At 31.2% G+C, this 72,089-nt stretch overlaps 3 protein-coding genes across 3 annotated transcripts; all 3 read right to left on the bottom strand.

Annotated features, from left to right (window-relative positions):
- Nucleotides 1-3,307: 3,307 nt before the first annotated feature.
- On the bottom strand, nt 3,308-33,525 carry LOC143055222 (hemicentin-1-like). Its single transcript, XM_076228355.1, has 13 exons — nt 33,279-33,525; nt 31,754-32,050; nt 30,210-30,467; nt 27,019-27,324; nt 25,261-25,557; nt 24,546-24,842; nt 23,782-24,078; nt 23,015-23,311; nt 22,270-22,566; nt 21,500-21,796; nt 20,700-20,996; nt 18,265-18,561; nt 3,308-7,236 (listed from the first exon to the last, which is right to left on the bottom strand). Exons 1-13 carry the CDS (start codon nt 33,523-33,525, stop codon nt 6,422-6,424), a joined length of 4,299 nt encoding a protein of 1,432 aa, XP_076084470.1. The 3' UTR covers nt 3,308-6,421.
- A 7,335-nt stretch (nt 33,526-40,860) lies between these two features.
- On the bottom strand, nt 40,861-44,212 carry LOC143055223 (protein sax-3-like). Its single transcript, XM_076228356.1, has 3 exons — nt 43,959-44,212; nt 42,415-42,711; nt 40,861-41,126 (listed from the first exon to the last, which is right to left on the bottom strand). The coding sequence occupies exons 1-3, from the start codon at nt 44,203-44,205 to the stop codon at nt 40,861-40,863; spliced, it is 810 nt and encodes a 269-aa protein (XP_076084471.1). The 5' UTR covers nt 44,206-44,212.
- A 9,987-nt stretch (nt 44,213-54,199) lies between these two features.
- On the bottom strand, nt 54,200-64,947 carry LOC143055225 (protein sax-3-like). Its single transcript, XM_076228357.1, has 6 exons — nt 64,834-64,947; nt 63,511-63,621; nt 58,544-58,819; nt 57,277-57,534; nt 55,752-56,048; nt 54,200-54,465 (listed from the first exon to the last, which is right to left on the bottom strand). The coding sequence occupies exons 1-6, from the start codon at nt 64,892-64,894 to the stop codon at nt 54,200-54,202; spliced, it is 1,269 nt and encodes a 422-aa protein (XP_076084472.1). The 5' UTR covers nt 64,895-64,947.
- Between the last annotated feature and the right edge of the window lie 7,142 nt (nt 64,948-72,089).

A 72,089-nucleotide genomic window follows, 5' to 3' on the forward strand; every position in this document is an offset into this window, starting at 1 on the left:
GCTTGGCATAATCCTCGACTGAATCCATAAAAATTTTAAAGTTGTATTTCCAATTGATGGATTTAGGCTCACGATATTTCGGACCTTTCGATAACACGTTTCGTAGAGAAGTGTTATAAACAATGTTAAGGTCACCGGTAATAACGTGGCCAGCAGGATTATATGTGAATTGGAAACTAGCACAAGTGCAATCAGGAGGTTTAGACTTGAAATCGTCAATATTGAGATCCCACAAAACGCGTTTGTAATTAAAAAATTTAGTTGCAATAGGTTTGGTATAGGTATAAGAAATTATTGGTACAGACTGGTCTTTAAAATAAGGAGGTATTTTCGATTGAACTAATTTATGATGAAGGATATTGCCAAGGTTGACGCCATCGAGACCTTTGTTGGCAAAGGAAAGATTTAGAAAAGATCTTATCTCTTTTTCATCTTTTCCAATGCGAACTGGCTTGAAAAGTCTGTGACTTGCAATATCTGAAATTATAGCTTGAAGTTTGTATTGGTTTGAATGAGGGTTTGTAACAGTGGATTCCAAACATAAATTGAACAGAGAATGAAGTTTTGAAAGGGGTAATGAATAAAGTTTCGTGCGAATGTGATGAATACCTAACGGTTTTTGTATGAATGGCAGCAAGTCATTAATAGAGACATCATGCAAAGAGGGTGATGTATAATGACGATGACCATGACTGCGTCTACGTCGAGGAGTCGAGTTGCAAATATTCATCACATTCACCGAGTTACACGAAGGACTAGATAGAATACCTATACCATCAATTTTGTCATTGCAGCCATACGGTGTTGCAGTTCCCAATTGTCTAATCCAGTAGTCCTCTTTTTGTCTACGGAGAGTCGTTGAAAGATTAGGATTGCTTCTTGTTTAGCAACATTTGGGTCTTTAAAGATTGACGTAGCATGGGCATTGATGGACCCATTCAGTTTCTTAATTCTGATTTGTATTAAGGACCTCGCTGCCTTTATCCATTCGGATAGAGTGTCTACGTCTTCCTTCTCGCGCTTAGCCCATTGCCTGGCATCAGACTGAATCCATCAAAATTTTAAAGTTGTATTTCCAATTGATGGATTTAGGCTCACGATATTTCGGACCTTTCGATAACACGTTTCGTAGAGAAGTGTTATTAACAATGTTAAGGTCACCGGTAATAACGTGGCCAGCAGGATTATATGTGAATTGGGAACTAGCACAAGTGCAATCAGGAGGTTTAGACTTGAAGTCGTCAATATCGAGATCCTGCAAAACGCGTTTGTAATTAAAAATTTTAGTTGCAAAAGGTTTGGTATAGGTATAAGAAATTATTGGTACAGACTGGTCTTTAAAATAAGGAGGTATTTTCGATTGAACTAATTTATGATGAAGGATATTGCCAAGGTTGACGCCATCGAGACCTTTGTTGGCAAAGGAAAGATTTAGAAAAGATCTTATCTCTTTTTTCATCTTTTCCAATGCGAACTGGCTTGAAAAGTCTGTGACTTGCAATATCTGAAATTATAGCTTGAAGTTTGTATTGGTTTGAATGAGGGTTTGTAACAGTGGATTCCAAACATAAATTGCACAGAGAATGAAGTTTTGAAAGGGGTAAGAATAAAGTTTCGTGCGAATGTGATGAATACCTAACGGTTTTTGTATGAATATGCAGTATGCATTTTGTTTAAATGTAATATCAGTTTTTAGTTCTAATATAATCTTAAATCAATCTGATTCGGATGTGTCTATTCTGTGTTGGTCTTAGCATTATGTTTTCGGGTTTAGTCTGTAATTAGTTAATACTTCAGTTTCATTATGTATATCTCTTTCATAAATTTGAGAACTCATATTCATTTGATAAAATTTACTGTTTGCAATAACATGAATTGTTCTATATAATAAGGATGTTCTTATCCCGGGCATTAAAACAATGCCGTATTTTGCACAACCTTTTCAACTTTTGATCTTCAGTGCTGTACAACTTTGTACATTTTTCACTTTCAATCTTTTATATTTGGACGTCACTGGTGAGTCTTGTGTGGACGAGGCGCGTTTTTGCGTATTAAATTTTAAACCTGATGCTTTTTGTTATCTATTAATCATGTGTTTCTTTGTCTAATATGTTCTTCTATTTATTTGTAATGTAGTCCTGTAATATTATGTTGTCATTTCAATGTTATATTTAATTTTGCCATTAAAGTGCGAGGTTTTGGCATGCCACAAAACCAGGTTCAACCCACCATTTTTATTCCCCTTTAAAAATGCCCTGTACCAAGTCAGGAAGATGGCCATTGTTATATTATTGTTCGTTTCTGTGTGTGATGCATTTTTACAATGTGTCGTTTGTATTCTCTTATTTTTGAGATATTAAGATAAGACGTGGCACGGTACTTGTCTATCCCAAATTCATGTATTTGATTTTGATGTTATATTTGTTATTCTCGTGGTATTTTGTCTGATGCTTGGTACGTGTCTGTGTGTTTGGCGTTTCGGTGTTGTGTCGTTGTTCTCCTCTTATATTTAATGCGTTTCCTTCGGTTTTAGTTTGTTACCCCGATTTTGTTTTTTGTCCATGGATTTGTGAGTTTTGAACAGCGGTATACTACTGTTGCCTTTATTTGCCTCTCTTTTAAAACGTTACATTTCCTTGCAAAAGTAAAGACACGTACTGTACATGGAGGAATTTTTGTACAGTTAAAAATAATGTTGTCAATATACATTTGCGGAAGCATATTTATAAGAGTTTTAATCAGATCTGCACACACTTTAAGAGAATCGTTTAGCAGTCATGTGTTCTCGTGTATGGCCGAGAAGAGATCGAAGAGTGGCCGAATGTGTTCGTGAAGGGATCGGGTATTGGTCAAGTTGGTCTGGGATAATATTAATATGCAAGTCGCAGCGATTTGGAAGCGATCGGGAATTGGTCGAGTTAATCTGGAAATGATCGGACATTAGCCGAGCATAGGTCGAAATAATCGAGTACTGATTGGTAAAATTTTTGTATTCCGACCAAACTCGATCTCTACACGATCCTTTCCCGATCAATTCGACTCAACGAATTCTCGATATGTTCTCGAGCCTATTTCCAACCTTACAATTTTAATGTTGATGAACAGAAATGACAAAACCAATTATATTTTTGAGACTGTACCTAGAATGGTGTGAAAATCTGACATTTCCCTCTATTAAAATAATCAGGATAATGTCAAAATAATCCTATTCACTACAAATCAACATTATAAACACGATAATATCATTTAAGGTCTAGTAAGTGTGTAAGTAATGGAGGCGATACACACTTACAAGTATTAGTAATACTAGTGTTCATAATATTTTATTAAGAATTTACCGAATTACAATAAATATACCCATTTACAAGAAGGATTCAGAAACAAGCAACAATTATATTTTGTTTTCAGTAAGTTAATATAGATTTACAATGTGACCCGATATTGTCTGATTTTCTAACCGACGTTTAGACTTTTACTCGATTTTAAAGAAAACGGTATACATTATAAATATTTGATAAAGTGAAAATCAACCAAACGATGTAGGTAGAAAGCCCCAGAATATATATATAATTAGGAAGATCCCCGTTTAATATTTTTGTGACTTCAAAGTTAACGTTTGTCACTAAAATGTATATTGCCAAGTAAATAAAGAATAAACATGTAATTTTCTCTTCAAGTTCCTATTGAAATGATTATTAAATTAATCATATGTTTTTTTGGCCAAAGTTTCAAACCAATACTCACTGGTTATCATCTCTTTTTGGCTATAAACATTATAGAAAAGCACACGCAGTGTATTCTATGCATAGACATAATCAGTACATAAAAATAATTAGACAAGAAAACAATCATCGGAAAAAAAGATTGAAAAAGAAACCAAATCAAATTAATATCCGGAATATCAAATTTTAAACTGTAAGCATGGTACGTAAATTACTCTCTTATGCAACCATTATATAATATAGAATTATGTATATATATTTCTCTAACTCTATGGAAATTTATCCCTTTCCGAACCCATTGCATAAAAAAATTTAATCAACGTGTGGTTGCTGGTGATCTCAAAAGATCATTGGATGATTTTGAGGGTCATGACCTTTTTAGCTAACTGAATGAATCAAAATACGATAACAGGTGTTAATGAAATTGACAACTTCGTGCAATGTGAAAGGCACTCGAAGGGGATTTTCGGTTAACAAAAAAAGAAAATGTCTTTTTAATCATTAGAGAAACAAATTCTTACATAGTTACTCGTGGATTATCGGATTTATCCAATCTCGATAGTTAAATTATAAACTTTAAAGTCCTCGCCGAGGCGGCTCGGACTTTAAAATTGATAATTTAACTATCTCGATTGGATAAATCCGATAATCCACTGGTATCAATGTAAGAATCTGTATATATCAGATGTGATACGTTTATGACTCCCTTATCTAGTGACAACTTGCAATGGTATGACGCTGATGTGAACAACTAAAGTCTTGTAATAAAACTTCTGCTTTTATTTTTTAGATAAAAATACAAAGTCCTTTTGAATGTAATGAATTGTTTGAAATACATAGAACATTAATATTGTCATAGTATAATGATCAAACTTTTAAACGTCATTATGTTTTTCCATTGTTCTTTGTCACGTTGTAAGTGAAAGCAAGTTATACATGTTATATTGGAAGGACGAATCTACCCTTCCATATTGTGCCTCGGTCGTTATACCACCAGTTTGCAAATTTCTATGGATATGTCGTATTTAATGATGCCATGATAGAGCAAGAGTAAAATATATATCTGTTAATCTATCATATAGTATACATAGTTGTAAAGTAACTCAGAATTGTAAAATAACTGTCGGCATTATGTCCTTATGAATTTTGATAGACAAATGATGAATACGTGTTCCTTAATGTTACAACACTACATAAATATAATGAACCAACAAGAGTCCGCATAAATAGCAGGTGAACAAACCAGAAGATTTAAATAGTGATATTCACTTAAGGGCATACGATACCGTTTTGATCCTGTATTAAATTTTTATGAAAATTTGCAAAAAAGGCTATTTTTGACCTGCTTAATCCAATATGCAATAAAAAGTATACCTTCATGTGCTACTTTTTGAGTAAAATGAGGTAGACATTTTAGATATTTGGTCAAATTCGGATTTGTGGACGCATTTGTCCTTCCGATAAAAGTGCACAACTTTATTGTTTTAAGGTGGTATGGGAGTCTAAAATAAAAATGATAGAATTTGTTCATACTTTGCCAAAACGTAGAATCTATTGGTAAATGTTAAAAAATATAATGAAAATGTTAGGTCACCGTGCATATTTCAAGCTACAGGTGATGACAAAATGGCACATTTTGTATAGATTATACAGGAAAATACACCATTGTGTGATTAGAAACTAAACTAAATGATAGAATTGAAAAATAAATTATCAAAAGATAGCTTTCAGACAATGCTTTGAGAAAATCAAAAGAAAAGATAGGGTCACCGTACGATTTTTTAGAGTTATCTCCACTGAAAATGCCAAATTAAAAACATTTAAAACGCAACTAAAAATAACCAACACTTGTAAAAATACTAATATATTTAAGTTATATTCTTATAAATTGGTTCTTTTAAATAAAAATTTACATTAAATATCTGCATTTTTGCATCAAATTTTGTTAACTTGTTAAAAAATCTAGACCTTAGATTCTCTGATTTTTACAATCCAAGATGGCAGAAGACACCCATACCACCTTAAAATATAAACACAAACTGTTTTTGTTAAACTATATTTCATTTCTCTTTTACTATCAAAGGGAGAGGTTTAGCGCTATAAAACCAGATTTAATCCAGTTTTCTACATTTGAAAATGCCTGTACCAAGTCAGGATTATGACAGTTCTTGTCCATTCGTTTTTCATGTGTTTTTTCATATGATTTTGCCATGTGATTATGGACTTTACAATTGGGTTTTCCTCTGAGTTCAATATTTTTGTAATTTAACTTTTTATATAAATATTTTATAAATTTAGGAATTTTTTGGTTTAGAATTGGCTTAAATTCACCAAATGTTCATGAATGTAGAAAAAAAACGTCGTTTTATGCTGAATAACTAATCAAATTTAAAAAAAATATGTATAATTGACTTGTTTAAGAAAATTTGTACAAACAATCTGCTTCCGCAATCAAACCGAGTGTTATTTAACAAAAAGGGGTCCATGAACTTGTTTAAAAGTTAAATCAGTTTTAATGATAAAAATCAGTCGAAAAATGCACCTTTTCCCCGATATGTCACAGTTTGACGACGCTAAAATAATATTTAATATAACGTTAGCAACCTCATTACCTCCCCTGTAACTCTATTATATGCCCTTGATGCGACATCATTTATGAATTTGTTCGTTTGCAAACAATCACCATCTATGAAAACTTTTCAGAGACAGTATTCCTTTAAAAGTAATACACCTTTCTTTGCATCACAAATTAATAGCTTGCCACAACAGCTATTATAGACAATTATTTGAGGTGCGTGAATGCCATGATATGCTAAATCTACTTCTGTGGCTTCTGGTTTCGGATTTGTTGTATCAAACAAATATATTTTGTCAGTTATGATAACCAGGATGCCTGCATCCAAAGAAGTACATGACGTAATCATTTCAGGATTCGGAAGAAAGGAAACGATTTTTTTGGAAAAACGAGGAGTTGCACTTTCTTTGCTATATATGTATCCAGTTAATTTTCCGTCGCTGGCAACTGCAAACATGTTTTGCCCAGAAGTGTGCAAATAAATATTTCCTTTCAAAGAGAGACCTTCGGTATGCACTTGTCCCCCCTTCCTATTCAGAATAAAAATATTAGGTGATTTATCACTGAGAACAAATTGGTCATCCATAACGGAGAAGCCTCGATAATATCTCGTAATTTTGAGATCCTCCCTTTCTTTAGTGTTGATGTTATAAAGTATGATGTAATTGAAAGTAACAACTTCTTCTTGGTTATGAATAGCAACATGTGATTCGCCAAATGTTTCGATCCTTACGACTGGAGATGAAATATATTTGGTTTCGATACTCAAGGTAGCTTGTTCTTGGCCTAGTGTGTCAATGACTCTTATTTGATTCGAATTTCTATCATGAAATACAATCTTTCCATCATTACATATAACAGCGTTCTCAATCGTTCTATCGTCCAATTTGAAATTATCGCAAATTTCAAACTTCTGATGTCCTAGCTGTATGACTTTGTCTGAAATGTTAACAAAGCAATAAAACGATTTAATTTCTGAATAACGAAATTTATTGAAAGATTTTTAATTTCAATAATAGGAAGAAAAAAAAACATATTAAAGATACAAAGATTTTTATTTAGTAATTCAAATGCGCGTTTCATCTGATACCAATAACAGAACGAGGAATCTTCAAGCAAGTTGAAGTTCACTTTTGACTCACATTTACAAAAAAAAGTACCCGATTTTACCTGGACCATCTATGACCATGATGACAGTGGTTATTTTTTTATATATAAATTTCATGAATGGTACATATACAACAACATGAACAAATGATCATGCACACATGAACGATGTGTCATGTCAGCAAAGAAATTTTAAATTTTTACCAAGCAGGAACACTCATATATCGTAATTTCAATGGAGGTTTCTGTGCACAACTTATTGCGGACCTGTATATGTATTTTACATGTCATATAACATCAGCAAAGACCAATCAAAACAACATATGATTCAAAAATTCAATAACAAATTAAGATATTTTAGTTAAACTACTTGTGGTCGTTTTCTCTGAGTAATTCATTGGTAAAAAAAACATTATGACGTCCAATTTCGATGGTTTCCTCTGGACTTTTTATGTGACGTAAAAAAACAGTCGACTATGTCTGATGACGTCACATAGAAGGAACACATATTTTTTGCAGTTCATTCAAAAAGAAGGATTGATCGTTAAAAATCAGAAGAGAAAACAGATTATACTATGAAATCTTGTGCAATACGATATTTCTCCACTCTCGACAGTTATAATTAAAATATTCAAAACGCTGGACGAGCCTTGCGCTTTAAATTTGAAGATCTGAAGGTCTCGAGTGAATAAGTATCGTATTACGCTCGATACAGTGGTAGAATATATATTTCAAATGGAACTTCAATACCTAATTTTCAGATAAAACAGATGAATTTACATCTCCTATTGTTAATTATTAATTTGTTTAATTATGATGTTCTCTTTTCACAATCATTTGGTGTATATGTTTATCTTATTTTATCGATTCGCTCGTGTATATACTAAGTGTTATGTTAACGAAATAATCTCTGTATCCAAGGAAAATTGTAAAAATAGGGTTTTCTTTATCACAAACATTTACTAAAGCTTATCATCGGTACAAGGACATCAACTTTCAGGTATTTCACATACTATCTTTTAATGTTAGATTCTATAAAAAGCACAAACAAACCGTCTGTCACCTCAAAAGCTAATCAAACCTTTAAACATTATTTATTCAGAAGAGATATAATTACGATACTTTTGTCAGATAATTAAAGATGGATCTTGTTTGGAAAACAATTTTAGTTAATTCATATGGTCTTTGCATCAGAAATAAAGAAATTAATTCTAAAGCAAGTCTTTGGCATGTCACAGGTTATGTAAGTCCGGTATACTTTTTGATTCTGTGATATTAAACCCCTAACGGGAGGGATTGTGCATGATTTTCATATTAAGTAGACATAATCTTACACGTAAACATGTCAGTAACTGTTAGTAGTCCCTTATTAAGTTATGCTATTTACTGTCATTTTGCTTAGTTTCTTCTGTCACCTTTACTAACATAGGACTCATTTTTTTTAACCTGAGTTTTATTGTGCGAATTACTGTGCGTTTGTTTGTTTTGAAGCCTACCTCCGGGTACAGTTTTCTCGCTGTGTTAAAGACTTATGTGAAGCATTGTCATGTTTTCGACTCTTGGGTCGAGTTATTGTGTCTTTTCTCATTCCGAGTTCCGTTTGTCAATTTAAATTATATATATAAACACTGTGAAGTCTTTTGCAGACTGTTCAGGATTGAAACCTCTTATTAGATTGTTAAAAGTTGATGATGATCCACAAATTTTACAAGAAGGTAGTTACTGACTGGTGTGAAGTGATAAAAACGATTCATTATAACACTTTTAACAAAATCAGATGTATGCATTTTGAACCTTGGCGATGAGTTGTATTACAGAGTCGACGAAAGGACGATATCATTCTGTTGTCTATGATGAGTTTTTTTTTCATGTGGCTGTGAATTGACGGAGAATGGTTTCTCAAATTATAACATCCAATTTGCAATAGTTTTCGTTCAATGCGCAACTGGTACAAATGTACGTCGAATTTAAAGCTTAGTGTCGTTGATGATTTTGTTCCCTCTGTTGATTTGCTGACATTTGTGTACACTAGTAAATTTTACTTTATCTGACAAAAACGCATTAACGCTATTTAAATGAGATTAATCGTCATTTGATAAAGATTGACAAAAATTGAAAATCATTTTTAATTTATTTCAATGCATATCAAATCATTTTAATGCCAGTCAAATAGATTCGCTTGCAGTCGTTCAATTTAATTCAAGTTGGTGGTAAGTTACGTCAAACAAATAGTCCACGTCCCCGTTAAACTTTTCAAACTGGTATTAATTCGTTTTAAACCGTGTTGAGACCCGAGCTTTTTACAGGTAAATCACTCAAGCACAACAACATCGATGTATCTATCGTTTATGTGTTTCAAACTTTATCGACTTATATATATAAATGCGTGTATTCTTAGAAAAGTCACATACTTCACAATTTAAACAAATGAATGATCAATACACGTTACATATAAGGAATTCAAATAAAAACATTAAAATATTGATGCACGGTTTAAAATGTAAACTTGTGAATCTGTTTAAAAATAAAATACTTATATGTTTAACATATTTTTAATTTGCCCAAATGCAGTAGATCTTTATCTGACATATTCGTTTCAAAACTTGCTGAGTGCTATGAAAACTCGTGACATGTTAGAAACGTATGGTCCATTGCAATGACTTACGAAACTTTATGTATTCCTGTATATTTCCGTTTCTCTTTTTCTGGTTTACTATAGTGTACTCGTAAATTAAATAAAGACACGGAAATTAAAGTAACTTACAAAAATTATTTATTTTTTACATAGTTCAAATCGATGTATCTTCTATTTTCGCTCAATAATAAATATTCCATAGCTGTATATTGATATATGAAATAGCTTGTAATAAAAAACAATGTTGTGTTTAATAATGAAATTAATGAAGATAATGCTGACATTTGTTGAATTTAATAAACAGTTAAGTCTTGCTCAAAATTGTAAATGAAGTAACAGCTCAATAAACTTTTAAACCTGTGTCAAATTGTAATGCCATTCACTGTCATGCACCGTGACGAATAAAAAGTCTTGGAATAAATGAACATGTATTCTGTTTATATGAGATAAATTTTAGTCTGCGATAACGTTGGAGAGGTTGATTTAAGTTTAACGACCTTGACTGGCTATTAGTCGGCATTCTCTTACGTCTTTTAATGTATTTAAAAAAATAAACCATATATTTACGTTTGGGGCATTAAATATAAGTCTACCAAATTGATGATGATATTTAGATGTTTTACGTCAAATTGAAATTAACATAAACATTGTTAAAAAACAAGAATGTAAAAGAAACAATTATGCATGGTTGCTCTCATATAATTTAAATAGTTTAACTATATTTTAGCGGCAATTTTTAAGTTAAAACTAATTGTCCTATAAATAAAATATTTCATCTATGTGATTTCGTTGAAGTTCGCGTTACATAGTAAAAAGAATTTCATTGGTCGGAACGTTTGCAAACTTTGTTTAAAAAAAACAAGAAATAGAAAGAAACAATTATGCATTGTGGCGCGTTTTTGGCGTATTGAATTTTAAACCTGATGCTTTTTGTTATCTATTAATCATGTTTTTCTGTGTCTAATATGTTCTCCTATTTATTTGTATTGTAGTCCTGTAATATTATGTTGTCATTTCAATGTTATATTTAACTTTGCCATTAAAGTGCGAGGTTTGGCATGCCTTAAAACCAGGTTCAACCCACCACTTTTATTCCCCTTTAAAAGTGTCCTGTACCAAGTCAGGAAGATGGTCATTGTTATATATTGTTCGTTTCTCTTTGTGTTGCATTTTAACGTTGAGTCGTTTGTGTTTTCTCTTATTTTTGAGATATTGAGATAAGACGTGGCACGGTACTTGTCTATCCCAAATTCATGTATTTGGTTTTCATGTTACATTTGTTATTCTCGTGGTGTTTTGTCTGATGATTGGTCTGTTTCTGTGTGTGTTGCGTTTCGATGTTGTGTCGTTGTTCTCCTCTTATATTTAATGCGTTTCGCTCGGTTTTGGTTTGTTACCCCGATTTTGTTTTTTGTCCATGGATTTATGAGTTTTGAACAGCGGTATACTACTGTTGCCTTTATTTATATAATTTTATTAACTATATTTTAGCGGTAATTTCTAAATAAAAACTAATTGTCGTACAAATAAAATATTTCATCTAGGTGCTTTCGTTGAAGTTCGCGTAACATAATAAGATGAATTTTATTGGTCGGAACGTTTGCAAACTTTCCATCCAGGTGTTCTCATCGAGGTCCGCGTTCGTGTTTCAATTCAATACACAATACGATAAAAAAAAATCAAATTTAGACTCTACGCGTCACTTCCGATTAAACAAATAAAATTTAGAGGAATAGCACTTTTACGATTCTTCCAAGACAACAATATCAAGTATCTATCTTTTTTGCCAATGCAAATTATTACTATTTATATTAGAACAAGGATTTGTATACTATGCAATTTATTATAACAGTAACATTAATATAATATTGTATTCGCACCCTTTAATTTAATGTAATTAAAACCAAATTACTAAATAAAATTACTTGTATATTTAATTATATAAACTAAAAGAATTGATTCGATATTTCTATAATCAATCAATAAATTTATGATGCATACGAAACTTTAATGAATGATTATCATTTGTATTTTTCAAAATAACTTTTATATATCCGATAAAAATGGAAAAATAAATCTATCGGATAAAAACTACCGATTTGTCTGTGAGACAAAATTTATCCTTATTGGAGTCAAATTTGTAATATGGATTCATAAAGGACAAAAGATAATTAGTCTCAGTAACGGAATAAAAATTAAAAAAACACCATGGTAAAAATAAAATTCGTCATTCTTTTAGACTAGTTCTCGAAGGTTAACATTTAATTATATAATGCAGCGACTCTGTGGGATTGCGACGTGAAAAGCGTTATATCTGTCACTGTACATGTATAAAATAAGAAAAAAATTAACTTTCTTAAAACTGCCGAATAAATGATTTGGAGGCAGACAAGTCAAATAAAAGTAGATATATATGAAGCAAAGACTGCATTTTGTTTCCAACTGATATATATATCTGCACGAAAAAATAAATCACCATCATATATAATTTAGGGTATTGACGATTACGAAAGCGTGTTGAACGCGACGTTTGGTAAAGACGGTCGTTTTTTAGCAGCACTAGTTCGATTCGACCATTAACTACCGTAAATTTTCGATTTTTTCAGTATTACGAAAAATATGTTATAATCCCTGACCTTCCCGAAGCTTATATACTTTGTTCACTCGATTGTATGAAAGTTTGTTTTTAGAAACCGGTCTTTTACAGCCAAACAAATTTAAAAGATAAAAGCGATTTCTGTTTGAAGAAAGAATGTCATTCTTAAAAAGAACGTTTTCGCTGTTTACGTCGTCCTGATGCAAACGTCAAAGTTGAAATAAAAATCACACTCTGAGATTAACCTAAAGACATTTCGCTAGCTGTGCTTAGGACTAAATTTATAAATCGTCCAGTTGCAAGCACAAAAAAATAATTATGCAAAACATGTGATAAAACTTCCCAATTTAAAATAAAATTGAGAAAAATCCAACAGGAAACCAAAGTACTATAGTCTAATAAGGTACGGCATTTATTTAAAAACAATCTCCATCATCCAACTTCATAGTATGACGTAAATCGATTTGTTTACGCTAGCTAAGCAACCAACAGACAAAATAAATCTTGCCTCCCCGATCAAGACTATATATTTAAAGACACGGAATAACAAATAAGGATATAATAGCATGTTAGATTGGTCACAAACACATTAATGCAAATATGAAGCAGCTGTTTCTTGACTGAACTGGCCAGTGGTAATACAAAACCGGGGTTTCAAAAAGATGAAGAAAAAGAAGCAGACATTTTAAATTTATAAAAAAAGCTAATCAGAAATAGTGTTTAACTGAAATTGAAAACAAAAGAAATTATAAAAAATAAAGTCTATAATATGTAAATATTTATTTAAGAAAGCTAACAATAAAATGAAAGTGAAATATGTGATGCTTAAGAACATTGGACGGGGCCGTAACAGCCTAAAGTTGGAAATTAAAAAAAAAAATTGAAACAAAAGCTTGTCTCCATCATTGTTCATATCGAATTGTTTTCACGGGGAATGTCTTGCAAGAAGCAAACTCCCATTAGTCCGATGTCGCCCCTGAATGTTTTGCGTGATCCCTGCATGTTTCTGATTTACTTTTAGTTTTTAATGTTGATTGTCTTTTGTTGGTACTTATGTGTCTTATCTGTACCCCATGACATGGATTTGTCTTTTGTTTATTTATTGTCCTACTTTATGGCTATAATCTAAGTGTTAGTTGCCATTTGTAATTGTCTGGTTTCGCAAAGATGCATGTCCATCGATATCCAGACATTATGCGAAAACATTTAAAAAAAAATATGATGCTATACTGAATACAGAAAAAAATATAGTTGTTTCTTCATGAAGAATTAAACTCTAACATTAAAGAATATCAAACTGGCACTCTTTTTTTTTTTGTATTCCCATAGACTGGTGTCTTTACATTGAAGGGTTTAACTTGAATTAAGTCGTGTCAAGGCAGACGCTTTTATAGAAAATAAAGGAATATGGAGTAAACGTACGAGTGACCTAATCGCACACAAAAGCAATGCTTACCAAAAATACAAACTATCAATGGTCAGCGTTTTTCTTCTTGTTCATTTTTATAGTCGCTAGGGGGTCTTTAACAATGAAAGAATCACTTGTTTACCACAACAACAAAAAGGCATCGTAGAGTTTTAAATTATTTTTTTTACCATATTGGACTTCATATGGTGTATTGAATCGAAACATGAACGCGGACCTCGATGAGAACACTTGGATTGAAAGTTTGCAAACGTTCCGAACAATGAAATTCATTTTACTATGTAACGCAAACTTCAACGAAAGCACCTAGATGAAATATTTTATTTGTTCGACAATTAGTTTTTATTTAGAAATTACCGCTAAAATATAGTTAATACAATGTTTTAAGAGCAACAATGCATAATTGTTTCTTTTCTATTTCTTTTTTTTTAAACAAAGTTTGTGTTCATTTTAATTTAATAGGTAGACTTATAAAAATGCCCAAAACGTAAATATAAGTTTTTTTTAATGCATTAAAAGACGAAAGAGAATGTCGACTAAGAGCCAGTCAAAAATAGCTAAACTTAAACCTACCCATCGTTATTGCAGATTAAAATCAACCTCATATAAACAGAACACATGTTCATTTATTGCAAGATTTTTTGTACGTCACGGTGCACGACAGCACAATAATCCCTTTACAGAATCGGAACCACAATTCACAATTTTCGTATTTTGCTGCCCGGTGACCGGTATTACAATTTGACACAGTTTTAAAAGTTTATTGAGCTGTTACTTCATTGACAATTTTGAGCAAGACTTAACTGTTTATTAAATTCAACAAATGTCAGCATTATCTTCATTAATTTTATTATTCAACACAACATTGTTTTTTATTACAAGCTATTCCATATATCAATATGCAGCTAGTGAATATTTGTTGTTGACCGAAAATAGAAGATACATCGATTCAAACTATGTAAAAAATAAATAATTTTTGTAAGTTACTTTAATTTCCATGTTTATATTTAATTTACACGAGTACACTATAGTAAAACAGAAAAAGAGAAACAAAAATATACCGGAATACATAAATTTTCGTAAGTCATTGCAATGGACCATACGTTACTTACATGTCACGAGTTTTCATAGCACTCAGCAAGTTTTGAAACGAATAGGTGAGATAAAGATCTACTGCATTTGGGCAAATTAAAAATATGTTAAAGTCATAAGAAACCTCAAATTAAAAAAAAATAATGCATATGTTTTTTTATAACTCAATGGATAGTTTTCATTATAAAACTTATGTACATATACTTTTTTCTGAAGAAAATTCTTTAATTTATTCATATTTAGAAATTTTTTACTTTATTTTAATTGCGTCCTTCCAGCAATTCACCCAACATATTTTCCGTATGCAAAGTGACCTCAGTGTGAACCATCTCTTAAAAATCCGGTGATCGCAATACGCATGGATGTCCTTAAATAAACTATTATCTGAATTTACATGTTAAACACGTGCTCAATTTCCATGCGTTTTTGTTGACTTTTTGTTGATTGTTGACAAACAGGTGACAATTGTTAAACTTCGGCTTCAAAACACGAACTTTAATAACTTGCCATATTTTCACAACAACACTGACTGATTGAAAACAAAATTGACGATAATACGAAATTGATGCGAAAAAGATTATAAAATCGAAAAAAATTATAAAATGGTGCACAGAAGACTAAGTTTATGATGTTTGTATGCATTGGTTCAAGAATTGGAATAACATTATTTTTCACCGGTCACTCGTTTCATATGACTTTAAACATCTAACTATTCTATTTTTAACAGATTCACAAGTTTTGCATTTTTTAAACCGTGCATCAATATTTCAATGGTTTTTTTTATTTAAATCCCTTATATGTCACGTGTATTGTTCATTCATTTGTTTAAATTGTGAAGTATGTGACTTTACTAAGAATACACGCATTTAAATAAAGTCGATAAAGTTTGAAACAAATAAACGATAGATACATCGAAGTGGTTTTGCTTAAGTGATTTACCTGTACAAAGCTCGGGTCTCAAAAGGGTTTAAAATGAATTAATACCAATTTGAAATAGTTTAACGGGGGCGTGGCCGATTTGTTTGACGTAACTTACCACCAATTTGAATTAAATTGAACGACTGCAAACGAATCTATTTGACTGGCATTAAAATGATTTGATATGCATTGAAATAATTTAAAAATGATTTTCAATTTTTGTCAATCTTTATCAAATGACGATTAATCTCATTTAAATAGCGGTATTGCGTTTTTGGAAATAAAAAATCAAGTTAAATTTGTTTTACTAGTGGTAGTCTTTGCGAGAGAAAGTGTGGCATTTGAGCACTTCATTTGTTGTTTCCTTTTCATTTACCGTATTACCGTATTGATAAGAACATTTAAAACATTACTTTTTTCTTCAAAATCAGGTACATTGTACATATTTTTTTTACCATTTGCAAAATATTATAAATATTGTTATTTTTTCGCTCATGGAAATGAAGAGCTTAGAAATGAATTTGAATATATTGCCAGATGAACCTGTATAGTGGGGACCTCGGTGGCCGAATGGACTAAGAAGTTGAACTACGGTATTACTAGTCTGTCAACACTAAGGCTTCCTCCAAACACAAAAAAAAAATCAAAATCATGAAATAGCACAATAGTACATAGTACAATGTATCTTTTAAAACCTAAATTTTGATTTTCAAGGAATAAATATATATAGAATTACAGGGTTTTTCAATACAAATACATTTTTGCGGTCTAGTTTGGTCTAGAAAATAACTGTATTCTATACAAGATAACGCAATGACGTCTATTGCATTAGGTCATATGTACTCATATTCAGTAACTGGTCATGGTCATCCGTCTTTTTGACCTAGTGCAATAGACGTCATTACAAAATACAACCGGCAGCAATTGATAACAATAACTTATTCAACACCAAACGTTAAAAAAGGCAAATAATTAGCAAAACTGACCAAAAAGAGAAAGGTGCAATTCATTGCTGCAACCCTCCCCAGCTTCATTTCTCGCTTTACATATGTATGATCCCTCATCAGACTTGTCGATGAATTTGATCGTTAATGAAGGACAAACAATACTTCCGCCTGAATATTTCCCCCCAGTTAGATCGATAGATGTTTCGACTCCTTTAACTCTTCTTATCCAAGACAATGTAGTCGGTTGAGGCTTCCCCAAAACTAAACATGTTAAGGTTTGGTTAAATCCTTTCAAAACCTCGCTGCTCCATAGATATCTGAACAATCGGTTTTTCTGAAATTTTATACGAGGCATTATTCATGGCAATATCGTATTGGTCTGATTGGTTTTAATCAATTAAATCAGATTTTTTAATTGATAAACCTTTTTTTGTTTGCACAAGTTTACATTGAAAGGTAATTTCACAATCTAGCTGCTGATTAAACTCAGTAATGCAAAAGGTATTTCATAGTTTGTATCTTTAACAGACAAATATAGGAACTCTACAATATTAAGCGTACTATTTTAAGTCGTCAGTCCTATTTGTGGCAACACCCTTTCGTATAAGTTACTTTGAAGGATCATATGAACATTAAGATAACTGTCCTTAATTTAAAATAAAACATATGTCAGGTTAAGTTATCGTGGAACTTGTCATCTTAACCAAGTGAAATAACTTCCTCGGTGGTCTTGTGATAGCGTATTCGCCTCGAGTGCGTTAAACAATTAGTTCTAACCCTGCCTACTCAAACCAAAAATTTGATATGTGCTGCTTCTCCGCTAAGAATGCTGCATTAAGAAAAAAGAGCAACGACCGGTCGGTTCGAAGTCAGAATAATGTGTCCGGGTAAGGGACTGACATTCCTCCGGACTATTATCTAGTGAACTAGCACGTTACGGATAAAGCATAGCGTGATAGTCTAGTACACCGCAGGGGTTATATTCATATAACATTAACATGTTCTCGTCCGAATATGCATATTGATTTGCCGCTGGACGTTACGCAGCCATGTATCATCATCCTGATAGTGATATTTCACTGACAGTGTAAAGTTAACGTTCGTATATCTCGATACCTACTCCTTTCAAATATACAAAAAAAATTCTAATCTATAGAACAACTTTGGTTTGAAACATTTTAAACATTTCCCTTCCAATTTTTTAGCAACACACGTTAAAAAACAGCGTAACATTATCAATACTGACCAATACACGATAGATGTAATTTATTGCTACACCCCTCGCCAGCATCGTTCGTAGCTTGACATGTATATGTTCCTTCATTTGACATGTCGAAGTCTTTGATCGTCAATGACGGATGCTCAACTGTTCCGCCCGAATAGCTCTTCCCTGTTAAATCAACGGCTGTTTCAACTCCATTCGTTTTCTTTTTCCAAGTTAATGTAGTAGGAAGGTGCTTTCCCGAAAATTTACAAGTAATGATCTCATTAGACCCTTTAATAACATGTTGCCTCTCAATTGATATCTGAACAGTCGGTTTTTCTGAAATAACAACAGGACAATGTATATAGAATAAAGGACTTTTTGTTTTTTATACTGACTTTATCACAGTAAATTATCAGGTGAACCCGAAGGGCGAGCCTAATAATTTCTGTGATAAAGTCAGTATCAAAAACAAAAAGTCCTTTATGATGTTTATCGGTAATTTAAAAAGAAATAAAAATCACTACAATAATAGAGAAAATAACAAACGAACTTCTTTTTCGCGTCGAATCACGGCGAATCACACTTGACGTCACAGGCTGCATTACGTCATTTGAATTTTGTCACAGTGCAGTCAACATGGCGTTCTCTTGCACAAAGTTTTGAAAAAGAAATTATTGCATGCGTTTTATTAATATTCTGCTTTGAACATGACACTAACAATGGCAAATATAATGGTAGCATACCGGTTAGTCAAATTTCTTTATTTCTCACAAAGCATAAGCATAGTGATAGTCAGAAATAAGAATGATACGATATATGAATCAGCAGATTTTTCATCGATGATCCATTTTGGATCATTTTGAGTTTAACGACAAGTTATAATTATATTTTACTTAGTTTAGTGGATAACATTACATTAATTTTGTCATTATTCGCTCAGTGTTCATCATGAAAACGATCACATTGATTTCAAATAATTTTAAGAAAGCACTGTGAGGAGACATCTATACAGGAGGCAATGTGAGCTGACTGTAAATTATCTGAACTAGCTCATTTCCTGTCGACGTCATAATTATTTCAAACATTTTAGTAGACGTCACTAAGCTTTTAGATTATAATTCTTGCTTTTTCAAAGTCATGTATGATGTTCATTTATTTTCAACACAGACCAGGAATATGAAACTTTGATTTTAAAAGCCCTGCAGTTACCTTTAATTTCAGAAGCGAATTTAGGGGTAGGCAACCCGGGTCACAGTCACCCCTCATAAAAACTACAATTCTGGTCAAAGCAGACTTTTATAGTTTGGTGACCTCGGTTATACCCCCCTTTTTAAATTTATCCTAGATCCGCATATGAATATCACGGTTCACTTTTTTGTTCTTTGTTCAGTGAATATCTGTCATATTGACAATGAAACCACATCTTTTAAAGTTGTATATGATGATCCCACAAAAATGTCGAAAATGCGTATATTTCATTTTGTTCTAGCTTCTATCATGCGATAGCGGTACCTTTTTGGTCACTATTTATGTGTTGCGTTTAAATATGAATTGTAACACTTTATAGTGACTGAACAGGTAAAACAAATACTTCTCAAGAAACAGAAAAAGAAAACTACTTGGAACAGCACCAGGCTATGTATTGGTATTGTATGAATAAAAATCAGCATGGACGATATGTTAGTTGTACTTCATATAACGCATTTTTTTTAAAAAGTCTATCGGATTTTTCATGCATTTTCTATTCTCATTTTCACAACAATCGTTCAAAAAGGCTAAACTGACTTTGTGAAAGTTTCAAACAATGTCAAGTGTTTCATTCGCAAAACATCTCGTGCGTTTCTGCGAAAAAAACATCACGCGCAATTTTGTGAATGAACGGAGAAAGTAGATCCTTACGCGTTGCATTCGCGCATGTCATTTGCGTAACAACCCAATAACTTTTATATCACGGCCAGTCCACTGATACTGACATTATCAGCGAGTACACATCAACAGAAAAAAGTACAAATTACCGATAAATTTATATATCTTTGTAGTTTGTATACTCGTCTTTAGTGGATCTAAAGTTTATCATAGTCCTACCGAATTTTAAAGACAGGAAAGTGTTGACATCGTACAGAGATTTTTCCAACTTTCAAATAACTTGGTATTTAAGGGTAATATGTTATTGTAATTGTGTGTTCTTTTCAAACTATAATTCAAATATAAAGATGTACAGATTTGAACACTTATATCATTGTGCGGAAGCTAAGTGATGCATACCTTTTTGTAAGTGAAAAATGTTTTACACTTTTTTTGTTCATCTATATAACACCGTTCAAACCAATAAGAATATTTTCCTTGATTATTGCATTCTCAACAGTTCAAATCTATATAACAATGGTTTATAGAAATAGTGTTTATGGTAGTAAAAAGGTCATTTAATAAACATGATGAATGTAAAACGTTTAAAATTGTGCTAAAATACTCACCAATGCATGATAGATATAATGCATCGCTAAATCCTTCACCTGCCTCATTTGTAGCTTGACATATATATGATCCTTCATCTGACATATCAAAATCTTTGATCGTCAACGATGGACAATCAATAGTTCCACCTAAGTATTTGTCTACTGTTTGGCCAACTGTTGTCTCAACACCATCCACTTCTTTTATCCATGACAGTTTTATCGGTAGAGGCTTATCCGAAACTGAACATGTTAAGGTTTGATCTGACCCACTAATTACCTGGTGTTTCTCAGAGGATATCTTGATAACCGGTTTTTCTATAATTATATGAGATCTTAACAATAGATTAACACTTTTTTGTTTGCGTAACTTATCAGTCGAACACTTATAATCGTTAACAATATTTCATAATTATAAACTTATACAGACAGACAACGGTTCTAAACGATATTTAGCTATTGCTAAGTTGTCATGCCTAATTGTGGCAACATCATTGTATATTAGTATTATTAGTAGAAATTAGATTGAAGGATAAATACATTACAAAATGTCCCTATATTTTATACAGGTGTCAGGTGAGTGGTTATGAAAGTTGAAAATTAAAAAAAAAGTGATTTTTCACTGATACTTTAATGTTCATATATCCAATACCTTTCTAAATCAATTAAACATTCGCGATAGAAACAATTCTTGTATACACGCATACATCTTTTAATCTTATTTATACAACAATTTGTAATGAAAATAGCACTTTAAACAATACTTTTTACTTATATGAATTAATACACATTTTAACACTGCAAACATTATCAATACTGACCAATACATAATAGGTGTAATTCATTGCTACACCCCTCGCCAGCATCGTTCGTAGCTTGACATGTATATGCGCCGTCATTAGACATGTTAAATCCTTTGATTGTCAATGATGGATGCTCAACTGTTCCGCCCGAATAGTTCTTCCCTGTTAAATCAACGGCTGTTTCAACTCCATTCGTTTTCTTTTTCCAAGATAATGTAGTAGGAAGTGGTAATCCCGAAACTTTACAAGTAATGATCTCATTAGACCCTTTAATAACATGTTGTCTCTCAATTGATATCTGAACAGTCGGTTTTTCTGAAATAACAACAGGACAATGTATATTTATATATCGTTGTAGTTTGTATACTCGTAGGAGTATTTAGTGGTTCTAAGGTTTATAATACCGAATGTTAAAGACAGAAAAGTGTTGAAATTGTACAGAGATTTTTCTAACTTTCAAAAAAACATGTTATTTAAGGGTAATTTTTTGCTGTACTTCTTTTAATTTTCAAATCGAAATTCGAATTACAGATGTACAAATTTAAAAGAGTTACTAGTATACGATTTCGCAGGGGTGATGCATGTTTTATTTAAATGAAAAAATGTGTTACATTTCTTATGTTCATCTATATAACAACGTCCAAATCAAGAAGAATACATTCCTTGATTAGTCCATGTTTTGAGATATAAAATGCATTCAAAAATGACTAATTGATATGGTTCATACTTCGGTATAAAATTCATCTCCTAATAAAAGTAAAAAAATAATAAAGTGCTTAAATACTCACCAATGCATGATAGATACAAAGCTTCGCTAAATCCTTCACCTGCCTCATTTGTAGCTTGACATATATATGATCCTTCATCTGACATCTCGAAGTCTTTGATCGTCAATGGCGGACAATCAATAGTTCCACCGGAGTATTTGTTTCCTGAATGGCCAACTGTTGTCTCAACACCATCCACTCGTTTTATCCAAGACATTTTTGTCGGTGGAGGCCTACCCGAAACTGAACATGTTAAGGTATGATCTGTTCCCCTATTCACCTGTTGATTCTCGGAAAATATCTTGATAACCAGTTTCTCTATAATCATATTATATATTTTGAATAGATAAACATTTTGTGTTGTTAAAAGATGTCACTAGTCTGAAACTCATCAACGTAAAAAGTTATTCATATTTCCCATTTTTGAAGACAAAAAACGGACCAATTTGTGGCAACACTATTGCATATAATTATAAGTTACTTTTAAGGATTGATGCATTACAAACTGTCCTTATTTTTTTGGACAAGTGTCAGGTGAAGTGATTATGGAACTTGTCAAACTTTCAATGACACTTCAATGTTAATTTATGCTAAACCTTCTAATTTAATAAGACATTGCCGGCAGCAACTATTTTAAGACGTATTTATTTATCTTTTTATCTTCATTATAAAACTATTTATGAATAAAAAAATACATTTTAAACATTACATTTTCCTTTTATATACAATAAACGTTTAAAAACTGTGTGACATTATCAATACTGACCAATACATAATAAATGTAATTCATTGCTACACCCCTCGCCAGCCTCGTTCGTAACTAGACATGTATATTTTCCTTCATTTGACATATCGAAGTCTTTAATCGTCAATGACGGATACTCAACTGTTCCGCCAGAATAGCTCTTCTCTGTTAAATCAACGACTGTTTCAACTCCATTCCTTTTCTTTTTCCAAGACAATGTAGTAGGAAGTGGTAATCCCGAAACTTTGCAAGTAATGATCTCATTAGACCCTTTAATAACATGTTGTCTCTCAATTGATATCTGAACAGTCGGTTTTTCTGAAATAACAACAGGACAATGTATATTGATATATCTTTGTAGTCGGAGCCTTTAGTGGATCTAAAATTTGTCATAGGCCTACCGACGGTCAAAGACAGGAAAGTGTTTAATCGTACAGAGATTTTTCTAACATTAAAAAAAAAACATGTTACTTAAGGGTAATATGTTGCTGTACTTCTTTTAATTTTCAAATCGTAATTCGAATTACAGATGTACAGATTTAAAAGAGTTACTAGTATACGATTTCGCAGAGGTGATGCATGCTTTTATTTAAGTGAAAAAATTTTGTTACGTTTCTTATGTTCATCTATATAGCAACGTCCAAATCAATAGGAATACATTCCTTGATAAGTCCATGTTTTGAGATATAAAATGCAATCAAAAATGACTAATTGATATGGTTCATACTTCACTATAAAATTCATCTCCTAATAAAAGTAAAAAAATAATAAAGTGCTTAAATACTCACCAATGCATGATAGATACAAAGCTTCGCTAAATCCTTCACCTGCCTCATTTGTAGCTTGACATGTATATGTGCCTTCATCTGACATCGTGAAGTCTTTGATCGTCAATGACGGACAATCAATAGTTCCACCGGAGTATTTTGCTCCTGTCAGATCAACAGGTGTATCTACACCATCCACTCTCTTTATCCAAGACATTTTGTTTGGTTGAGGCTTCCTCGAGACTAAACATGTTAAGGTCTGATCTGATCCCATTATCACCTGTTGATTCTCGGAAGATATCTCGATAACCGGTTTTTCTATAATTAAATAAACTGTTGTTTGTATAAGATGTCATTAATCTGAAACTCATCAACGTAAAAATATTTTTATAGTTCCAGTTTTTGCAGCCAGAAAACGTTTTTTTTACCAATACTTAGCTTACTCTGAGCTGTCATAATAATTTGTGGCAACACTTTTGTATATAAATACAAGTTCTGTGAAGGAATGATGCATTACAAATTGTCCTTATTTTTTTAAACAGGTGTCCGGTTGAGTGACTATGGAACTTGTCAAACATTCATTGACACTTCAATGTTAATTTATGCAAAACCTTTCTTATTTAATTAGACATTGTCTGAAGCAACTATTTCAAAACGCATTTTTTTCTCTTTTTATCATGATTATAGAACAATAATTTGTGAATAAAAACAAACACTTTAAACATTACATTGTCCTCTTATATACAATAAACGTTCAAAAACTGTGTAATATTATCAATACTGACCAATACACGAAAGATGTAGTTCATTGCTAAACCCCTCACCAGCATCGTTTTTAGCTTGACAGGTATATATTCCTTCATTTGACATGTCGAAGTCTTTGATCGTCAACGACGGATACTTAACGGTTCCACCAGAATAATTCTTTCTCGATAAATCAACAGTTGTTTCAACTCCATTTATTCTTTTTTTCCAAGACAATGTAGTCGGTTGTGGTTTTCCCGAAACTGTACAGGTTATGATCTGATTAGACCCTTTAATAACCTGTTCCTTCACAATAGATATTTGAACAACCGGTTTCTCTGCAATTACAGTACGTTATATGCATGAATGTATCTTTCTGGTTTGTATATTTTTTATGTTTTTAGTGGATCTCAAAGTTTATCCTTACGAATATTAAGAACAGACAAGTTTTTACATCGGATAATTTTTTTTGTTCAACCTTCAAAAACATGCTAGCAATGGCCGGGTACTAAGGTGTTGCAATTGTTTTTTCGTTTCAAACCATTATTCAATTATGAAGATGTACATCATGAAAACAGTTATACGATTGGGCGGTAGTAATTCAAGCATTTTTGTAAGTAAATAATTAGTAATACTTCTTATGTTGATCTGACATATAAAATGCATTCAAAAATTACTTATAGAAATGATTCATACTTCGGTATAAAAATCATCTAATAAAATTGAAAAAAAATAAAAATGTGTTACAATACTCACCAATGCATGCTAGATACAAAGCTTCGCTAAATCCTTCACCTGCATCGTTTATAGCTTGACATATATATGCTCCTTCATCACGCATGTCGAAGTCGTTGATCGTTAATGAAGGACAATCAATAGTTCCACCAGAGTATTTCTTTCCTGTTTGACTAATAACTGTGTCAACACCATTCAATCTCTTTATCCATGACATTTTTTTTGGTGGAGGCTTCCCCGAGACTGAACATGCTAAGGTGTGATCTGATGCCCTAATCACATGTTGATTTTCGGAAGATATCTCGATAACCGGTGTTTCTATAATTATATTAGATCTTTTGAATAGATGAACATTTTTTGTTAGCCTAAGTCTTAGTCGAACGCTTATTAACGTAGAAAGTATTTTTTTAATTTTGACCTTTTTACAGACAGGAAACAGTTCTCAACAATATTTATCTTACTCTTAGACGCCATTATATTTTTGGCACCATAATTGTATTTATAGAATAAAGAAAAATATTCAACGAGTGACCGAACAACACATTAATTCACAAAAGTTAATTATTAGTGTTGTTCGGTCACGAGTTGAATATTTTTCGATATTTGAATTCTTTAATTAGTTATTCTTTTTATTACATTGGCAAATGGCTTTGTTTAAGGGAATTAATGTAAAACATGTAAGGAACTGTATCTTTTTTCTACGCATTCACAATTTGTTTTGATCCGCCGTTTTCGACGTCTTGACAACGCCTATTGTTGTATGACGTCAGAGAGTGAAATAACCACGTTTATTTCACATGTGAAATTATCGGTTTTTATTTAACTGGGAAATCAATGTAATGTATTGCAATCAATATAATAAATAAGTTTAATCTACTTTGACGGATATATACATACACACTGTCATTTTTTTCAAACAGTTAATATTTATCTCTTGCCAATAAGATGTTGAATTTTTTTACTCATACTTATAAAACTATCATTCTAATTTGAAACTGTTCAGGAATAAAATAAAACAATCTGACTGAGAACGAATAATATCCTAGGACTGTTTAAATGAAATATTAATTACATATTATTCTTGATTTCTCCACTCTTGGCTTATTATATGTTTTTAAACAAAAGCCTATAAAAAATAGATCGTACAATTATTTGTGACTTTTTGCCTTCTGAATTATGTCCTATCAAATTAGTGACTTTCTGTCTTGCGACTTTTTTCAGTTTACTTAAATTTTTACCAGGGTTCAGTTAGTGCTGAAAAATTTTCCAGTAACTATAGAATATATTTGAAACATTTGAAAAGTTTTAAATAACATTTAACATTTGAATCATATTAGAAAGTTCTAATATGTGTTATGTTGTTCAATAATTTAGCCAAAGAAATAACTAAAAAAGAAAGGTTCTTAATTGATGAAATACAATATATATATATATACTTATACATATACATGATAAATGATTGTAAATTAGTTCAGATGTGGTTGAGTTTGGATTAAACTAGACCGAGAATGTTTCAAACTAGGTCAAGCATAGTTATGACTTAGTCGAGAATCAGTCAGACACTTAATAGTTATGTACTGTTCAGGTAAAGCTCGATAAAAAGGTTCAGACTGTTAATATGAATAAGAAGATGTGGTATGCGTGCCAACTCTTCATCTAGTGTTTGGCTTGCACACTTTTGTTCCATGTATCTATGTTAAGTTTATCTTAAACAATGATAAACACATCATTATAATTTCTAATAACAATTGAATTTTAAAAACTTCATTCAATACTTACCGATGCATAAAAGCTGCAATTCATCGCTACACCCATCTCCTGCTTCATTTGTAGCTTGACATGCATATGTTCCTTCGTCTGAAATGTCGAAATCTTTGATCGTCAATGACGGACAGTCAATGGTTCCACCAGAATATTTTTCTCCTGTCGAATCAACAGTTTGTTCGCCATGTTCATTCTCATTTACTCTCTTCGTCCAAGACAGTGTACTCGGTTGTGGTTTTCCCGAAACTGAACATGATATGATTTGATTGGATCCTTTAATGATCTGTAGTTTCTCAGAAGGTATAACCACTTTCGGTTTTTCTGCAATTCCATTCGACATATGAAATGGTAATTTGTATAAATCTTCTAATACTTAATTTATAGCTTATCATGAACAGACCGTTTTCCTACTGACAATAAATTTCCATACATTTTTTACACTGTGCAACTACCAAGCTATTCATGATTAAGAACACTAATCACAATATGAAATAGTGATGATACTTAATCTAGCTTATAAGGAGATAGGTTATCGACCTATCTTGTGTTAAATGATAATTCACTAAACTAGCAATCTATATGATAGCAATAAAATTGAGAAAGGAAATGGTGAATATGTCAAAGCGACAACCACTGTTAACAAGTTTAGTGAATGTATTGTTTTCACCTTGACCATAAAATATATTACCGAGTGAATGAAAGTAAGATATCATATGTTTTACGAAATTATTTATGGACAATGGTATTAAATAAACAACTAAATACACTTCAAAAATGTTGACATGTAACTGATGTGCCTAATCTAAAACATTGTGTCTTTAATAAAACAAATTCTCGCTCGGTTGTTTTGAGATTTTGACACCTTTGTAGGTAAATGTAGGAATGTTCTCAACGCGTATCAAACGTTGATTTTTTGATGTCGTATTAAATTAATGTTTTGTAACCATTGGATATCCTTTCTTTTGAATAAAATAATATTTGAAACTATGATTTAAAAAAATTTGTATAAAGAAACTTGGAAAATTTAACCAGACGAAATGAAGTGATGTGTGTTATCTTCATAACAAGCACTAGAAAATAAGGTTTCTACCGTTTCAAATAACTGTCAAGGCATATTTGCATAATAATTCAGATTCTAATGCAACTCGTTGGTAACGATAATGTTCATTGAACGTTTACAAATTGTTTGAACAGTTAAATTCAGGTTCTGTCTGTCCGTAACTAAGAAATCCACCCTTCTGAATCCGTAATTTTGGATGTATTTCTCACAAAATAAACAAGAGAGTTACATTTTTACCCTCAGAATCTCCTTTTTGTCAACATTTGAAACAACATTCGGAATCGAACGAAATGTATAAACACGTCAGGTGTTAATGTTTGACATCGTGAGTTTGTATATAACGTCACATTGTTTAGACATGTCAGATTCTCAAGACGAGGCAACGGTTTCACGGCCTTTTACACTCTTGTCATTTTAATTTATATTAACATGTAGCATTAGAATAGAGATACCTGTGTTGAATTTTAAGCTTGGCCTACGTAAAATTTAACTGTCGCATATATCTGTTTACCTATCTCCACCATGCTACGTTTAACGAAGGCCAAGCTTAAAATACAACAGATATATCTATAAATTCTCCTTTTTGGTCTAGCCCTGCACGTATTCAGTAATAGTCCTTCATTGACGTTTGAGCGTTTATGATAAAAAAAAATCCATAAAAGTAATTTTGAGTGAATGATGAAATAAATGAAACAAAAATAACGATTGATTGATATTGTTTAATGTCACCTGAGTTGAACTACTTTGTTCGTTTAACCCTTACTAATGTGGGTTTTTTTTTCTAATACTTTGTATTGCTTTGTTCGTTTTCATATTAACGTTTAAAATGCCACGTAACGTTACCAGTGTATGAATTTTGAATTATTATGTATTGAGGGATGCCGTTAATAAAAATTACTTTACACCTTCACTAAATTCTGTCCTAGATAAACATAAAATGGATTGTAAGCTCATATCCTCATTGATATACAGATCGTCGCTGTTATCATAAAAACCCATCAGAAACAGGCATTTCCAACGTATTATAATATTCCATTTAAAGTATAAACGGATAAAAAAAAGGTAAACAAATGAGATGCAGTAGGTTAGCATTTCTTCAAAATTATTTTTTCAATTTTTGACCTCGGGCATCACTGAGAGAAATTGTGAAAACGCGTATCTCGTGCAGAACAAAATTTGGACATTTATGTTTTTAGTACCACCAGGTCTATGCCTCTGCTTCCAGACTGATAATCCACGAGGGTAAAACCAGTACCTTCTGCATGGCATGAAAAAACGGATGTTAGATAAATAAAATTGGTTGTTATATAATATAGGAATTTTTTTTCTTCAGATTACGGAATATATCTACATCAGGGAAAACTATGATTACTTGATTGGTTTTAGATACATTTTTCTGTCATTTTAAGATATGGCTATTTATCTTTTTGATAAGTTTTCGATTTTCAATTTGTTTGGTCTCGATCATCACTGAAGCGTAATTAATTGTCGAAATCTACATCTGGTACAGAAACATTGGTACTGTTTATATTATTGATTCTATATATTTATTAAAATTGATAAGGCGTCTTTGAATTCTTGCGGACATTTCAATGTGACTTTAAAGAGAGCCATTCGCCTTTTGATGGTTCTAAACGATTGAGATTTGTCTAGAAACACACTATTGATATGTCGATGAAACAGTCACTTCTATAATCTTTTGCATAGCGTTGTATGTTCAACAATCCTATGATTTTGATCATAGATTAATTAAACAATGACAAAAACCTGTGCTTTAACTGTTAATCAAAAGAAATGTAGAACAAATATTGTTATGAAGATGAAACCTTCATTTTAAGTAACATCATGATTTTAGGATTTGAAAGAGTTTTTGAAATATTACATTGAATTTGTAAAAATATAGGTATCATATTTTATATTTGTTACTTAAAAATTATTATTGATTTACATTTGAACTGATAAAAATGAATTATAAAATTGTCTCTTTCAATTTCATTCGAAACTTGTCTTAGTTGCAAAAAAATAAAAAGGACTTCAATTATTTAGTATTGAACGTATACCCACTGAGATTATCGTAGGAAATCACCTTTAAAATACGTATTCACTTGTATTTTTTAATGACGTAAGGAGGGGGTATATTACCAACCTATACATTCCAGAGTTAATTCACCACTTTTGGAAGTCCCTGCTGCATTTGTAGCGTAGCATATGTAACATCCTTCATCACTAAGCTGAAATTCCTTAAAGACCAATGACGCTAAGTCTCTTCCTTTTCTCTTGACATTATCCTTCATCCACCATATTTGGTTTGACTTTGGAATTCCACTGATTTTACATTCGATAGTATGACTTGATCCTTTTATAATCTTTTCTTTCTGAGTTGTTAGTTTCAGTGTCAACTTTTCTATGTAAGAAAAAGAGTTTAAATAAGAATAACACGTACCAGAAAAGAAAGATGAGAGATTTAGCAAAAAAACACGAGTGAAAGTTCAAACACCGTTTAGCAGTCATGTAGATTTGGTTTTCAATTTTCGATGTATCGAAAAAGAAACGGTTGTCTTGTTGCTTGAATACAGAAATGTCAATCATTTATAAAATACAAGAACATCATAAAAATGTACAAATTTACATCTTCAATTCAATAAATTGTACACCTTGCAAGAAATGTGATTTACTAAATAAATCATTCATAATTATGTAGTGTGCGTGATCGATCTGTTCATATCTCTTCATTTGTAATTGAAGCGAAAATGTTTGCCCTTTTCCCTCATAAATACACTTTTAACATGGTAGAACATCTTCATTAGGGAATTGTTCTTTCTCTCTTCCGCAATAAGGATGAGATATCACTGCACATTAAGCAGTCCTTGTCATCAACTTATGTGTTGGAATATCCCTGTGATGTTCTCCGGCCACTAGTTTTGCTATCTATTTTGACACGTGGAAGGAATATTTGTAGAGCCGTTTAGGCAAATTAGATAACATCGATGAAAAAGAGTGCAAATACATTTTAAAAAGATATTTAGAAAAACTACTAGGTAGTAACATTTGTCCGTAGTGTTAGGCTGAATTTCTTTTAACAATATGTTAATACGTTTTTTAATTACTGTTTTTGTCAACCTCTTCATTTATTATTTCAGCTATAATCTGCAGGTCATAGAGTGAATATGAGTAGATCGGAAATGGTTTAGACTAGGACGCGCATAGTTCAGACTTGGTCGAGAATTATTATTTATTGAGGGGTGTCGTTACCAAAAAACTTTACACCTTCCTAAATTCTAATGTAGATAAAAACAAATAATCGGAAGCAAAGCTATCCGTAGTTTAGAGAAATAGCACATTCTAAAATTACGGCGTAGATTTGTTTTATAGAACTTACATATTAAAGAATAAACATATGGTCACATATCCTCATTGATATAAAAATCTTCAATTTTATGAAAAACAACATCGTAAAAAGACACAAAGGATATGAACTCAAACATTTCAATTGTGTTCCTTGAATAGTTAAAACTAGGAAGATAATGCAATGGATATGCAGTAGGTTTTTATTTTTGATTTGAAGAAACGTACGTCTGGCGTTCACAATTTTGTTCCAGGTTTCTATGTTTAGTTGATGAAAATAATGCTAAACAATTTATTATAACTTTTAATAACGATTGAAGTTTAAAACCTTTATTCAATACTTACCGATGCATAAAAGCAGTAATTCCTCGCTACACCCCTCCCCTGCCTCATTTATAGCTTGACATGTATATGTGCCTTCGTCTGACATGTCGAAGTCTTTAATCGTCAATGACGGAGAGTCAACAGTTCCACCAGCATATTTTGCTTCTGTCAGATCAACAGTTGTGTCATCTTTATTTATTCTCTTTTTCCAAGACAGTGTATTCGGTATTGGTTTTCCCGAAACAGAACATTTTATTATATGATTTGATCCTTTTATGATCTGCAGTTCCTCAGAATGTAAAAGCACTGTCGGTTTTTCTGCAAATTCATTCGACATATGAACGGTCTTTTTTAAAAATGTCCTATATTTAATGACTTTTTTCCTACTGACAATAAATATCCATGCATTGTTTACATTGTAAAACTAACAAAATATTCATGAATACGAAAAGTTATCACAGTATGAAGTGGTGATGATACTTAATCTGTTTAACAAGGAGATATTAGGTGTTAAATGATAATTCACTAAAAACTAGCAATCTATATAATAGCAACACTTTTAACATATTTATTGAATGTATTTTGAACTTTGACCATAACATATATAACTGAGTAAATTAAGACAAGAAATTATGTTCTTATAATTTTAAGAACATAGTATTATCAAAACCAATACACCTTAAAAATGTTGACGCTCATTTGATGTGTTTTCAACGATTTTTTCTCTCACTCGGCAATTTTGATTTTTTAAAACCTTTGTAATTAAATATGGGAATATCCTTAACTTGTATCAAACTTCGATTTTTTTTATGTCGTATTGAATATATATCCTTTATTTAAAATCTAATACTATTTGAAACTGTTACGATTATTCTTATTTTGTATAGAAAACAGCGGTATATTTATCAAGACGAAATTAATTGATAGGTGTTATCTTCAATAATTCAGATTTTAGGGCAACTCGTATGTGATAATAATAACCTTAGCGGTGTTTGGCATAACTTTTAGGAATTTTGGTCCTCAATGGTCTCCGTCTTCGAATATTATTTGGCCTTTTTTAATTTTTCTTGGATTCGTGCGTCACTGATGAGTCTCTTGTAGATGAAACGCGTGTCTGGCGTAAATACAAAATTTAATCCTGGTATCTATGATTAGATTATTTCAATGGACGCTGACATTTTTTTTAACGGTTGAATTTCAAGTTCTTTGAATTCCTGTCTGTTACTAAGAAACCCACCCATTTGAAGTCGGATCTTGTTTTGTATGTTATTTCTAACAAAATGACCATGAAAGTTACATTTTGACCCTCAGCATCATAAACATTCACTAATTTTGATAACAATTACTGTTTAACTGATAATATTGAATAACACAAAGTATATCTTTCAATTTTAGTTGAAACTTGGATTGATTACCAAAAAATTAAAGCAGACTTCAATGTTGATTTTATTAAACGTATACTTACTAAGTTTATCGCAGAAAATCCCCCTTAAAATATGTTTCACTTTTTTATAATGACGTAAATGGTGGGGGTTAATATACCAACCTAGACATATCAGAGATAATGGATCACTTTCGGAAGTCCCTGCTGCATTTTTAGCGTAACATATGTAACATCCTTCATCAGTAGGCTGAAATTCATCAAAGACCAATGAAGCAGAGTCTTCTCCTTTTCTCTCCAAACCATCCTTCATCCACCATATTTTGTTTGGCTTTAGAATTCCACTGATTTCACATTTGATAGTATGACTTGATCCTTTTATAATCTTTTCCTTTTGAGTTGTCAGTTTCATTGTCAATTGTTCTACGTAAAAAAACAAGTTGAATAAGAATAATTTGTCTTCCTTTTTTAATTATATTAGAAAGAGAGAAGAGATATTCAGCAAAATAACATTAATAAGCCATGAGTTAAAAAAAGCATTCCTGTAGATTTGGTTTTCAGTTTTTGTTATATCGGAATAGAAACAGTCTTGTAGCTTGAATAAAGAAATGCCAATCATTTATTAAGTACAAGGATATCATAAAAATGTACAAATTGACATCTTCTATTGTAACACAATTGTGTTTCATATCATTAATTATTATTATTATTACTGGAGTATTAATTAGGAAATTCATTAAAAAGGAATTGATTACAGCATAACCGAACATTCAATGAAATGTACTCTTTGGACACTAAATAACGATCTGTACGAATATTATAAACATATAACCTGCAGCCAATAAATGACCATGTATACTGTGAAATAACATGCATCCTGCGGGTTAATTGTATAGGTTGACAATTAACCACAGACTAGAATTATTCAACACCCAGACTGATACGTAACCGGCCATCAGCTATGGGCCGATGTTTATGGACCACTGGACTATATAAGATCCAGCTTTGGACTTGGACAGGAGGACAGATTGGTACAAGAGATTGGTACCGGAGATTCCGCCAAGGTCTCCCCCCTTCGTGGGTAGGCTTGAACCCATGTGCTTAATATCCGAAATACTCTAACAGGAATGAACAGTTACACTATACGATCACGTGCCCGTGTGAGATACTGAACATTCGAACAATACTACTTTAAAGACAGTTGTGAACATTTGAACTTTAGTATCTTTCTTGACTTTGTTATTACATAATAAAATATATTTAATCCACTGACTATGTTACATTAGTCAATTCTGATACCGTTGGACCACGATCGACTTGGATTGTTTAAAATAACGCGAAGGAATATTAAAGGTAAGAACTCAGTTACTTTCATTTTTCTTAATGGAAAATCAAGATATTTCTATGTCAGTACAAAAAGAAGAAAAGGCTTTTCAAGGGATGTTACACATATTAAGTAAAGTTTTTAATTTTAAAGGGATTGAGCATAGATGTAATACATCTATGGATTGAGGCTGTACTTTTAAAAGGCTTAAAATCTGATGTTTTTGTTCACGAGATGTGGTTTGCACGATTTTTGTTATTAGGTATTTTTAGGTATTTTATATATAGGTAAATTTAAAAATTATGAGTACACATTTTTTTTTCATGATAAGAATGAAATGTTATTTTTGGTGTATTTTTTTTATTTGCTGTTATTGAATTCAATAGATATCATAGGATAAATGATTTTTAAAAAGAGTAAAATATATTTTTTTTTAGAAAGTAAGAAGCTAGTTTTTCGTTCAGAGTAAATATGTTAAAAAAAAGAGTAAATATGGCTGATACAATATCATTTTTTGGAGGTATTTTGGGTTTTTGTTTTGATCATATATTTTATGGGTTGTTTTTTTTGAAGATACATGCAATTATTCTAGAAAATATGTATTTTACGTAAAATAAGCAGAGCACCGGTGTAAATTAAGGTTGATTTAGAACCTTTGGTTGATGAAGTTAAGGGTACTTTGAGGATACATTGTTTGCGTGTAAGAACCATTGGGTGATGGTTTCGCAGTTGGATAGTGTTAACGCACATTTGTTTAGAGAAAACAAATAGTCTATAATTTTAGATTCCAACCCCTTCTTCGGTTGATTAACATAAGTGATGTTAGTAATTAAATGGTGCAAGTTTTTTTTTATGGTGTTAGATTACGCCATATTTACATATTGTAAATAGGAAAAGAGACGTATCTTCAGAAAATAGCACATAAATATGTTTTGCCCTAAGGGATTTACATACTAGTATTGTTGTGGTAGATTGATATTAAATTAAAAAAAAAAGAGAGACATACGAACGTAACGAGAAAATTAAAGTGAAATAGATAATTGATATTAAAGGAAAACTAGCTTTACAGTAAAATTGAAATTTTTCATGAACACTTTAATATGAGGATTATTATTAGAAATTAAGACACTTTACTATGAGGATTATTATTAGAAATTAAGATAAGAATAAGGAAATAATTAATTAAGGAGTTGAAGAAAGAATCTTAACGATGTGTGAGTTTGTTCATAAGTAGGCATAGATTTTTTTAATTGTTTTAGTTTTTAAGATGTTAGTTCAGTTTTAAAATCAGATTTCAATTTATACCCTAACGCTGAGCCGTATTGAAATGTATAAATGGGATAGGCAGTAGGTTGGAAATTTTAAAACAAATGGAAAAAAAAATTATTAGATATATAAAAGGAAGGGATCATTATGATAAGGACACTTTATACTATTTTGGAAAAATGTAAAAGATTAAGGGGAACGACATTTTTTTTGCAACAAGGTGTTTTTGGTGTTGTTGTCAAATATGAAAAATAGTCAGTAACAAGACGTAGTTGAAATTTTATCAAAGGAATCTTAAATGGTTTTTTTTAAAGAGCGATCAGAATAAATCTTTGGTCTTTATTTAGAGTTAAGATTACATAATGAGGCACTAAGGTTAAAGAAATAAAAGAATTACAATTGCTTACAAGGTAAAATATAATTTTTTATTAAAAAAATTGCATGTGTATCATGTAGGTGTAGGGATTACATTAAATGATTGATTAACTTATTTGATTGTAAATGTATATATAAATGTATATCTTAAATAATGAATAAATAAACATATCTTGTTTTTATTAGGTAGATTTTCTCAAAATTGTCGAAGTTGTATACAAGATTTATTTATTTTTATTTATTTTGTTTTTGTTTTAACCAGATAACTTGATAGTTTTTTTTATTTTTACAAAGAAAGTGTTTTATCAAATTTAGCTAAGCTTGAATAATCAAGAGAACTGAAGGAGATTTACCAGACGATTGATAATAAAAAAAAAAGAAACAAAGGGGAAGTTGACAATTTTTAGTTTTCTAAATTGAAATAAGTTTTATTTTATCAGTGGGGTTAAGGTGCGATCTTCATTGGAATAGCCATATTTGTGTACTGTTAATTTATTAAGAATATATCTTGGTTAGCCAAAAAGAAGGGTGCGAGTTCTAGTTCTAATGCCACGAACAGTTAGCACAACATGGTGTCAACGCAATTGGTTGGAACAGATGTTACTGCTTCCAGAGAAACTGATGTCTTTCTCTGCGCCATTGATCAAGGATGAAACTTAACCCAATGACGATGTTATTAACAGCCTCTTTAGAAGGACGAACCAACCAGCTAGATGCGTTAACTACTACGTAATGAAGATGAGGATGACCGACACTTGTACAAAGATTTGCGTCCTTTCCCGCAGTTGATGAACATTATACTATGATGGTGACGGAAATAAAACATGAACTAATAGTATACCGAAATATTGAACTTATGATTCGAATGAACTATGTGTAACTATATTCCACTATTGGACTTGATGAATGTAATGAACTTCTTATATCCTGATATTGAACTTATAGAACTTTATAAACTTTAGATGTGTGGTGATGGTTACCGGAAACCTTACAATGAACTATTAGGATAATCTACAGGAAGAAAAACTACCGTATTTTATTGAACTTTCGTTCTATTTTGGATGGAAGGCATAATATGTAACACAATTGTGTTTCATATCATTAATTATTATTATTATTACTGGAGTATTAATTAGGAAATTCATTAAAAAGGAATTGATTACAGCATAACCGAACATTCAATGAAATGTACTCTTTGGACACTAAATAACGATCTGTACGAATATTATAAACATATAACCTGCAGCCAATAAATGACCATGTATACTGTGAAATAACATGCATCCTGCGGGTTAATTGTATAGGTTGACAATTAACCACAGACTAGAATTATTCAACACCCAGACTGATACGTAACCGGCCATCAGCTATGGGCCGATGTTTATGGACCACTGGACTATATAAGATCCAGCTTTGGACTTGGACAGGAGGACAGATTGGTACAAGAGATTGGTACCGGAGATTCCGCCAAGGTCTCCCCCCTTCGTGGGTAGGCTTGAACCCATGTGCTTAATATCCGAAATACTCTAACAGGAATGAACAGTTACACTATACGATCACGTGCCCGTGTGAGATATTGAACATTCGAACAATTCAACTTTAAAGACAGTTTGTTAACATTCGAACATTTGAACTTTAGAATATTTCTTGACTTTGTAATTACATAATAAAATATATTTAATCATTATTGACTTCGTCACACTATTCAATGCATAGTAATATGCTTTGCTAAATAAATCATTCATAACTTTGAGGGGTGCATGATTGATCTGGTCGTATTTCATAATTTGTAATTTACGCTAAAATTTTCACTTTGAAAATGGTAGAACACCTTAATGATGGAATAGTTTTTATTTCTTATCACTGCACGTTCAGCAATCAATAAATCAAGATGGGATGCTTTAATGATCTGTAGTTTCTCAGACGGTATAACCACTTTCGGTTTTTCTGCAATTCCATTCGACATATGAAATGGTAATTTGTATAAATCTTCTAATACTTAATTTATAGCTTATCATGAACAGACCGTTTTCCTACTGACAATAAATTTCCATACATTTTTTACACTGTGCAACTACCAAGCTATTCATGATTAAGAACACTTATCACAATATGAAATAGTGATGATACTTAATCTAGCTTATAAGGAGATAGGTTATGGACCTATCTTGTGTTAAATGATAATTCACTAAACTAGCAATCTATATGATAGCAACACTGTTAACAAGTTTAGTGAATGTATTGTTTTCACCTTGACCATAAAATATATTACCGAGTGAATGAAAGTAAGATATCATATGTTTTACGAAATTATTTATGGACAATGGTATTAAATAAACAACTAAATACACTTCAAAAATGTTGACATGTAACTGATGTGCCTAATCTAAAACATTGTGTCTTTAATAAAACAAATTCTCGCTCGGTTGTTTTGATATTTTGAAACCTTTGTAGGTAAATGTAGGAATGTTCTCAACGCGTATCAAACGTTGATTTTTGATGTCGTATTAAATTAATGTTTTGTAACCATTGGATATCCTTTCTTTTGAATAAAATAATATTTGAAACTATGATTTAAAAAAATTTGTATAAAGAAACTTGGAAAATTTAACCAGACGAAATGAAGTGATATGTGTTATCTTCATAACAAGCACTAGAAAATAAGGTTTCTACCGTTTCAAATAACTGTCAAGGCATATTTGCATAATAATTCAGATTCTAATGCAACTCGTTGGTAACGATAATGTTCATTGAACGTTTACAAATTGTTTGAACAGTTAAATTCAGGTTCTGTCTGTCCGTAACTAAGAAATCCACCCTTCTGAATCCGTAATTTTGGATGTATTTCTCACAAAATAAACAAGAGAGTTACATTTTTACCCTCAGAATCTCCTTTTTGTCAACATTTGAAACAACATTCGGAATCGAACGAAATGTATAAACACGTCAGGTGTTAATGTTTGACATCGTGAGTTTGTATATAACGTCACATTGTTTAGACATGTCAGATTCTCAAGACGAGGCAACGGTTTCACGGCCTTTCACACTCTTGTCATTTTAATTTATCTTAACATGTAGAATTAGAATAGAGATACCTGTGTTGAATTTTAAGCTTGGCCTACGTAAAACTTAACTGTCGCATATATCTGTTTACCTATCTCCACCATGCTACGTTTAACGAAGGCCAAGCTTAAAATACAACAGATATATCTATAAATTCTCCTTTTTGGTCTAGCCCTGCACGTATTCAGTAATAGTCCTTCATTGACGTTTGAGCGTTTATGATAAAAAAAAATCCATAAAAGTAATTTTGAGTGAATGATGAAATAAATGAAACAAAAATAACGATTGATTGATTATTGTTTAATGTCACCTGAGTTGAACTACTTTGTTCGTTTAACCCTTACTAATGTGGTTTTTTTTACTAATACTTTGTATTGCTTTGTTCGTTTTCATATTAACGTTTAAAATGCCACGTAACGTTACCAGTGTATGAATTTTGAATTATTATGTATTGAGGGATGCCGTTAATAAAAATTACTTTACACCTTCACTAAATTTTGTCCTAGATAAACATAAAATGGATTGTAAGCTCATATCCTCATTGATATACAGATCGTCGCTGTTATCATAAAACCCCATCAGAAACAGGCATTTCCAACGTATTATAATATTCCATTTAAAGTATAAACGGATAAAAAAAAAAGGTAAACAAATGAGATGCAGTAGGTTAGCATTTCTTCAAAATTATTTTTTCAATTTTTGACCTCGGGCATCACTGAGAGAAATTGTGAAAACGCGTATCTCGTGCAGAACAAAATTTGGACATTTATGTTTTTAGTACCACCAGGTCTATGCCTCTGCTTCCAGACTGATAATCCACGAGGGTAAAACCAGTACCTTCTGCATGGCATGAAAAAACGGATGTTAGATAAATAAAATTGGTTGTTATATAATATAGGAATTTTTTTTCTTCAGATTACGGAATATATCTACATCAGGGAAAACTATGATTACTTGATTGGTTTTAGATACATTTTTCTGTCATTTTAAGATATGGCTATTTATCTTTTTGATAAGTTTTCGATTTTCAATTTGTTTGGTCTCGATCATCACTGAAGCGTAATTAATTGTCGAAATCTACATCTGGTACAGAAACATTGGTACTGTTTATATTATTGATTCTATATATTTATTAAAATTGATAAGGCGTCTTTGAATTCTTGCGGACATTTCAATGTGACTTTAAAGAGAGCCATTCGCCTTTTGATGGTTCTAAACGATTGAGATTTGTCTAGAAACACACTATTGATATGTCGATGAAACAGTCACTTCTATAATCTTTTGCATAGCGTTGTATGTTCAACAATCCTATGATTTTGATCATAGATTAATTAAACAATGACAAAAACCTGTGCTTTAACTGTTAATCAAAAGAAATGTAGAACAAATATTGTTATGAAGATGAAACCTTCATTTTAAGTAACATCATGATTTTAGGATTTGAAAGAGTTTTTGAAATATTACATTGAATTTGTAAAAATATAGGTATCATATTTTATATTTGTTACTTAAAAATTATTATTGATTTACATTTAAACTGATAAAAATGAATTATAAAATTGTCTCTTTCAATTTCATTCGAAACTTGTCTTAGTTGCAAAAAAATAAAAAGGACTTCAATTATTTAGTATTGAACGTATACCCACTGAGATTATCGTAGGAAGCACCTTTAAAATACGTATTCACTTGTATTTTTTAATGACGTAAGGAGGGGGTATATTACCAACCTATACATTCCAGAGTTAATTCACCACTTTTGGAAGTCCCTGCTGCATTTGTAGCGTAGCATATGTAACATCCTTCATCGCTAAGCTGAAATTCCTTAAAGACCAATGACGCTAAGTCTCTTCCTTTTCTCTTGACATTATCCTTCATCCACCATATTTGGTTTGGCTTTGGAATTCCACTGATTTTACATTCGATAGTATGACTTGATCCTTTTATAATCTTTTCTTTCTGAGTTGTTAGTTTCAGTGTCAACTTTTCTATGTAAGAAAAAGAGTTTAAATAAGAATAACACGTACCAGAAAAGAAAGATGAGAGATTTAGCAAAAAAAACACGAGTGAAAGTTCAAACACCGTTTAGCAGTCATGTAGATTTGGTTTTCAATTTTCGATGTATCGAAAAAGAAACGGTTGTCTTGTTGCTTGAATACAGAAATGTCAATCATTTATAAAATACAAGAACATCATAAAAATGTACAAATTTACATCTTCAATTCAATAAATTGTACACCTTGCAAGAAATGTGATTTACTAAATAAATCATTCATAATTATGTAGTGTGCATGATCGATCTGTTCATATCTCATTATTTGTAATTGAAGCGAAAATGTTTTGCCCTTTTCCCTCATAAATACACTTTTAACATGGTAGAACATCTTCATTAGGGAATTGTTCTTTCTCTCTTCCGCAATAAGGATGAGATATCACTGCACATTAAGCAGTCCTTGTCATCAACTTATGTGTTGGAATATCCCTGTGATGTTCTCCGGCCACTAGTTTTGCTATCTATTTTGACACGTGGAAGGAATATTTGTAGAGCCGTTTAGGCAAATTAGATAACATCGATGAAAAAGAGTGCAAATACATTTTAAAAAGATATTTAGAAAAACTACTAGGTAGTAACATTTGTCCGTAGTGTTAGGCTGAATTTCTTTTAACAATATGTTAATACGTTTTTTAATTACTGTTTTTGTCAACCTCTTCATTTATTATTTCAGCTATAATCTGCAGGTCATAGAGTGAATATGAGTAGATCGGAAATGGTTTAGACTAGGACGCGCATAGTTCAGACTTGGTCGAGAATTATTATTTATTGAGGGGTGTCGTTACCAAAAAACTTTACACCTTCCTAAATTCTAATGTAGATAAAAACAAATAATCGGAAGCAAAGCTATCCGTAGTTTAGAGAAATAGCACATTCTAAAATTACGGCGTAGATTTGTTTTATAGAACTTACATATTAAAGAATAAACATATGGTCACATATCCTCATTGATATAAAAATCTTCAATTTTATGAAAAACAACATCGTAAAAAGACACAAAGGATATGAACTCAAACATTTCAACTGTGTTCCTTGAATAGTTAAAACTAGAAAGATAATGCAATGGATATGCAGTAGGTTTATATTTTTGATTTGAAGAAACGTACGTCTGGCGTTCACAATTTTGTTCCAGGTTTCTATGTTTAGTTGATGAAAATAATGCTAAACAATTTATTATAACTTTTAATAACGATTGAAGTTTAAAACCTTTATTCAATACTTACCGATGCATAAAAGCAGTAATTCCTCGCTACACCCCTCCCCTGCCTCATTTATAGCTTGACATGTATATGTGCCTTCGTCTGACATGTCGAAGTCTTTAATCGTCAATGACGGAGAGTCAACAGTTCCACCAGCATATTTTGCTTCTGTCAGATCAACAGTTGTGTCATCTTTATTTATTCTCTTTTTCCAAGACAGTGTATTCGGTATTGGTTTTCCCGAAACAGAACATTTTATTATATGATTTGATCCTTTTATGATCTGCAGTTCCTCAGAATGTAAAAGCACTGTCGGTTTTTCTGCAAATTCATTCGACATATGAACGGTCTTTTTTAAAAATGTCCTATATTTAATGACTTTTTTCCTACTGACAATAAATATCCATGCATTGTTTACATTGTAAAACTAACAAAATATTCATGAATACGAAAAGTTATCACAGTATGAAGTGGTGATGATACTTAATCTGTTTAACAAGGAGATATCAGGTGTTAAATGATAATTCACTAAAAACTAGCAATCTATATACATGATATAATAGCAACACTTTTAACATATTTATTGAATGTATTTTGAACTTTGACCATAACATATATAACTGAGTAAATTAAGACAAGAAATTATGTTCTTATAATTTTAAGAACATAGTATTATCAAAACCAATACACCTTAAAAATGTTGACGCTCATTTGATGTGTTTTCAACGATTTTTTCTCTCACTCGGCAATTTTGATTTTTTAAAACCTTTGTAATTAAATCATGTAAATATGGGAATATCCTTAACTTGTATCAAACTTCGATTTTTTTTATGTCGTATTGAATATATATCCTTTATTTAAAATCTAATACTATTTGAAACTGTTACGATTATTCTTATTTTGTATAGAAAACAGCGGTATATTTATCAAGACGAAATTAATTGATAGGTGTTATCTTCAATAATTCAGATTTTAGGGCAACTCGTATGTGATAATAATAACCTTAGCGGTGTTTGGCATAACTTTTAGGAATTTTGGTCCTCAATGGTCTCCGTCTTCGAATATTATTTGGCCTTTTTTAATTTTTCTTGGATTCGTGCGTCACTGATGAGTCTCTTGTAGATGAAACGCGTGTCTGGCGTAAATACAAAATTTAATCCTGGTATCTATGATTAGATTATTTCAATGGACGCTGACATTTTTTTTTAACGGTTGAATTTCAAGTTCTTTGAATTCCTGTCTGTTACTAAGAAACCCACCCATTTGAAGTCGGATCTTGTTTTGTATGTTATTTCTAACAAAATGACCATGAAAGTTACATTTTGACCCTCAGCATCATAAACATTCACTAATTTTGATAACAATTACTGTTTAACTGATAATATTGAATAACACAAAGTATCTCTTTCAATTTTAGTTGAAACTTGGATTGATTACCAAAAAATTAAAGCAGACTTCAATGTTGATTTTATTAAACGTATACTTACTAAGTTTATCGCAGAAAATCCCCCTTAAAATATGTTTCACTTTTTTATAATGACGTAAATGGTGGGGGTTAATATACCAACCTAGACATATCAGAGATAATGGATCACTTTCGGAAGTCCCTGCTGCATTTTTAGCGTAACATATGTAACATCCTTCATCAGTAGGCTGAAATTCATCAAAGACCAATGAAGCAGAGTCTTCTCCTTTTCTCTCCAAACCATCCTTCATCCACCATATTTTGTTTGGCTTTGGAATTCCACTGATTTCACATTTGATAGTATGACTTGATCCTTTTATAATCTTTTCCTTTTGAGTTGTCAGTTTCATTGTCAATTGTTCTACGTAAAAAAACAAGTTGAATAAGAATAATTTGTCTTCCTTTTTTAATTATATTAGAAAGAGAGAAGAGATATTCAGCAAAATAACATTAATAAGCCATGAGTTAAAAAAAAGCATTCCTGTAGATTTGGTTTTCAGTTTTTGTTATATCGGAATAGAAACAGTCTTGTAGCTTGAATAAAGAAATGCCAATCATTTATTAAGTACAAGGATATCATAAAAATGTACAAATTGACATCTTCTATTCAATGCATAGTAATATGCTTTGCTAAATAAATCATTCATAACTTTGAGGGGTGCATGATTGATCTGGTCGTATTTCATAATTTGTAATTTACGCTAAAATTTTCACTTTGAAAATGGTAGAACACCTTAATGATGGAATAGTTTTTATTTCTTATCACTGCACGTTCAGCAATCAATAAATCAAGATGGGATCCTTTAATGATCTGTAGTTTCTCAGACGGTATAACCACTTTCGGTTTTTCTGCAATTCCATTCGACATATGAAATGGTAATTTGTATAAATCTTCTAATACTTAATATATAGCTTATCATGAACAGACCGTTTTCCTACTGACAATAAATTTCCATACATTTTTTACACTGTGCAACTACCAAGCTATTCATGATTAAGAACACTTATCACAATATGAAATAGTGATGATACTTAATCTAGCTTATAAGGAGATAGGTTATGGACCTATCTTGTGTTAAATGATAATTCACTAAACTAGCAATCTATATGATAGCAACACTGTTAACAAGTTTAGTGAATGTATTGTTTTCACCTTGACCATAAAATATATTACCGAGTGAATGAAAGTAAGATATCATATGTTTTACGAAATTATTTATGGACAATGGTATTAAATAAACAACTAAATACACTTCAAAAATGTTGACATGTAACTGATGTGCCTAATCTAAAACATTGTGTCTTTAATAAAACAAATTCTCGCTCGGTTGTTTTGATATTTTGAAACCTTTGTAGGTAAATGTAGGAATGTTCTCAACGCGTATCAAACGTTGATTTTTGATGTCGTATTAAATTAATGTTTTGTAACCATTGGATATCCTTTCTTTTGAATAAAATAATATTTGAAACTATGATTTAAAAAAATTTGTATAAAGAAACTTGGAAAATTTAACCAGACGAAATGAAGTGATATGTGTTATCTTCATAACAAGCACTAGAAAATAAGGTTTCTACCGTTTCAAATAACTGTCAAGGCATATTTGCATAATAATTCAGATTCTAATGCAACTCGTTGGTAACGATAATGTTCATTGAACGTTTACAAATTGTTTGAACAGTTAAATTCAGGTTCTGTCTGTCCGTAACTAAGAAATCCACCCTTCTGAATCCGTAATTTTGGATGTATTTCTCACAAAATAAACAAGAGAGTTACATTTTTACCCTCAGAATCTCCTTTTTGTCAACATTTGAAACAACATTCGGAATCGAACGAAATGTATAAACACGTCAGGTGTTAATGTTTGACATCGTGAGTTTGTATATAACGTCACATTGTTTAGACATGTCAGATTCTCAAGACGAGGCAACGGTTTCACGGCCTTTCACACTCTTGTCATTTTAATTTATCTTAACATGTAGCATTAGAATAGAGATACCTGTGTTGAATTTTAAGCTTGGCCTACGTAAAACTTAACTGTCGCATATATCTGTTTACCTATCTCCACCATGCTACGTTTAACGAAGGCCAAGCTTAAAATACAACAGATATATCTATAAATTCTCCTTTTTGGTCTAGCCCTGCACGTATTCAGTAATAGTCCTTCATTGACGTTTGAGCGTTTATGATAAAAAAAAATCCATAAAAGTAATTTTGAGTGAATGATGAAATAAATGAAACAAAAATAACGATTGATTGATTATTGTTTAATGTCACCTGAGTTGAACTACTTTGTTCGTTTAACCCTTACTAATGTGGTTTTTTTTACTAATACTTTGTATTGCTTTGTTCGTTTTCATATTAACGTTTAAAATGCCACGTAACGTTACCAGTGTATGAATTTTGAATTATTATGTATTGAGGGATGCCGTTAATAAAAATTACTTTACACCTTCACTAAATTCTGTCCTAGATAAACATAAAATGGATTGTAAGCTCATATCCTCATTGATATACAGATCGTCGCTGTTATCATAAAACCCCATCAGAAACAGGCATTTCCAACGTATTATAATATTCCATTTAAAGTATAAACGGATAAAAAAAAGGTAAACAAATGAGATGCAGTAGGTTAGCATTTCTTCAAAATTATTTTTTCAATTTTTGACCTCGGGCATCACTGAGAGAAATTGTGAAAACGCGTATCTCGTGCAGAACAAAATTTGGACATTTATGTTTCTAGTACCACCAGGTCTATGCCTCTGCTTCCAGACTGATAATCCACGAGGGTAAAACCAGTACCTTCTGCATGGCATGAAAAAACGGATGTTAGATAAATAAAATTGGTTGTTATATAATATAGGAATTTTTTTTCTTCAGATTACGGAATATATCTACATCAGGGAAAACTATGATTACTTGATTGGTTTTAGATACATTTTTCTGTCATTTTAAGATATGGCTATTTATCTTTTTGATAAGTTTTCGATTTTCAATTTGTTTGGTCTCGATCATCACTGAAGCGTAATTAATTGTCGAAATCTACATCTGGTACAGAAACATTGGTACTGTTTATATTATTGATTCTATATATTTATTAAAATTGATAAGGCGTCTTTGAATTCTTGCGGACATTTCAATGTGACTTTAAAGAGAGCCATTCGCCTTTTGATGGTTCTAAACGATTGAGATTTGTCTAGAAACACGCTATTGATATGTCGATGAAACAGTCACTTCTATAATCTTTTGCATAGCGTTGTATGTTCAACAATCCTATGATTTTGATCATAGATTAATTAAACAATGACAAAAACCTGTGCTTTAACTGTTAATCAAAAGAAATGTAGAACAAATATTGTTATGAAGATGAAACCTTCATTTTAAGTAACATCATGATTTTAGGATTTGAAAGAGTTTTTGAAATATTACATTGAATTTGTAAAAATATAGGTATCATATTTTATATTTGTTACTTAAAAATTATTATTGATTTACATTTAAACTGATAAAAATGAATTATAAAATTGTCTCTTTCAATTTCATTCGAAACTTGTCTTAGTTGCAAAAAAATAAAAAGGACTTCAATTATTTAGTATTGAACGTATACCCACTGAGATTATCGTAGGAAGCACCTTTAAAATACGTATTCACTTGTATTTTTTAATGACGTAAGGAGGGGGGTATATTACCAACCTATACATTCCAGAGTTAATTCACCACTTTTGGAAGTCCCTGCTGCATTTGTAGCGTAGCATATGTAACATCCTTCATCGCTAAGCTGAAATTCCTTAAAGACCAATGACGCTAAGTCTCTTCCTTTTCTCTTGACATTATCCTTCATCCACCATATTTGGTTTGGCTTTGGAATTCCACTGATTTTACATTCGATAGTATGACTTGATCCTTTTATAATCTTTTCTTTCTGAGTTGTTAGTTTCAGTGTCAACTTTTCTATGTAAGAAAAAGAGTTTAAATAAGAATAACACGTACCAGAAAAGAAAGATGAGAGATTTAGCAAAAAAAAACACGAGTGAAAGTTCAAACACCGTTTAGCAGTCATGTAGATTTGGTTTTCAATTTTCGATGTATCGAAAAAGAAACGGTTGTCTTGTTGCTTGAATACAGAAATGTCAATCATTTATAAAATACAAGAACATCATAAAAATGTACAAATTTACATCTTCAATTCAATAAATTGTACACCTTGCAAGAAATGTGATTTACTAAATAAATCATTCATAATTATGTAGTGTGCGTGATCGATCTGTTCATATCTCATTATTTGTAATTGAAGCGAAAATGTTTGCCCTTTTCCCTCATAAATACACTTTTAACATGGTAGAACATCTTCATTAGGGAATTGTTCTTTCTCTCTTCCGCAATAAGGATGAGATATCACTGCACATTAAGCAGTCCTTGTCATCAACTTATGTGTTGGAATATCCCTGTGATGTTCTCCGGCCACTAGTTTTGCTATCTATTTTGACACGTGGAAGGAATATTTGTAGAGCCGTTTAGGCAAATTAGATAACATCGATGAAAAAGAGTGCAAATACATTTTAAAAAGATATTTAGAAAAACTACTAGGTAGTAACATTTGTCCGTAGTGTTAGGCTGAATTTCTTTTAACAATATGTTAATACGTTTTTTAATTACTGTTTTTGTCAACCTCTTCATTTATTATTTCAGCTATAATCTGCAGGTCATAGAGTGAATATGAGTAGATCGGAAATGGTTTAGACTAGGACGCGCATAGTTCAGACTTGGTCGAGAATTATTATTTATTGAGGGGTGTCGTTACCAAAAAACTTTACACCTTCCTAAATTCTAATGTAGATAAAAACAAATAATCGGAAGCAAAGCTATCCGTAGTTTAGAGAAATAGCACATTCTAAAATTACGGCGTAGATTTGTTTTATAGAACTTACATATTAAAGAATAAACATATGGTCACATATCCTCATTGATATAAAAATCTTCAATTTTATGAAAAACAACATCGTAAAAAGACACAAAGGATATGAACTCAAACATTTCAACTGTGTTCCTTGAATAGTTAAAACTAGAAAGATAATGCAATGGATATGCAGTAGGTTTATATTTTTGATTTGAAGAAACGTACGTCTGGCGTTCACAATTTTGTTCCAGGTTTCTATGTTTAGTTGATGAAAATAATGCTAAACAATTTATTATAACTTTTAATAACGATTGAAGTTTAAAACCTTTATTCAATACTTACCGATGCATAAAAGCAGTAAGTCCTCGCTACACCCCTCCCCTGCCTCATTTATAGCTTGACATGTATATGTGCCTTCGTCTGACATGTCGAAGTCTTTAATCGTCAATGACGGAGAGTCAACAGTTCCACCAGCATATTTTGCTTCTGTCAGATCAACAGTTGTGTCATCTTTATTTATTCTCTTTTTCCAAGACAGTGTATTCGGTATTGGTTTTCCCGAAACAGAACATTTTATTATATGATTTGATCCTTTTATGATCTGCAGTTCCTCAGAATGTAAAAGCACTGTCGGTTTTTCTGCAAATTCATTCGACATATGAACGGTCTTTTTTAAAAATGTCCTATATTTAATGACTTTTTTCCTACTGACAATAAATATCCATGCATTGTTTACATTGTAAAACTAACAAAATATTCGTGAATACGAAAAGTTATCACAGTATGAAGTGGTGATGATACTTAATCTGTTTAACAAGGAGATATCAGGTGTTAAATGATAATTCACTAAAAACTAGCAATCTATATAATAGCAACACTTTTAACATATTTATTGAATGTATTTTGAACTTTGACCATAACATATATAACTGAGTAAATTAAGACAAGAAATTATGTTCTTATAATTTTAAGAACATAGTATTATCAAAACCAATACACCTTAAAAATGTTGACGCTCATTTGATGTGTTTTCAACGATTTTTTCTCTCACTCGGCAATTTTGATTTTTTAAAACCTTTGTAATTAAATATGGGAATATCCTTAACTTGTATCAAACTTCGATTTTTTTTATGTCGTATTGAATATATATCCTTTATTTAAAATCTAATACTATTTGAAACTGTTACGATTATTCTTATTTTGTATAGAAAACAGCGGTATATTTATCAAGACGAAATTAATTGATAGGTGTTATCTTCAATAATTCAGATTTTAGGGCAACTCGTATGTGATAATAATAACCTTAGCGGTGTTTGGCATAACTTTTAGGAATTTTGGTCCTCAATGGTCTCCGTCTTCGAATATTATTTGGCCTTTTTTAATTTTTCTTGGATTCGTGCGTCACTGATGAGTCTCTTGTAGATGAAACGCGTGTCTGGCGTAAATACAAAATTTAATCCTGGTATCTATGATTAGATTATTTCAATGGACGCTGACATTTTTTTTAACGGTTGAATTTCAAGTTCTTTGAATTCCTGTCTGTTACTAAGAAACCCACCCATTTGAAGTCGGATCTTGTTTTGTATGTTATTTCTAACAAAATGACCATGAAAGTTACATTTTGACCCTCAGCATCATAAACATTCACTTATTTTGATAACAATTACTGTTTAACTGATAATATTGAATAACACAAAGTATATCTTTCAATTTTAGTTGAAACTTGGATTGATTACCAAAAAATTAAAGCAGACTTCAATGTTGATTTTATCAAACGTATACTTACTAAGTTTATCGCAGAAAATCCCCCTTAAAATATGTTTCACTTTTTTATAATGACGTAAATGGTGGGGGTTAATATACCAACCTAGACATATCAGAGATAATGGATCACTTTCGGAAGTCCCTGCTGCATTTTTAGCGTAACATATGTAACATCCTTCATCAGTAGGCTGAAATTCATCAAAGACCAATGAAGCAGAGTCTTCTCCTTTTCTCTCCAAACCATCCTTCATCCACCATATTTTGTTTGGCTTTGGAATTCCACTGATTTCACATTTGATAGTATGACTTGATCCTTTTATAATCTTTTCCTTTTGAGTTGTCAGTTTCATTGTCAATTGTTCTACGTAAAAAAACAAGTTGAATAAGAATAATTTGTCTTCCTTTTTTAATTATATTAGAAAGAGAGAAGAGATATTCAGCAAAATAACATTAATAAGCCATGAGTTAAAAAAAGCATTCCTGTAGATTTGGTTTTCAGTTTTTGTTATATCGGAATAGAAACAGTCTTGTAGCTTGAATAAAGAAATGCCAATCATTTATTAAGTACAAGGATATCATAAAAATGTACAAATTGACATCTTCTATTCAATGCATAGTAATATGCTTTGCTAAATAAATCATTCATAACTTTGAGGGGTGCATGATTGATCTGGTCGTATTTCATAATTTGTAATTTACGCTAAAATTTTCACTTTGAAAATGGTAGAACACCTTAATGATGGAATAGTTTTTATTTCTTATCATTGCACGTTCAGCAATCAATAAATCAAGATGGGATCCTTTAATGATCTGTAGTTTCTCAGACGGTATAACCACTTTCGGTTTTTCTGCAATTCCATTCGACATATGAAATGGTAATTTGTATAAATCTTCTAATACTTAATTTATAGCTTATCATGAACAGACCGTTTTCCTACTGACAATAAATTTCCATACATTTTTTACACTGTGCAACTACCAAGCTATTCATGATTAAGAACACTTATCACAATATGAAATAGTGATGATACTTAATCTAGCTTATAAGGAGATAGGTTATCGACCTATCTTGTGTTAAATGATAATTCACTAAACTAGCAATCTATATGATAGCAACACTGTTAACAAGTTTAGTGAATGTATTGTTTTCACCTTGACCATAAAATATATTACCGAGTGAATGAAAGTAAGATATCATATGTTTTACGAAATTATTTATTGGCAATGGTATTAAATAAACAACTAAATACACTTCAAAAATGTTGACATGTAACTGATGTGCCTAATCTAAAACATTGTGTCTTTAATAAAACAAATTCTCGCTCGGTTGTTTTGATATTTTGAAACCTTTGTAGGTAAATGTAGGAATGTTCTCAACGCGTATCAAACGTTGATTTTTGATATCGTATTAAATTAATGTTTTGTAACCATTGGATATCCTTTCTTTTGAATAAAATAATATTTGAAACTATGATTTAAAAAAATTTGTATAAAGAAACTTGGAAAATTTAACCAGACGAAATGAAGTGATATGTGTTATCTTCATAACAAGCACTAGAAAATAAGGTTTCTATCGTTTCAAATAACTGTCAATGCATATTTGCATAATAATTCAGATTCTAATGCAACTCGTTGGTAACGATAATGTTCATTGAACGTTTACAAATTGTTTGAACAGTTAAATTCAGGTTCTGTCTGTCCGTAACTAAGAAATCCACCCTTCTGAATCCGTAATTTTGGATGTATTTCTCACAAAATAAACAAGAGAGTTACATTTTTACCCTCAGAATCTCCTTTTTGTCAACATTTGAAACAACATTCGGAATCGAACGAAATGTATAAACACGTCAGGTGTTAATGTTTGACATCGTGAGTTTGTATATAACGTCACATTGTTTAGACATGTCAGATTCTCAAGACGAGGCAACGGTTTCACGGCCTTTCACACTCTTGTCATTTTAATTTATCTTAACATGTAGCATTAGAATAGAGATACCTGTGTTGAATTTTAAGCTTGGCCTACGTAAAACTTAACTGTCGCATATATCTGTTTACCTATCTCCACCATGCTACGTTTAACGAAGGCCAAGCTTAAAATACAACAGATATATCTATAAATTCTCCTTTTTGGTCTAGCCCTGCACGTATTCAGTAATAGTCCTTCATTGACGTTTGAGCGTTTATGATAAAAAAAAATCCATAAAAGTAATTTTGAGTGAATGATGAAATAAATGAAACAAAAATAACGATTGATTGATTATTGTTTAATGTCACCTGAGTTGAACTACTTTGTTCGTTTAACCCTTACTAATGTGGTTTTTTTTTTCTAATACTTTGTATTGCTTTGTTCGTTTTCATATTAACGTTTAAAATGCCACGTAACGTTACCAGTGTATGAATTTTGAATTATTATGTATTGAGGGATGCCGTTAATAAAAATTACTTTACACCTTCACTAAATTCTGTCCTAGATAAACATAAAATGGATTGTAAGCTCATATCCTCATTGATATACAGATCGTCGCTGTTATCATAAAAACCCATCAGAAACAGGCATTTCCAACGTATTATAATATTCCATTTAAAGTATAAACGGATAAAAAAAAAAGGTAAACAAATGAGATGCAGTAGGTTAGCATTTCTTCAAAATTATTTTTTCAATTTTTGACCTCGGGCATCACTGAGAGAAATTGTGAAAACGCGTATCTCGTGCAGAACAAAATTTGGACATTTATGTTTCTAGTACCACCAGGTCTATGCCTCTGCTTCCAGACTGATAATCCACGAGGGTGAAACCAGTACCTTCTGCATGGCATGAAAAAACGGATGTTAGATAAATAAAATTGGTTGTTATATAATATAGGAATTTTTTTTCTTCAGATTACGGAATATATCTACATCAGGGAAAACTATGATTACTTGATTGGTTTTAGATACATTTTTCTGTCATTTTAAGATATGGCTATTTATCTTTTTGATAAGTTTTCGATTTTCAATTTGTTTGGTCTCGATCATCACTGAAGCGTAATTAATTGTCGAAATCTACATCTGGTACAGAAACATTGGTACTGTTTATATTATTGATTCTATATATTTATTAAAATTGATAAGGCGTCTTTGAATTCTTGCGGACATTTCAATGTGACTTTAAAGAGAGCCATTCGCCTTTTGATGGTTCTAAACGATTGAGATTTGTCTAGAAACACACTATTGATATGTCGATGAAACAGTCACTTCTATAATCTTTTGCATAACGTTGTATGTTCAACAATCCTATGATTTTGATCATAGATTAATTAAACAATGACAAAAACCTGTGCTTTAACTGTTAATCAAAAGAAATGTAGAACAAATATTGTTATGAAGATGAAACCTTCATTTTAAGTAACATCATGATTTTAGGATTTGAAAGAGTTTTTGAAATATTACATTGAATTTGTAAAAATATAGGTATCATATTTTATATTTGTTACTTAAAAATTATTATTGATTTACATTTAAACTGATAAAAATGAATTATAAAATTGTCTCTTTCAATTTCATTCGAAACTTGTCTTAGTTGCAAAAAAATAAAAAGGACTTCAATTATTTAGTATTGAACGTATACCCACTGAGATTATCGTAGGAAGCACCTTTAAAATACGTATTCACTTGTATTTTTTAATGACGTAAGGAGGGGGGTATATTACCAACCTATACATTCTAGAGTTAATTCACCACTTTTGGAAGTCCCTGCTGCATTTGTAGCGTAGCATATGTAACATCCTTCATCACTAAGCTGAAATTCCTTAAAGACCAATGACGCTAAGTCTCTTCCTTTTCTCTTGACATTATCCTTCATCCACCATATTTGGTTTGGCTTTGGAATTCCACTGATTTTACATTCGATAGTATGACTTGATCCTTTTATAATCTTTTCTTTCTGAGTTGTTAGTTTCAGTGCCAACTTTTCTATGTAAGAAAAAGAGTTTAAATAAGAATAACACGTACCAGAAAAGAAAGATGAGCGATTTAGCAAAAAAAACACGAGTGAAAGTTCAAACACCGTTTAGCAGTCATGTAGATTTGGTTTTCAATTTTCGATGTATCGAAAAAGAAACGGTTGTCTTGTTGCTTGAATACAGAAATGTCAATCATTTATAAAATACAAGAACATCATAAAAATGTACAAATTTACATCTTCAATTCAATAAATTGTACACCTTGCAAGAAATGTGATTTACTAAATAAATCATTCATAATTATGTAGTGTGCGTGATCGATCTGTTCATATCTCATTATTTGTAATTGAAGCGAAAATGTTTGCCCTTTTCCCTCATAAATACACTTTTAACATGGTAGAACATCTTCATTAGGGAATTGTTCTTTCTCCTTCCGCAATAAGGATGAGATATCACTGCACATTAAGCAGTCCTTGTCATCAACTTATGTGTTGGAATATCCCTGTGATGTTCTCCGGCCACTAGTTTTGCTATCTATTTTGACACGTGGAAGGAATATTTGTAGAGCCGTTTAGGCAAATTAGATAACATCGATGAAAAAGAGTGCAAATACATTTTAAAAAGATATTTAGAAAAACTACTAGGTAGTAACATTTGTCCGTAGTGTTAGGCTGAATTTCTTTTAACAATATGTTAATACGTTTTTTAATTACTGTTTTTGTCAACCTCTTCATTTATTATTTCAGCTATAATCTGCAGGTCATAGAGTGAATATGAGTAGATCAGAAATGGTTTAGACTAGGACGCGCATAGTTCAGACTTGGTCGAGAATTATTATTTATTGAGGGGTGTCGTTACCAAAAAACTTTACACCTTCCTAAATTCTAATGTAGATAAAAACAAATAATCGGAAGCAAAGCTATCCGTAGTTTAGAGAAATAGCACATTCTAAAATTACGGCGTAGATTTGTTTTATAGAACTTACATATTAAAGAATAAACATATGGTCACATATCCTCATTGATATAAAAATCTTCAATTTTATGAAAAACAACATCGTAAAAAGACACAAAGGATATGAACTCAAACATTTCAACTGTGTTCCTTGAATAGTTAAAACTAGAAAGATAATGCAATGGATATGCAGTAGGTTTATATTTTTGATTTGAAGAAACGTACGTCTGGCGTTCACAATTTTGTTCCAGGTTTCTATGTTTAGTTGATGAAAATAATGCTAAACAATTTATTATAACTTTTAATAACGATTGAAGTTTAAAACCTTTATTCAATACTTACCGATGCATAAAAGCAGTAAGTCCTCGCTACACCCCTCCCCTGCCTCATTTATAGCTTGACATGTATATGTGCCTTCGTCTGACATGTCGAAGTCTTTAATCGTCAATGACGGAGAGTCAACAGTTCCACCAGCATATTTTGCTTCTGTCAGATCAACAGTTGTGTCATCTTTATTTATTCTCTTTTTCCAAGACAGTGTATTCGGTATTGGTTTTCCCGAAACAGAACATTTTATTATATGATTTGATCCTTTTATGATCTGCAGTTCCTCAGAATGTAAAAGCACTGTCGGTTTTTCTGCAAATTCATTCGACATATGAACGGTCTTTTTTAAAAATGTCCTATATTTAATGACTTTTTTCCTACTGACAATAAATATCCATGCATTGTTTACATTGTAAAACTAACAAAATATTCATGAATACGAAAAGTTATCACAGTATGAAGTGGTGATGATACTTAATCTGTTTAACAAGGAGATATCAGGTGTTAAATGATAATTCACTAAAAACTAGCAATCTATATGATAGCAACACTTTTAACATATTTATTGAATGTATTTTGAACTTTGACCATAACATATATAACTGAGTAAATTAAGACAAGAAATTATGTTCTTATAATTTTAAGAACATTAGTATTATCAAAACCAATACACCTTAAAAATGTTGACGCTCATTTGATGTGTTTTCAACGATTTTTTCTCTCACTCGGCAATTTTGATTTTTTAAAACCTTTGTAATTAAATATGGGAATATCCTTAACTTGTATCAAACTTCGATTTTTTTATGTCGTATTGAATATATATCCTTTATTTAAATTCTAATACTATTTGAAACTGTTACGATTATTCTTATTTTGTATAGAAAACAGCGGTATATTTATCAAGACGAAATTAATTGATAGGTGTTATCTTCAATAATTCAGATTTTAGGGCAACTCGTATGTGATAATAATAACCTTAGCGGTGTTTGGCATAACTTTTAGGAATTTTGGTCCTCAATGGTCTCCGTCTTCGAATATTATTTGGCCTTTTTTAATTTTTCTTGGATTCGTGCGTCACTGATGAGTCTCTTGTAGATGAAACGCGTGTCTGGCGTAAATACAAAATTTAATCCTGGTATCTATGATTAGATTATTTCAATGGACGCTGACATTTTTTTTAACGGTTGAATTTCAAGTTCTTTGAATTCCTGTCTGTTACTAAGAAACCCACCCATTTGAAGTCGGATCTTGTTTTGTATGTTATTTCTCACAAAATGACCACGAAAGTTACATTTTGACCCTCAGCATCATAAACATTCACTAATTTTGATAACAATTACTGTTTAACTGATAATATTGAATAACACAAAGTATCTCTTTCAATTTTAGTTGAAACTTGGATTGATTACCAAAAAATTAAAGCAGAATTCAATGTTGATTTTATTAAACGTATACTTACTAAGTTTATCGCAGAAAATCACCCTTAAAATATGTTTCACTTTTTTATAATGACGTAAATGGTGGGGGTTAATATACCAACCTAGACATATCAGAGATAATGGATCACTTTCGGAAGTCCCTGCTGCATTTTTAGCGTAACATATGTAACATCCTTCATCAGTAGGCTGAAATTCATCAAAGACCAATGAAGCAGAGTCTTCTCCTTTTCTCTCCAAACCATCCTTCATCCACCATATTTTGTTTGGCTTTGGAATTCCACTGATTTCACATTTGATAGTATGACTTGATCCTTTTATAATCTTTTCCTTTTGAGTTGTCAGTTTCATTGTCAATTGTTCTACGTAAAAAAACAAGTTGAATAAGAATAATTTGTCTTCCTTTTTTAATTATATTAGAAAGAGAGAAGAGATATTCAGCAAAATAACATTAATAAGCCATGAGTTAAAAAAAGCATTCCTGTAGATTTGGTTTTCAGTTTTTGTTATATCGGAATAGAAACAGTCTTGTAGCTTGAATAAAGAAATGTCAATCATTTATTAAGTACAAGGATATCATAAAAATGTACAAATTGACATCTTCTATTCAATGCATAGTAATATGCTTTGCTAAATAAATCATTCATAACTTTGAGGGGCGCATGATTGATCTGATGGTATTTCATAATTTGTAATTTACGCTAAAATTTTCACTTTGAAAATGGTAGAACACCTTAATGATGGAATAGTTTTTATTTCTTATCACTGCACGTTCAGCAATCAATAAATCAAGATGTTGATTTCATTTCACAGTGACTTGAGAAGCGTGAAACCTGGTCAATTTTTGCGATCTATTTTGAAATGTTAGGAATCGTCGTTTTGCGTGAAAGATTCTTTGCAGAACCGTTGACAAACAAATATAACATCAGTAAAAAAGTATGCAATACTTTTGAATAAAACGCTTCATTGAGCGCAGCCGCATATGAGATTGAACCCTGGACAGTTGTGGCAAGTTCGGACACAATATTCAAGATTGAGACAGTCTGAATTAAGACAGAGATAAAATGTTTGGCATAGTATAGAAAAAATGTGGTCAAAGATTCTAAAAATCAATTGGACAATACTGTGAAACTGAAGATGTCTTCTTCGACTTTAAAAAAAAAATACTGCTAATTTTTTGCAAAAATGAACTTCGATCCCTAAACATGTTCATACAGATCCAGTAAATTTAATTTAGTGTCCGGAAACCAAAGTGTCATAAGACGACGATCATGACGCAGACGATCACGACAACATCATAGCATTAAACAGTTATACGAACCGCTCAAAATAAGGTTGCGATCGTATAATTAGAAAGATAAGTACATGTACCTGGTACTAATACTGAGACTTGGATAGGTTTGTTTTCTGTAGTGTCAGGCTGGATTCCTTTCACAATTTTCTTAATAAATTTCTTGATTATCTGTTTCGTCAATCTCTTTTTAATTATATCAGCTATAACCTGCAAGTCATCGAGTGAATATGACTTTATTTTTATGTCTTTGTCGGTGTTTGACGTTCTCATTATTTCTATCGCCTTGATTGCCTCTTCTGTGTCCCAGTCATTTGGTACCTCAACTTTGAACAGAACTGGTATAACTTTTGATTCTTTAAAATATATCATGTTAGATAAATGAAAGTTCTGTTGTAAAAAAAAAGAAATACGGTAGTTGCACATCAAGCAACACCTAAAAAGTAAAATCACAAAAATACTGAACTTAGAGGAAGATCAATTCGGAAAGCCCATAATCACATGGCAAAATCAAATTACGAAACGCATCAAAAAAGAATGGACAAGAACTGTCTTATTCCTGACTTGGTACAGGCATTTTCAAATGTAGAAAATGGTGGATTAAACCTGGTTTTATAGCGCTAACCCTCTCACTTTGATGACAGTCTCATCAAATTCTGTTATATTTACATTGATGCGTTAACTAAACAGACACAATCAATAAAATAGTCAAAATATGGGTACATAAGTCATCATCGTATAACAATTTTAAAAGAAACAATTTAACAGAACACAAAAACATCTATGTACAAACACATTCATTGATTTGGGTGTCTGACGTCAGAAAATTTAATACGTCACATAAATTTGTCGTTCAATGTGCATGCAAACAATTTTTAAATTTACATAGGCAATGTTAGCATATAGGGTTAAAAAGTCAAAAGTATGTAAGAATAAATATCAAAAATAGACCGAGATTGAAAATAGTCCAAAAGTTATATGTAGAATTTATAAGAATTCACAAATAGTTAATTCCACTATCAGTCATCATCGTATAACAATTTTAAAAGGAACAATTTAACAGAAAACAAAAACATCTATCTACAACACATTCATTGATTTGAGTGTCTGACGTCAGAAAATTCCAAACGTCACATAAATCTGTCGTTCAATGTGTATACAAACAATCTTTAAATTTACATAGGCAATGTTAGCATATGGGGTTAATTGTCAACCATTGTTCAACCATTTCAAAAGTGGGAAGCCCATGTGATTGTGTGTGATGTACAATGCCCGTCCATAAAGAATTTGAGTTTTAACTAAGATGGATTTTGTTGAGTAATTGCAAAGATCTCCTAACGTCAATTATGCATGAAACATTTGCCGCTGGACGTTATGTAACGTATTATTAATTATTCGACAGTGGTATAACTCGATTTCTATTTCTGGCTAGGCAAATGATCAGAATTTGGACAGTCAAAGTATTGCTTAGTCAAAAGACGTCAATGCAAATTTAAATACGAATCTATTATGCTTTTGTACAGATTTGGGGATATTAACTTAAAGATCCAATTTGTCTTTTGCCGTATTCGTTATATTTTGTCAACAGTTATCAGAATATAGGATATAATTTTGTTTTCACAATATATTGTATGATAAATTGAAAATACTTTTGTTTAGAAATTAAACGGAAGCGATTGTTTGATAACCTTTTACATGTTTGTTTTTCGCTAATGATTTATTCAGTACTTTGTCGACCCCGTCTCCCTTTTAATTGATTTCAATAAAACGAATACGTCTCTTTACGTGAATATCCCTTAAAAGATACATACAAAATTGCAAGTAAAGGATTTGTTTTTGAAGTAAGATAGCAGTCCCGTTAAAAAGTAGTACCGCACAATCCCGAATCGAACACACAATAATTCTAAAAAAAACATCAGCAGATACAGGGATTTTGTTAACAATACATTTCAGTGATAAATAAAAAAATACTTTTGTTTAAAAATTAATCGGAAGCGATTGTTTTGTCTTAATTTTCAACATCAATAGCAAGCAGATCCAGACAAACATTAATTGTAAAAGTTCTCAAATTGTCTGAAAAATATCCTTATCAATGTTTCCCCACAACAAATATAATAAAAAGAAAAGCTATAAGGAAATACAGCAAACAAGTATAAGGAGGCGTTCATTTCCAAAGGATATTGAAAAATAAGTGTCATATTCTAAACCATGGAAGATAACTCAAATCTTACGTATGATCGGTATGGTATACGTGTGTTTATACTTGATCCTAAGTCAGTGAAAATAACGGAAGGGATTTAGAAAACCATGTGATAAATTAGTAAGCTAGATTCTATTATTTTGGTCATGATAAAGTATTTTATACGGACGCAAATTTCATTGTGTGATTTTGAAATTATTGAAATGCTTTGTCTGAATTTGAGCAACGTATTTAATAACATCCAATGGTTGGCAATAGTTAGTCACATGAGGTCGGTACGTCCAGTTATGTACATATGTCATTTTATTTGAAATTTCTTTAAGGTCCGTATGTGAAGTTACGTACTTATGTCATTTTATTGATTGATTGAGTGTTGGTTGCTTTATGCCGCATTAGCACAAAAAGGCTATATCGCGGCGACATTTTTTACTGTAAATGCCTGTGATTATTTGTCATATTGTTATTAATAAATCACAAAACTGCACTATGTAAAGGAACAAAAACGTATTCATATACACATCACATAATGATAAAGTCTAAAACAACATATTCTAATGACAAAACCACATTAACACTACAAACCAGTAAAAGTCTGAAATGGCCTATATCTGTACTCGACTGTACTGATTTTTACTCGACCAGTCTGAATTGGTCTGAAATTTACTTGACAATACTCGACCGTAGTCTGAACCATACTTAACAGTCTGAACGTGTACTCGACCAGTATTTAACCATTTTATACGAGTCTGAACCATGCTCGACCTAGTCTGAACCATACTCGACCTAGTCTGAACCATACTCGACCTAGTCTGAACCATACTTGACCAAGTCCTAACCAACCCAGACCTATTATTTGTATCTATCAACTGAATTTTATTAATTTCGGAAATGTTTGTTTTTTTTTTAAATGAAATTTGAACAACAACTTAAAATGAAAAATGTATTCAATATAGTATTGAATTTAAAATTTCACAATACTTAAGGAAGCTGGCTTGTTATGTTTTGGATTTTTTTGTCAGATTTTCGGAATCCTCTGGTTTTATCCATTTGAATGCCTTAAAAAAAATTGCCCGGTGACCCCCATTTTTCTTTTTGAAAATCTGTTACATGTATAATGATAAGCCATCTGTAAAAGTCTTATAAAATTTTAATTACTTTTTAACAGTTTTTGAGAACTTTAACTTGTCAAAATAAAGCTATTAAAAGTCAAGAGAGAATTTTTCCCGCCAAAATTTCAATGGCTCATATCTCGAAAACAAGCACGGTGACCTATATATTTTGTTTTCTCTGTGGATTCCTTTATCAATTCCCTATCAATATAAACTAGCGCTTTGAAAAGTTAATTACTTTGAAACTGAGAAGCGAACTCCCTTAAGAATAATATAATTTCAACACAATATTCACCAACACTTACATAATTATATATATCAACTTTAAAATATAAAAAAAACAATCTGATCAAAGAATCTGAAAAATGAATTGTGACTACTATTTTCTAATTTACTAATATATTGTGATTCACATTTTATATGTTATTCAAAAAATTTTTAATGTTTCAGAAGTATTTTATGGTAACTGGACTATTTTCATCATTAACTTAAGCTTAGTATAGATTTATGGTTTCAGTTGAGTTAGGTAAATCATGCAGTGAATATCTTTTTTATTAATATATATATAAAACAGTATATAAAGCAACTTATTAGATTTTAAAAAATGAGACCATTGCGTTGTGTAGTTAATTTAATATAATAATGATTATAGAATTTCCATAGGAATCCTTGATAACCTTATTAAAAAAGGAAATGTGTTTCAATGTAACATTAAAAATTTATTTTAATTAAATTTAAGTAGTTTTTTGTCAAATTAAAGACATGGCATACAAAAAGCACTTTAATATAGTTTAATTACCTCAGTCAGTACATGTGTGTTTTACAGGTAAAAAGAAAGCCCTATTTTCTTAAACTCGTGTATTACTTAGTACATTCGAACGGCCTTGTTATTTAAGTTAAACAGGATCTTGCAATTTTGAATAAATGTTATTTAAAATTTGATACCTCTGACCAGGTGTGATCTTATTAATGAGTTTGCCCCAAGCAGAGGTAATACTTGATACTTCATCACTAATCAGAAGAACAATTGTATTAATTTTTTTAATTTCATCCCTTTTTATAGGTTATATATAATATAAAAAAAAAAATTCCCAAATTATAATGATAGATATATTTCTAAAATAGGATTAAAAAAATCACTGATTTTGGTGGCTGTTGTTATATACATGTATATATGTCAGTTAAAAAGAAATTTATTTTAACAGTTAAAATAGTAGAGGTTATTTGGTCCAGTATGGTTCAGACTGGTCGAGTATTGTTCAGACCTCTGGTTAAGTATGGTTTAGACTGGACAAATAGGTTGAGTACAGGTCGAGAATGGGTTAAGACTGTTTCAGACTGGTCGAGTAATAGTTCAGACTACAAAGATAAGGGTCAAGTACGATTCAGTACAGTCGAGTTTGGTTCAGACTGGGGTCGAGTAATGTCAAGTAAAAATCAGTACAATTGAGTTCAGATATAGGCCATTTCAGACTTTTACTGGTTTGTAGTGTAAGCAATGTTAGAATCATAACTATAATGTAATGACAGAACAATATTTAAAAATTATGAACCCATATTAAGCATGACAAAACCATATGCGAAACCTTTGTATGTAGTAACAAAATATCATAAAGTAATTTCCAAATACTATGTAAATACAACTTACCATCAAGTAATATTAAAACCATTAAGAGTTATGCTAGAGTACCTTATAAGACAGCTGTGTTAAATTAATTGACATATTTTGATGATTTACCTTTCATGGACGTTGATGTGGTTGCTTCACTTAAGGCGTCACCATTGTCTTTGACAGTCTTATTCTCATTTATTTTATGCATGTCTGCATCGATTTTAGTTTGTTTGGACGCTGGTGAAAAAGTAAGAAAAATATTACCGAACTTGTATGCTAAAATATATTTTATTATTTAACCATAAAAATCATACTTTATACTTTTAAATATCTGGTAGATAGTGCCCCTCTAATTAAAAAAAAATACAGGACGTTGTTGAGCTTAAAACTTAATATAACGTAATTAAGAGCCATACTGACAAGCGTCGTAACAAATCAAGGTATATGGCTTTTATTAAAAAAAACAAAACATATTGACCCCTATTTTTTTTCTTTTACAATCAATCAATACTGTTTCAAGAACACTCTGCCAAAATTTCAAGAAAAAAATCAACGACCACATTTTTCGAAAAGACGCAAAAATATGGTCAATTTCTTTATTTCGCATGTAGCATTCTAAATTCGGAAAATAATAATTTTGTTTTACCTTCTTCTTGTTTGTGCATGTTGATGCCATAGATCAAGGAAACATGTTACAAAAAAAGTATTGTTACTTTCTTCAAAAGTCCTTATTTATGAAATTTCAGGGATTTTCTTCCAAATATTCAAATTTTGAACCAAATTATGTCAAAAAGTAAGTCATGAAGCTACTTTTCTCTTTGCATATTTCAAAAGTACACATTGAAATTGACCTTCTACCACAGTTTCAGGAAGAAATCAACGAAGGATCTCTACTGTATCGTATGCCCTTTAACGTTGTTCTTTTTTTATTTAAAAGCATGCATTTTACTGTTTTGTTGGCAAAGTAACATTATAATCCGCTAACACTCAAGCGAATAAACATAAAGACTTTTTTTAACATCTTTTGTTTTATGATTAAGTATTTTTATTTCATTGTTTGATTTATCAGCTACACAACGTAACGTTTGAAATTTCAAACGTTGTGGACAACAACATCACTAAAAGACAAATGACAAAAATACGCGTCTGGTGCATAGAATAAAGCTAATTGTTATTATAATTCACGATAAAAAAATCAGATTTGGAATTTTTACATACATACATGTATAAAAAAACATTTGTAGACACACATATACAATGTATTCCTTGTTCATCATTTTTATCTAGGAGAAAAACTATTCCAAAACACCAGGACGCCAAGACAAACACATGATTCCATAACACGACTGCTAATGCAACATGATGGTTAAAATATGATATATAGGAACATGTATATGACATAAACAGCTTGATAAAACAGAATGCGTCAATGAATTAGGAGAAGCTTACAATTTTCCTCTTTTTCTCTTGATCGGACTATTTCTTCCTTTCCGTTATACAAATTATTCATTGCAACGTTTTCGAAAAGTTCAATTTCGTACGCACCATCTTGGAAGGAAAATGTTTCTGCAAAAAAAAAATACGTTAAATATCGGTACTATTAGAGGTAGAATTACAATTATATGTATGCCTTAAAGATTAAAAGTATGCAGCTTATAAGATTGAATGATTGTTGTCTGATTTCCCATGGTCAATTTATTGATAGCTTACAGGAAAAGAAACATATATTAAGTAAATACTATCAGTTAATGTCTGATAAGAGACAGAAACGCATTAGAACTATAAATTCAAATCTTAAGAAACATTTAAAAAACAAAAACATTTAAAGCAGTATTTATCAAAATGAACTCTAAAAAACAGGATGTATAGTCTAAATAACGAATGAAAACGTTACATATAAGTCAAAAGGTTTTGTGGTGATACCTTAAACATTGTTATTACATTTAATTTTGGTCTATTTAACTATAGAATATATACTAAATATAAGTTATTTATGTGGTATCAATGGCTGATACAAATTGATGAAAATGTTTAAGCATTCTAAATTTATCACAAGAGCGTTAAGATTAATTATGTTGCATTTCAGTTTTCATAACAGTTTAATGACATGCTAACATGATAACGTACACCACTTTGCATTGCGTTGAAAAAACTGCTTTTCACGATAAAAATTATGAGGATAATTTTTGACAAATATAGTAGACAGTTTTTGAAAAAGGCTTTCTGTGTGGTTAACAAAATATCGAAATATTAAATCAGAGATCACTGTTTGGTAAAGCTTAATGAATATACCTGTATGGACTAATGGTGTAATATCGTCAGCTACATGTAATAGTTCTTTAAAAACTTCTTCAATACTTTTGTCAAATTCGTCAGTCAATTGTTGCTACAACATGATTAGTTTCAAAATGTTAAGTTAGTACACACATTTCTGTCTTATATAGTCTTAGAAAGAACAGTTGTTTCTTTATTCGGATCCATTCATTTTGTTTTCCACTTTTGAGTTTGCATATCCCTTTCGTCTCTGTTTTATTGCGAAACAGCACTACCTAATTGTCATTATGACCGTAAAAGTTTGTATTATTGATTGCAATCAAAACCTTGTCTTGGCTTTGCAGTATTTTTTCCAGTAGCACACCTCCGATGATATACTATGTTTAATTTTAACAAGCACGTGTACATTTAGATATTTAAAATAAGCACTCACTAAGAAATAGGTTAGAGAGTAATATAGTTTTATCAATTTTATCTGAAAGTAAAATTAATGAACAATTCTAGGGGAATGTTTCTCTTTGAAGCAGACGATAGGTGAGACACATGAAGATTTATATATTTTTTTAAAAGGCAAAATCAGACGAGAAATTTGTTATTTGTACTTCATGTTAAAACGCCATATTTTGAACGGTTTACACGATGGGTATCATGTACTCTTTTCCATGTCATCATCACACGCAGACCAATGAAACAAATAAGCATTTACAAATACAACATTCATTTAACAATTCTTCAAGCAATGTTTATGTTCTTCGTTTCGGACCGAAAGTTTCATAGACTTTCAACATATTAAAAATACATCTTGCTTCATTTTTGTTGTATACTGTTACGTTTTTATGTACATGACGACAAGAAAATTTAGATTTTCAATTGAAAAGACAGTAATTACAGAACGTTCAGTAAAAAATATTGAATAACATATATCTGAGAGGTTGACATTTTGTTATCCCTCGAAAACATAAATTATCAAGGTAATAATCTACCCAATCATTTTCGCTGATATGTGTTATCTATATATTGAGCAACCAACGATCGATCTAAAAAGTTTTTTTCACCAATAAATAATAATATATACATATTTCTCTATTTTTCGTGCTATTTTTACATTTCCTGAGCGGTTGGAGAAAAAAAATATCCTCACTAGTTAAGTATCAGTTCTTGGCAAATGATTGGGCGAAATTTTATTGTGACTTCAAAATGTCTTGGATTCCCCTGAGTTTTCCTATTATGACGTCATGAAAACTGTGACCATGTCTTATGGCGTCACATAAAAAATACAAAACTTTCCTCAAATCTTTTCTTTGGACAGGTATGATAAAAATCATAAAAGAAACTGATTCCACCACTTTAACAATATTTCTCCCCTCTAGACAATTACATTTTGATTGTTTAAAATTATTCAAATTTAACTCTTTTAAGTGGACAAATATCGTAACACACTTGTTGCTGTGGTTAATTCTATATATCTCTACACACACTCATTTTCGGCATCAGGAGTTGCGACCAAAGCTAGAAATGTCATACATAATGGAAACATTGGACTAAACATAAATCATATCACCTTACACATAATAATGGGATTAGTTCATTATTTTTAATGCGTGGAGATCAAAAGATGTTATCATGTATTGACAATTGTATCATTACTATGATTAATTTCAATTTGTACGTATGTTGACCCGAAAAAAACAAAACCGTTTTAAGAATCATTTATTTATTTATTTATTTATTTTTTATTTATTTATTTATTTATTTATTTATTTATTTATTTATTTATTTATTTATTTATTTATTCACCTATGCATTGTTTTATCGTTTTCTATGTTTGAGATCTCATAAGGTTAAGTTATAGCTAATGCATATTTTAAGGTTCCTCGCGAAGTATAACACATCGAGAGGTGTCAGGATTGGTTGAAAAGATAGAAAGACCATAGGGAAGTCTTTCTTTGAGCAGTCCTGCCACCTCGAGGTATGTTATTCGACAAGAAAAACTGGAAATTAATATGCATTTTCTGACTAATATACCACCAATAATTATTATTTTCTGCAAAGATTTGCATTATTTTCATCCTATCACACCGATCACACGAAATAGGATATTCGTTTCTGATTTGTTCAGGTTTTAGTATACTCATGCTATGTTTTTGTTAATTTTTATCATTTCATGACATCTTAATCGCGGAACAGTAGATTATTTCCATCAATTATGTAAACGAAGGACTCCGATTGATTTTTTTTTATCTCTTTGGTCTGGCAGTACATTTTTTTTTTATATACACAAATCAGAATCAGGAAAAAACTCTCACCATTTTTAAGTAAGTGGCTGTTATTCTAGAAAAAAAAATTGGGTCATTTGATCATTTGATACAGTAACAGGTTTATAACGATTTAAAAATAAAAAACTGGAATGAAGGGAGCACAAAATCTAGATCGATGTACATGTAACACGAAATGTATTATTTCCAAAACAATGTGAATAAATACTCGAATTAAATGTTCGGGTAAATTAAAGTTTGCATTTTAACAAGGAAAGCAATGACTTTATGAAGGTTATTATTTTATGCCTTAAAGCAAATTTCATTGAAACTTGGTATCGTCCGGGTTGATTCTTTAGAGAATGACATGTCGTTCTGAAAGAAAATAACTCCATATAGATATGTAAGGTTTTAATTACTCTGATCATTAAATGTGTATGACGTGACTTGTTCTAGAAATAAAATTATTTTACTTGGTCGTAGGGTAATACAAAATATATTCAATAACGGTAACTTTTTTGGTACTGATTTTAAAATTAAATTTTTGTATGTTTACAAAAATTTCGGAAAATGCTTGAAATTTGATTAATACCCAATTGAAAACATGGTATCATCTAATAAATAATTATTTCGACCGACAAGTAAGAAATGCAAATGATACCAAAGATATAATATAATCGTTCAACCTATAGTATTGGAAGTTTTGTATTGTCTTTTTTTAATATACAATACTCTTGAAACTTCAGTCGTAAAAAAAAATTTAACGTTTCCACTATGCAAATAAACAATTTCATTAAAGACGTGCTGCCATGTGACATTTGAGGACATACTTACCTCAAATTCTAAACACTTGTCTCTCCAGTAACTACGGTAAAGTTGATGTTGCTTTATATCATCCTCTGAAATTCTTACCATCTTTTTTTTGTCTAAAATCTGTTTTTCAACTCTTTTTAGCTCTTCTTTGCTGATCTCTCTCGCAATAAATGTAACAGAATATTTTAAGTCATCCCACATTTTATTAAATTTTTTTATACCCACTGTTTTGGAATCTGACATATGGAAGATTTGATTTCTTATATCTTTAATTTCTTTTATCCGATATGCCTCAGGTGGAAGGACTGGCCAAAGTGCTCTCCAGTCTTCACATGCTTCGATAATACTATACGTCAGTGAAATGTCCAAAGAACTTACTGCTACAGAGTTAGGAATATACGGACAACAACAGAAATAAATGCCTTTTACATCCGTATGTGCGGATTTATTTTGATTAAAACTAAACAGTTTTTCAAATTCATCTTTTCTAAATGTTCTATAACAAGTTTTAATTTTCTTCCAACGACACTTAGATGAACAACATCTTTGATTCTGTCTGGAACTAACGTGTAAGATTGTTTGAACGTTTTTCAATAGATAGTCTTCAAATGTTGAACCTTTTAAAATGCAGCTTGTCACGTAATTGTGTATAACCGTAATGGCGATATCCATTATAAAAGCGACTAGTCGATAGTAGTTATTACAAGCATCATCTTGTTCGATTTGATTCACTGTAATAAATAATTAATAACTTATTATTCTACATACCATACTTTCCATAATTCTTCACAGAATTGAAAGGAATAATGTAAATCTTTTATTTTACAATTGAATTACATTGTACATTGTATGTTCTTAATTTAAGTAATCAGGTATGTTCAAACTGTTTTACTGTGCAAAATGAAATTGTAAATTGTGATATGGTTGGCACTGAGACAATAAACCTACGATATCACAACCCGCCCTTCAGCAACCAGACTCTTTTTTGTATTTCAATATCTTTCAAAAATCATACAGATGATTGAGACCATTAAGGAGGCGCGAGGTTACAAAAATTTCAGCAAAACAATGAAATCTTTTTTTTTTCATTACAAAATGTTTTTGTTACACTATAAGTTGTTACTTTATGATATAGTACAAAAATCAACCAAAAAAATCAATTCGTTTTAGGCGAGTGATATGAGAGCCAAATTTACATTTTTAATGCACCTTCCTAACATACGGCTAAATTATATATCAATTGAAAGCTAAGAATGTGTTCTTTCTAAATATCCTGGTCGTTAAAAGAAAGTATGGTGCATTTCATTTTTAATCGGGGTCAAAGGTCATGGGTTCGTTTTCAATTCATGGATATTTCCAGTAGAAAATTCAAGTCAAAACAAATGCAAAAACGAACCAATACTATAGGAATACTGTATAACGGTTGGGAAAATATATTTCTATCATAGTTTTAATTAATTTTTGTCGATTTTAACTCGGAGTCTTTGAAAATCAACTATTAAGTCACACACATGTATCTGTAGTCGACCTTGAATTATTTAAACCGTATAAGACATCGATATCAACTGATTGCACGTATTTACAAACATATATCTGCAAATTCGATATAAATAAATCGAAACAAAATATTTGAAGCAAGGGGAAAATACAATCGTTCTTATGTTGTAATGTTATACCACTGACCCACGTTAGGGGAGGGTTGGGATCCCGCTAACATGTTTAATCCCACCACATTATTTATGTATGTGCCTGTCCCAAGTCAGGAGCCTGTAATTCAGTGGTTGTCGTTTGTTTATGTGTTACATATTTGTTTTTTGTTCAATTTTTTTTACATAAATAAGGCCGTTAGTTTTCTTCTTTGAATTGTTTTACTTTATCTTATCGGGGCCTTTTATAGCTCACTGAAGTGCAATATGTTGAGTCTGGATCATACCGCACTTTCATTTACATCACTAAATCAAATAAGATAAGAGTACTAACTAACATTACTAAAATGAGTAAAGTGCTACTAGTATATTTATATCAATTAATTGACAATTTTGATATAAAACATCACAAAGAAATTATGATCACTCATCGTACATGTATGTCAAACTGTGTTTGATTTTACTTTGATCAGCCGCCGTGGATCTTGAGATATCTAATTAATCAAACAACACTTGACAAAGTACTTTGAACTTTTAATTACACTTGTGATGACGTTCGGCTACTTTGACACTAATATACTTACTTTTTTTATAACTTGTTTCACCGCTTCAAACGAAAGACAAGGTTATCCTAATATTGAACCTTTTATTTGGATTACTTATGTTTATATCCCGTTATCGTATACTTAAATGATCGAAACGTCAGACCAATGGGATGTCGGACCATTTAGGTGCCGGAATATTGCGATGTCGGAATATAATAACTTCATTTTAACTTGTAATATCATTCTCATCGGTCAACATATTCATACAATTACCACTTCCTTGGCATGGTCATATTTCAGTACAGCAGAGGTTTTGCTCAAAGCGGACACAAGATCTACTACAGATTGATTTTAAAATTGAGAATGAACATGAGGAATGTGTCAAAGAGACAACAACCCGATCAAAAAAGCAGACAACGGCCGAAAACCACCAATGGGTCATCAATGCAGCGAAAAACTCCCACACCCGGGGGCGTTCTTCATCTGGTCCCTAAACAAAAGTGTATACTAGTTTGAAGTGATAATGGACGTCATACTAAACTCCGACATATACACAAAAAATTAAAACCACAGACGCAAAGATGCGGCGGGGTTAAACATGTTTTTTGAGATCACAACCATCCCCCCCCCCCCCATTATACCTATACCTTTGCGTGAACAGATCAAATCTTGTAGAAAGTCGGATGACAGCATACCAGTAAATATAATTGGCATGGGGTCGATGTTGACTTTTAGCCAACCAAAGTCATACGGAGAGTTTTTGTTTCTGTAGTTAGGTCGACATTGTCTTGGATAAGGTTGACCCCAGATGAAGAAATAATACCAGAGTCGGATTTACAGGGTTTTTCAGTTGGCCCGGGCCCCCTTTTCTGGAAAAAAAAATGGTTGATTATATAGGGAAGCATGACGGTAGTGGACCCACTCTAAGGCAGTCAATGGCACTTGTAACCCGAATTTAGCTTGAACGGACAAAAACGTGCTAACGCTATTTAAATGAGATTAATCGTCATTTGATAAAGATTGATAAAAATTGAAAATTATTTTTAATTCATTTCAATTCATTTCAATTCATTTTAACTCCAGTCAAATAGATTTCTTTGCGGTCAATCAATTGGAATCAAGTTGGTGGTAATGTACGTCAAACTATAGGCCACGCCCCCGTTAAACTATTT

This window comes from Mytilus galloprovincialis, chromosome 12 (assembly GCF_965363235.1).
Source record: "Mytilus galloprovincialis chromosome 12, xbMytGall1.hap1.1, whole genome shotgun sequence".
In the NCBI taxonomy this organism is placed as follows: Eukaryota; Metazoa; Mollusca; class Bivalvia; order Mytilida; family Mytilidae; genus Mytilus; species Mytilus galloprovincialis.

What these genes read in the sequence shown, in the direction of transcription:
- LOC143055222 (XM_076228355.1), bottom strand. Translation starts at nt 33,525, where the DNA reads ATGAAACTGACAACTCAAAAGGAAAAGATTATAAAAGGATCAAGTCAT. An exon ending in ATTGCAGCTTTTATGCATCG is followed by an intron (nt 25,558 to 27,018) that starts GTAAGTATTGAA and finishes ATATAATTATAG; the next exon opens with AAACACCGGTTATCGAGATA. An exon ending in TTTGTATCTAGCATGCATTG is followed by an intron (nt 24,843 to 25,260) that starts GTGAGTATTGTA and finishes CTGTAATTGCAG; the next exon opens with AGAAACCGGTTGTTCAAATA.
- LOC143055223 (XM_076228356.1), bottom strand. Translation starts at nt 44,205, where the DNA reads ATGAAACTGACAACTCAAAAGGAAAAGATTATAAAAGGATCAAGTCAT. An exon ending in ATTATCTCTGATATGTCTAG is followed by an intron (nt 42,712 to 43,958) that starts GTTGGTATATTA and finishes ATGAATTTGCAG; the next exon opens with AAAAACCGACAGTGCTTTTA. An exon ending in ATTACTGCTTTTATGCATCG is followed by an intron (nt 41,127 to 42,414) that starts GTAAGTATTGAA and finishes TTTCTTACATAG; the next exon opens with AAAAGTTGACACTGAAACTA.
- LOC143055225 (XM_076228357.1), bottom strand. Translation starts at nt 64,894, where the DNA reads ATGAATAATTTGTATAACGGAAAGGAAGAAATAGTCCGATCAAGAGAA. An exon ending in AAGAGAAAAAGAGGAAAATT is followed by an intron (nt 63,622 to 64,833) that starts GTAAGCTTCTCC and finishes CTTTTTCACCAG; the next exon opens with CGTCCAAACAAACTAAAATC. An exon ending in CACATCAACGTCCATGAAAG is followed by an intron (nt 58,820 to 63,510) that starts GTAAATCATCAA and finishes TATATTTTAAAG; the next exon opens with AATCAAAAGTTATACCAGTT.